We start from the raw sequence: 72,089 nt of genomic DNA on the forward strand, positions 1-72,089 counted from the left end.
TTCACCAATATTCACTATTATAAATGTCTTTCTTATGTGAAATTTAAATCTTCTCTATTATTTACAAGTCATTTCTCCTTCCTGGCTCTGTCCTTTAAGGCCAAATAAAATTTGTTGTCCCATGTGACAACCTTTCAAAAGATATTTGAAAATTTTTATTATGCCACATCTTTTTATACTTGCTCTTCACTAAGCTAAAAATCCTCAATTCATCCTTTGGATGTTCATATAATATGGTTTCAATTTCCCTCACTTTCAGGTATGACATGATTTCTTATTTTTCCTGATTGTCTATTTTTCAAAAATGAATTCTAAGAACTGACCACTTAAAAAAAACTATTTTACCGAAAAAAAACATTTAAGGGAAAAATATAAATATTTTAAGTAGTGATGGTAAAAAGACAGAATTATCATTATGGTCACTACCCAATTTTGGAGTGGGGTGAATTTTTGTTTAAATGCAATCACTCAACCCTGGTTATGAAATTAATTGTTCTATAAAATTAGAGTGGTAATAGAATTCACTTTTTTGATGGGGAGGAACTCACTTTCTCTCCATGCTATAGAATAGCAATTAATCTACAATTCATAATATTTGTTAGCTGCTTGAAACAATGAGAGATCAAATAGATTATCTAAAGTCACATGATTAATGAATATCCTATTCAGGACTCCACTTCAATTTCCTCAGTTTCTGTCCACTAACATATTCTACCCTTGATGAAGTTCATATTAAGAATAATATATGCATAATGCATTGAAAATAATATTATATATGAATAATCTTATAAATGTAGATTATTGACTCATTTTTTTTCAGTCGTGTTCATCTCTTTCTGACCCCATTTAGGGTTTTCTTGGCAAAGATATTGGAGTAGCTTGCCATTTCCTTTTCCAGATCATTTAACAGATGAGAAAGCTGAATCAAAGTTAAGTGACTTACCCAGGGTCATAGAGTTAATAAATGTCTAAAGCCACATTTGAAATCGGGAAGGTGATTCTTCCTGACATCAGACTCAGAATTCTATCAATTGCACCACCAGCTTCCCCTGAAAAACAAACAATCAATCAAACAAGCAAAAAAGTAGGATAAATCATCTCCAAATTATTAATAGACACACACATGCATACATGCAAACAAATACAGACACATAGGTATAGAAATATTATGTATTCAAATTTGTATGCATATACAAATATGGTTGTTATATGTAAGAATAAGAGGAACTTGTTGCTTATCCCAGAATAAACAAAATCACATTTAAAAGCTACTTTTCTCCTCGTAATTGTGGTTTCCTTCCTTTTTCCTTTCAACTTTCTCATATGGCTTCAGTCCTATTCTTCTCAATGACAGGATTTGAGAGATATTCTCTTAAAGAAAAGGAGGTTTTATTGCCACAAAGCTTTTTCAGTCTCTTTTAGGCTCTGTATAAAATAAACATTCAGGCTGTGATTTGCATACTTATTGGTGGGAGCCTGCCTATTCTGTTCTACCCAAGGGACTAGAAATATGGTTCCAATAAAAGCCTTAGACATGAATGGGAGATGTCAAAGTGGAGCAAAGGTGATTAACACCATAATTCACTGACTGAAAGGAGAGCAAAAATACAAAGAATTAAACCTACCAAAGTCCCACTTTTGAAAAATTAAGAATAAAATTTTTTCTTCTATGAGATAGCCCTTCAACCCACACATAGTCCAACCTCTTCAGTCTGAGGGAAAGCCTTGCTACAATTAATGATGTCTTAATTACAATTATTTTCCATTAGAAGCCCAAGACCTTAATGAAGAAGATTTGGGTGAAAATGGACTTCCACCATCTTTCCTGCACTTTGTGGTAAATCTCAACTTCAATAACCAAGAATTTGCTGTCCATAAATAAGTGGAATAATTTAGAAATGACTGGATGGTACAGGAGAAATGGAGTAGATTCTGAGGGTCAGAATATTGGAGTTTGTATACTACTTCTGAAACTAACCTGTGTTATCCTAGATATATCACTTATCTTTTCTGAGCCTCAATATATCTGTTACTTTTACTATACTGTATACTGTACTGTTACTGAAGGAGTAATGGCAGATGACCTCTAAGGAAACCTCTAATGATAGATAAGTCAGTAATTTTATTTATGGATATATTAAAGTGTTACCTCTGTAATATTTTATTAGAAAAAATATGGGAACAGATTCTCATATTTAATTTTTAAATGAATCAAAAAATCAAAGTCAAAAATAAGCAAATTACCTGTATGGCTTAAAACCATTTCAAATCTTTCAGTATGACTAAATAATTACTTAGAAAATAATATATTCTGATTAATATGTTTCTAATTCATACAATATATTCTTCCTTGTCCTCAGAGGTTCATGTTTTAAAAATACCTTTTTTCTGGCATACATCAAGAACCATTGTCAAAAAGTAAAGACAAATAGTTAAAGAGATAATATAATTAATGTACTATTTTGTAATTAAATCATTAGATAATTTAATGCTATAGCATCAACATTATAAAATGAACAACTTTGAAGACAAAAACTGATGAAAAATGAAACAAACAGTTCCAATAGAACAATTTATTCGATTAAAACACTATAAAAACAAACTTCTTTGACATCTAAAGGATGGTAATCAATTCAATGACCATCCATGATTCAAGGAACAGATGAAAAAAAAAACAGCAACTGTGTTCATCCTTGACAGAGAGATGATAAATTTAGAGTGCAGTATGAGACTTATTCATTTGCACACAGCCAAAGAAAGAATTTGATTTGCTTAACTATGTATTTTTGTTATGTTTTTTCTTTATTCTATATCAAAATAGAGGTAGTAAAGGTGCTGCAGTTGTGGAATGCTGCATATGCTTTCAGATGAAATAATTTATCTTGATCATTTGTTTTACTCTACTGGATGAGACTTCTCTTAGAGTGTGGGCAATCTGGAATCATTATTTAATGATAATATTATAAAAATCACTAAATTACATTAATTGAATTATCTTTTTAACTGTCCATCTCTCTATCCTTCTATCTATCTCTGTTTCTATCTATCTGATATGACAAGATGATAATCTAAGATAACATAATAAAAGCATTTCTATAGCACTTTAAAAATTTTTTAGGGAACTTTATAACTGTTATTGAACTTTATCCATATTTTAATCCTGGTAACCTGGGGTTAAGTGTTATCTCTAACAGATGTAGAAATGTAGAAAGTCTTTAAATGACTTGCCCAGAAAAGAAGTAAAGAAGAAGGGAGGAAAAGAAGAAGGAAATAGGAAGGGAGTAAGAGGGGACATAGAAGGAGGTAAAGGGGAAGAAGGAAAAGAAGAAGAGAGAAATAAAGGAGAAATGAAGGGGGAGAGAGACATAAAGAAGGATATAAAGAAACAGAAAGAAAGACAGAAAAAGGCAGAGAAACATACAGAGAGAGAGATAATGAGAGACAGAGAGAGACAGAGAGACAGCCATACAGAGACAAAGATACAGAGAGAAAGAAGGAAATGAGAAGGAAGGAAAGAAGAAAAAATGGTCTTATTAATAGAAATGAGAGAAAGTCAGAAGAGTAGTACAACTTTCAGAGTTACCAAAATTCTTAGGAAAGTGTGGAAGAAAGGCCTCATAAAGAAATGATAGCTGACTGATCCTCAAAGAAAGATAGAGATTCCAAAACGTGTATATAAAGAAGGGAGAGTATTTCAGAGTATGGTGGGAAGGTGAAAATGTAAAGATTTGAAGATAGTAGATGAAATATCTTATATCAAGTATAGCAATTAAGTCAGTTTGTATAGAGCAGAAAATGGACAAGTATGAAAAATAAAATTTGGAGACATTGTGAAGAGTTTTAAGTGTTAGAGATAATACAAAATTACTTAAAATTTTAAAGATGGTGATGGTCAAATATAGATCATGTCCATCTTTGTTCTTGAGGTTTGAGACATAGAATGAAGATAAGTAGAAGACTAATTTTTTTCTTTTCTTCTTTTTAAAATCACTTATGTTTCTGATTTCATCAACCTCTAGTTCTTTATTCCTGTGAGAACAATTTAATCTTATCTGATCCTTTATCCAGAAATTCATTAATTTACTAATTTATTATACTTCCAAGTTATATTTTATAACAAATATAAACCTAGATTAAATACAATTGGGACATATAATAACTGATGCCGAGACCTGGATATTTATAAATATTTTCATATGTTAGGTAAATTTCCTACTTTTCATCTTAGTAATTTTTGGATAAGTATAACTATGTCTTTTCTCAAAATAATTACCATTAGGCATATTTTATTTATAAACAATCTAACAAAATAAGTTGAGCACCTACTATGGGTAAGAAAAGTCAATGGGTTACGTGTTGTATGTACAACACGTATGTATCTATATAAAATGAAGTCTGAGTCCTCAAGGAACTTATATTCTGCCTCATCCTAAAAAGCATAAATAACTTTTGAGATGATACATTTTTTAATATGATAAATCTTAAGCATGCTTTTTTACATACAGATTTTTGCCACTAGAAAGATGGGAAATTCATCTTATTTTCATTTTATCATGAAATATCTGCATTAGAATTAAAAGTTATGTTTTGGATACTTCTGGGAACTGAAGTCAAAGGGTTGTTAGTGATGTGAAGTGCCTCATGGGTTTGAATTTGTATTTAGTTATTATTCCTAAAGAAAAAAAACAGACAAGCAGTGCCAGCATCAATTAAGAGAGCATACACACTAGAGTCCTCTCTCAACATCCATGGAACATCTGCATGGGTTATCATGAAAAAGTAAGTGTTGTTATATAACTCATGGACTGGGTCAGAAAAATCTCAACAAAAATTTTATAGGAAAGTAAACCTACCTGTATTCAAACCATTCCACCAATCTCAATCTTTTCACTAACAATTCAATTCTAACAATTCAAGATTTCTTTTTTTTCCTTTCCTCTGCTGCAAGTCTGAGCCTAACCTCTGCAGGGCAGCTTCATTTTAAGACCGCATGCAAAAAGTTTGCTTTGTCACAGCTAAAGCATAATAATATGAGCTCAGAGAGGAGCACTGTTAATGGAAACACTGAGAACAAAAGCTTCATCTACTATGTTCTTTCAAGCAACACACTTCTTTTCCCCACTGGTGGTGACTGAAAATGAAGAATATGAGATGGTTAGAGTCAAGAACACTGCAGTGTTTTATGAGAGTGGTAGTCTACATGATTGAAAGCATGGCTTTATGGAAGTGGCCAAGGAGAGCCTTAACTGTTATTCCATTAGATCCAAATATCTATAATAGAATGCAGATTTATTTTAGTACTGTCAAGTACCAATCATATAAAATTATATTTCAAAATTATAAATCTTGTGAAAGGTTTGAACTACTTTTATATCTAAATTGCTCAGACTTAAAATTAAAATACACATAGTAGCACTGACAACATATATCTTTCTGCTCCTCCTTGCATTTAAATTTTTGTCTCCCTTTGGGGAAATATATAATGTTTCACCCCTTCCCACCACTCTTGAGAAGGGAAAGAAGAAGGAAAATTTTTGAAGTTTGATGAGATACATTACTAATTCTATCCATTACACATTCACATCAATATCCAGAAAAGTTAATAATGATGATATAAAGGGGAAATGTGGATTGTCAATTCAAGTAGTGAAGATTCTTTAATTTATCTGTATGCATTTTACCTATTTCTTTTCCCAGAGAAAAGAGCCAGTAGGTGACTTTAACCCCATTTCTTCAAGAAAAAAACAAAAGTTAACATTTTCTCTCTGATCTAAATCACAAATTTCATTGTATGTTATATGAATACAGCAAATGATCAGTTATGGTGTTAGATCTCATGTGGGTATATAGAAAATTGACTATAGAATTCATCAAACTTCCTAATAGTTTTACTCCTCACACATCTATGGGTGTTAATGTACATGCATGTACACATACTTAAACACTTCAATAATCTATAATTTTGCTGGAGTGGATAGTCTTAAATATAAAACTGTGATAATAAGAGTGTTTATCTCAGTATATTGTTATTAGTAGTTGTTATTAGGATCAAATGAGATTATATTTGCAAAGTGCTTAGGCCAGTAGCTGTTACAAATGCTGTTCCATTCCATTTTCTGTTAGTAAGACTGTGTCAATACAGAATCTCATAATAGTTTCTTACTGTTAAAGATCATAGTTGACTTTTATAAACCTCATAAGTCTTTGTTATAATTGTCTTGTAGATTTTTTAACCTATTTAATATGCTTAACAAATTAGGAGAATTTGTTATTTTGAATTGATGTTTGTTTTTATTGAGCACCAGGCACATATTCAATCTATTGCACATAACAGAATAAACCAAAATGATACTAAACTACTCTCTCCTTTCTCCTTCCAAAGATGCAGGTAATTATATTGATTGTACATGTGTTGTCCTACAATACATATTTCCATGTTCATCATTTTGTGAAAGAAGACAAATACCACTTAAAACTGAAAAAAATATCTTGGAGTAAATTAAGGGAAGAACAGTGTGCTTCAATCCATATTCAGACTTCATCTGTTTCTTTTATGGGGGTGAATAGTCTTTTTTGTATTGACTCCTTTTCACTGTTTCCTAGATTGCTGTATTGCTGGAAATAGTTAATTCATTCATAGTTGATCATTATACAATGTTGCTGTTACTCTGTACAATGTTCTCTTGGTTCTGCTCACTTCACTTTGCATCACTATTATGTCTTTCTGAGCTTTTGTGATCAACTTAGTCATTACTAATTGCACAATAGTACTCCATTACAATTATATACTACAACTGGCAAAGCCATTTTTTTTCTTTAAAAAATTTCTTTATTCTTTTTTTAAAATCATTGTGTTATTTGGTCATTTCCAAACATTATTCATTAGAAACAAAGATCATTTTCTTTTCTTCCCTCCCCCCCCCACCTCTTCCATAGCCGACGTGCGATTTCACTGGGTATCACATGTGTTCTTGATTCGAACCCATTTCCATGTTGTTAGTATCTGCATTAGAGTGTTCATTTAGAGTCTCTCCTTAGTCATATCCCCTCAACCCCTGTAGTCAAGCAGTTGATTTTCATCAGTTTTTTTTACTCCCACAGTTTATCCTCTGCTTATGGATAGTGTTTTGTAGATCCCTGCAGATTGTTCAGGGACACTGCATTGACACCAAAGGAGAAGTCCATTATGTTCGATTGTACCACAGTGTGTCAGTCTCTGTGTACAATGTTTTCCTTGTTCTGTTCCTTTCACTTTGCATCACTTCCTGGAGGTTGTTCCAGTCTCCATGGAATTCCTCCACTTTATTATTCCTTTGAGCACAATAGTATTCCATCACCAACATATACCACGATTTGTTCAGCCATTCCCCAATTGAAGGGCATTCCCTCATTTTCCAATTTTTGGCCATCACAAAGAACGCAGCTATGAATATACTTCTACAAGTCTTTTTTGCCTTATTACCTCTTTGGGGTACAAACCCAGCAGTACTATGGTTGGATCAAAGGACAGTCTTTTATTGCCCTTAGGGCATAGTTCCAAATTGCCCTCCTGAATGGTTGGATCAATTCACAACTCCACCAGCAATGAATTAATGTCCCTACTTTGCCACATCCCCTCCAGCATTCATTACTTTCCTTTGCTATCATGTTAGCCAATCTGCTAGGTGTGAGGTGATACCTCAGAGTTGTTTTGATTTGCATCTCTCTGATTATAAGAGATTTAGAAAGCTTTTTCATGTGCTTATTAATAGTTTTGATTTCTTTGGTTGAGAACTGCCTGTTCATGTCCCTTTCCCATTTATCAATTGGAGAATGGCTTGATTTTTTAGACAATTGATTTAGCTCTTTGTAAATTTGAGTAATTAAACCTTTGTCAGAGGCTTTTATGAAGATCATTTCCCAATTTGTTGCTTCTCTTCTGATTTTAGTTACAATGGTTTTGTTTGTACAAAAACTTTTTAATTTGATGTAGTCAAAATTATTTATTTTACATTTTGTGATTCTTTCTAAGTCTTGCTTGTTTTTAAAATCTTTCCCTTCCCAAAGGTCTGACATGTATACTATTCTGTGTTCACCTAATTTACTTATAGTTTCCTTCTTTATGTTCAAGTCATTCATCCATTCTGAATTTATCTTGGTGTAGGGTGTGAGGTGTTGATCCAAACCTAATCTCTCCCACATTGTCTTCCAATTTTCCCAGCAGTTTTTATCAAATAATGGATTTTTGTCCCAAAAGCTGGGGTCTTTGGGTTTGTCATAAACTGTCTTGCTGAGATCATTTACGCCAAGTCTATTCCACTGATCCTCCTTTCTGTCTCTTAGCCAGTACCAAATTGTTTTGATGACCACTGCTTTGTAATATAGTTTCAGATTTGGGACTGCAAGTCCTCCTCCCTTTGCATTTTTTTTTTCATGATTTCCCTGGATATCCTTGATCTTTTTTTCTTCCAATTTAACTTAGTTATGTTTTTTTTCTGATTCAGTAAAGAAGTTTTTTGGTAGTTCAATGGGTATGGTACTAAATAAGTAAATTAATTTGGGTAGGATTGTCATTTTTATTATGTTAGCTTGTCTCACCCTTGAACAATCAATGTTTTTCCAATTGTTTAGATCTAGTTTTAACTGTGTGGTAAGTGTTTTGTAGTTGTGTTCATTTAGTTCCTGTGTTTGTCTCAGTAGATAGATTCCTAGATATTTTATCTTCTCTAGGATGATTTTAAATGGTATTTCTCTTTCTAATTCTTGCTGCTGAAATGGGTTAGAGATATATAGAAATGCTGATGACTTATGCAGGTTTATTTTGTTTCCTACAACTTTGCTAAACTTGTTGATTATTTCGAGTAACTTTTTGGTTGATTCTCTAGGATTCCTTAAGTAAATCATCATATCATCCGCAAAGAGTGATAGCTTGGTCTCCTCATTGCCAATTTTAATACCTTCAATTTCTTTTTCTTCTCTAATTGCTACTGCTAGTGTTTCTAGCACAATGTTAAATAATAGAGGTGATAATGGACATCCTTGTTTTATTCCTGATCTTATTGGGAAGGCTTCTAGTTTATCCCCATTGCAGATGATGTTTGCTGATAGTTTTAGATATTTACTGTTTATTATTTTTAGGAAAGGCCCTTCTATTCCTATGCTTTCTAGTGTTTTTAATAGGAATGGGTGTTGTATTTTATCAAAGGCTTTTTCTGCATCTATTGAGATAATCATGTGATTTTTGTCAGTTTGCTTGTTAATATAGTCAATTATGTGGATGGTTTTCCTAATATTGAACTATCCTTGCATTCCTGGTATGAACCCTGCCTGGTCATAGTGGATGACCCTTGTGATGACTTGATGGAGTCTTTTTCCTAGTATCCTATTTAAGATTTTTGCATCTATATTCATTAGGGAGATTGGTCTATAGTTTTCTTTCTCTGTTTTTTGACTTGCCTGGCTTTGGGATCAGTACCATGTTTGTTTCGTAAAATGAATTTGGTAGAACTCCTTCTTGGTTTATTCTGTCAAATAGTTTGTTTATTATTGGGATTAGTAGTCTTTTGAATGTTTTATATAATTCATTTGTGAATCCATCTGGACCTGGGGATTTTTTCTTAGGGAGTTCTTTGATGGCTTGTTCAATTTCTTTTTCTAATATGGGGTTGTAATTTATTTCTTCTTCTTTTAGTCTAGGCAATTTATATTTTTGTAAATATTCATCTATATCACTTAGATTGCCATATTTTTTGCCATATAATTGGGCATAGTATTTTTTAATGATTGCCTTGTTTTCCTCTTCATTAGAGGTGAGGTCACCCTTTTCATCTTGGATACTGTCAATTTGGTTTTTTTCTTTCCTTTTTTTAATTAGACTGACTAGTACTTTGTCAATTTTATTTTTTTTCAAAGTCCCAGCTTCTAGTCTTATTTATTAAATCAATAGTTCTTTCATTTTCAATTTTATTAATTTCTCCTTTGATTTTTAGGATCTCTAATTTAGTCTTCATTTGAGTATTTTTAATTTGTTCACTTTCTAGTTTTTTAATTTGCATGCCCAATTCATTGACCTCTGCCCTTCTTAATTTGTTTATATATGAACTCAAGGATTTAAATTTCCCCCTGAGTACTGCTTTGGCTACATCCCATAGGTTTTGAAAGAATGTCTCACCATTGTCATTTTCTTCAATGAAGTTATTGTTTCTAGGATTTGTTCTTTAACTAGCTGGTTTAGGGGAAACATATTGTTTAATTTCCAATTAATTTTTGATTTATCTATCCATTTACCCTTACAAATTATTATTTTTATTGCGATGTGGTCTGAGAAGGTTGCATTTATTATTTCTGCCCTTTTGCACTTGTTTGCAATGATTTTGTGCCCTAGTACATGGTCAGTTTTTGTGAACGTACCATGTACTGCTAAAAAGAAGGTGTATTCCTTTTTGTCCCTATTTATTTTTCTCCATATGTCTACTAACTCTTATTTTTCTAATATTTCATTTGCTTCTCTCACCTCTTTCTTATTTATTTTTTGATTTGATTTATCTAGTTCGGATAGGGGAAGATTCAGATCTCCCAGTAGTATAGTTTTTCTATCTATTTCAGCTTTGAGCTCCTCTAGTTTCTGTAAATTATCTTTCCTATCTCTTTTAACTAGATTTATTTTTACTTTGCTTTGTCCGATATAATGATTGCTACTCCTGCCTTCTTTTTATCATTTGATGCCCAATAGGTTTGGCTCCATCCTCTTACTTTCACCCTATGTGTATCTACCCTCCTCATGAGTGTTTCTTGCAGACAGCATATGGTAGGGTTTTGGATTCTAATCCACTCTGCTATTCGCTTGTGTTTTATGGGTGAGTTCATTCCATTCACATTCAGAGTTGTGATTACTAGCTGTGTATTTCCCAGCATTTTGATTTCTACTCCTGGTCCTGCCTTTTCTTCTTTCACTATTTCCTTCTATACCAATGTTTGTTTATAGTCAGTCCCCCCCCCCCGTTCCCTCCCTTATTTTACTTCCCTTTCTACCCCCCTCCCTTCTTATTCCCTCCCTTATTTTCCCCTGTAGTCTTTTTAAAATTTCCCCCCCACCCTCTCCCTCCCTCGTACTGCTTCCCTCCCCACCAGTCCATTTTTTACCCTTCTACTCCCCTAAAGGATGCAAATCTATTCTCTTCCCCAATGGATTGGGTTGTTCTTCCCTCTTTGGGTCAGTTTCAAAGTACGTAGGAGTTGAGTATTTCCTGTCTCCAACCTTTTAACCCTTCCAGTGTATCAATGTTCTCCCCCCACCCGCCATGAGATTCTTTGTGACACATAAATTTACCCCCATTTATTTCTTTTCCCATTTCTTTTAGTCATAACCTCTTTTCTTTTTTAGCTCTAGTAATGTATATATATATTATATGCATAATATATATATATATATATATATATATATATACTTAAACATGTATATGTATTTCTGTATAGTAGTAGTCTCTTGGTGATCGAGAATGACTATTGTCTTTGTGCAGTTTCATCTACTGTGTACCCATATGTGGCTTTGGAGTCCAAAGGCTGAGGAGCAGAGTTTGTGGCACATGGGGCATGGGACGCCCGTTGTTACGGGAGGTGTGGTTGTGGCCTGGTGTCGGCGTTCTCGCGCAGCGGCAAGACGTCGACGTCACTCATCTTCAAAGGTGGTGGCGGCATGGTTAATGTGGGTTTGCCAGCTGCTTCTGTCAGAGGCAGCAAGTTCTAGTTGCTTTGGTGTAATGCCAGTCCACTTCAAGTTGGACTTTAGCTGTTCCTTGAATCTTTTCTTTGGTCGGCCTTGTTTCCTGAGTCCAGCTGACAGTTCACCTTAGAATACCTGTTTTGGTATTCACTGTGGGTCCATGCGGATGACCTGTCCAGACCATCATTGCTGGGTTTTGAGGACCATGACTTCAATGCTGGTGGAGTTGGCTCTGTCGTGGACTTCCTGATTGGTGCCATCGGATCCTCATGATTGCCCGGAGGGAGCGTTGGTGGAATTGCTCCAGCTGTTTCATGTGCTTCCGGTACAGTGTCCATGTGTCACAACCGTACAGAAGCGAGCTGAGGACCACTGAGTTATACACTTTGAGCTTCATCACAATGCTTACACCACTGTGTTGGAGGACTTTGGAGTGTTGCTGCCCAAGTGCCTGGCTGGACTTTTGGATCCTGGCATTGATCTCGTGGTCTAGGGACCCGTCGTTGGCGATGGTGCTGCCCAGGTACTTGAAAGTGTTGACATTAGAAAGCTGCGTGCTGTCGATTGTAATGCACAGCTGGTTCGTTGGCCTCCCTGGTGCAGGTTGGAACAGCACCTCTGTTTTGCTGAGGCTGATAGTCAGGCCAAACAGTTTTGTTGCAGTAGAGAACCTGTCCACAATGGTTTGGAGATGATTTTCTTGGTGGGCCATGAGAGCACAGTCATCTGCAAAGAGAGATTCCAGGATGAGTCTCTCTGTTGTATTTGTATTTGCAGTCAGGCGGAGAAGGTCAAATAGTGAGCAATCCAGTCGGTATTTGATGTAGACGCCCAGGTCTAGATCCATCATAGCATGTCGTAATACTTGGGTGAAGTATAGGTTGAATAGAACCGGAGCGAGGACACAGCCTTGTTTCATGCCATTGGAGATGTTGAAACGATCGGAAGTCTCTCCACCAGATAGGACTTCCCCTGTCATGTCGACATGAAAGAGCTGGATCAGTTTGACGAATTTTGCTGGGCAACTGAGCTTGCTGAGGATCACTCACAATGCATCCCTGTTCACTGTGTCGAACGCCTTTGTCAGGTCTGTGAAGACAATGTAGAGACTCAGGTTCTGCTCATGGCATTTTTCCTGCATTTGCCTCACTGTGAAGACCATGTCGATGGTGCTGCGATCTGGTTGGAAACCACATTGTAATTCAGGCAGGTCCTGCTCTGACACAGATGACAGGAGTCTGTTGAGTATAACATGGGCAAGGATCTTTCAGGCAGTGAAGAGTAGTGAGATGCCTCTGTAATTGTCACAGGCTGCTTGTGAGCCTTTGTTCTTGTTTAGGGCTACGATGGAGGCATCTCTGAGTTCTGGGGGCATGTCTTCCTCTTCCCATATGCTGGTCAGCACTATGTGGAATTCCTGGAACGCCTTTCCATTTAAGGCCTTGTACACCTCGGTTGGGATCCCGTCTTTACCGGGTGCCTTGTCTGCACTCTTTGTTTAATGGCTTTTTGGACTTCCTCTATTGAAGGAGGGATGTCAAGTTGTTCAATGGAGCGGTTTTGGGGGATCTGGTCAAGGGTGCTTTGGTCGACTGAAGAGGGTCAGTTGAGAAGCTGACTGAAGTGTTCTTTCCAGCTGTTGCTGATGCCTTTTTTATCTTTTATGAGAGTGTCACCATCAGAGGATAGCAAGGGAGTGATTGTGGGTTTTTATGGCCCATAGACAGTCTTGAGGGCACTGAAAAATTGTTTGTAGTTTTTCATATCAGCAAACCACTGGATTTCTTCTGCCTTTTTTTCCCACCATCAGTCTTGCATCTTCCTGATCTCACGCTGCGCCGTGACTTGGAGAGACTTGAATCTGGCCTTTTTAGGAGCAGAGTTTGGCTTATTTTGCCACTCCATGAAGGCTTTGTTCTTCTTGCTCAATAGGTCTTCAATAGCAGTGTTGTTCTCGTGGAACCAGTCCTGGTGGTTGCGTTGTTTTGGGCCTAGGATTGCCTTTGATGTTTCCTTCACTGAGTCTCTGAACTGGTTCCATTTCTCGGTTGAGCTTCCAGTGAGTGGTCCCTTGGCAGACAGCTTGTTGTCCAGGCAGGACTGGAATGTTTGCAAATAAGATGGATCTCTAAGATGACTCACTTTGTAAAATGCGCCAACTGTCTGGGCACGTTTTGAATGGCGAGGCGCAATGTGCATTTGAAGAGTTGCTCTAACCAATCAGTGTTCTGCCCAGCATTCAGTGGTCTCCTCTGTGCTGGTCAGTGTTGGGGCATATGCGCTGATGATTGTGGCATTCCAGTCTTTGCTGAGAGGCAAACGGATCTTCATGAGCCTCTCGCTGATGCCCAAAGGTAAGTCTGGCAGCTGTTTGAGCAAACTGGTCTTGATGGCCAGGCCAACACCATGGATTCTGTCTTCATTTATGTATGCATATATCTATATACCTATTTATCTCTTGTCCTTTCATCCTATACAGACTGTTTGTTACCCTTCTACTCCCATATTCTCTGCCCCCAATGGATTGGATTGTTTTCCCTCTTTGAGTCAATTTCAAAGCAAGTAAAAGTTGAGTATTTCCTGTCTCCGACCTCTTTACCCTTCCAGTATATTGATGTTCTCCCCCCTCCCACCATGAGCTTCTTTATGACATATAAATTTACCCCCATTTCTTTCTTTTCCCATTTCTTTTAATATTAACCTATTTTAAGCTCTAGTTATATATATATATGTATATATATATGTGTGTATATATATATATGCATACTTATGTGTATGTATTTTTTCATGCATATATCTATATACCTATTTATGTCCTTGTATCCTATATAGTTTATCACTGTTCCCTCTAAGTGTACTTCTTTTTGTTGCCCAGCTAATAACAACAATTTTTAAGAGTTACCAATGACCTCTTTTCTTATAGGGATACATATCATTTTAACTTATTGAGTCTCTTAAAATTTTTTTGTTTTGTTTTGTTTTTCTTTTTCCCCGTCTTTTTTAATTACCTTTTGATGATTCTCTTGAGTTCTGTGCTTGTACATCAAATTTTCTGTTCAGGTCTGGTCTTTTCTTTATGAATTCTTGAAATTCTTCTATTTTGTTGAATGACCATACTTTCCCCTGTAAGAATATAGTCAGTTTTGCTGGGTAGTTGATTCTTGGTTGTAGACCTAGTTCCCTTGCTTTCCAGAATATCATATTCCCTGCCTTTCTTTTTTTCAGTGTGGATGCAGCCAGATCCTGAGTTATCCTCACTGTGGTTCCTTGGTATCTGAATGACTTCTTCTTGGCAGCTTGTAATATCTTTTCTTTGGTCTGATAGTTCTTGAATTTGGCTATAACATTCCTGGGTGTTGTCAGTTGTGGATTAGGTACAGGTGGTGATCTGCGGATTCTATCAATCTCCACTTTTCCCTCTTGTTCTAGGATATCAGGGCAGTTTTCTTTAATAATTTCCTGTAAAATAATGTCCAGGCTTTTTCTTTTGTCATGGTCTTCTGGTAGGCCAATGCTTCTTAAATTATCTCTCCTTGATCGATTTTCTAAGTCCTCTGTTTTGTGAATGAGATGCTTCACATTTTCCTCAATTTTTTCATTCCTTTGATTTTGTTTTATAGTGTCCTGCTGCCTTGTGAGGTCATTTGATTCTAGTTGTTGTATTCTGGTTTTTAAAGACTGGATTTCATCCTTAGTTTTTTGGTCATCCTTTTCCTTTTGGTCTGATTTTCTTTGGAGGTCATCTTTCATCCTCTTTACTTTGTCTTTCATCTCCTTTTTCTCATCTTTCATCTTCTTCACCTCATTTTTCATCTCCTTTGCCTCATTTTCCAGCTGGTTGATTTTGGCTTTCAAGACACCATTTTCTTGTTTTAGTTCAAGTGCCTCTGTTTCCAGATGACTTATCTTAGTTTTTAATTTCTTTTCCCAATTGTCTTCAGCCTCTCTTAATTGTGTTTTGAATTGCATTTTGAGTTCTTCCAAAGCCTATATCCAATTTGCTGGGATTTCTGATTTTTCCTTTGCTGATCCCTCCTCCTCTGTTTCATTCGCTCTTTGCTCATTACCTGTGCAAAAGCTGTCTATTGTAATTTCTTCCTTTTCTGTTGTTTGCTCAGGTTTACCCCTTCTTTGCTCCCCATATTTGTCTGTGCTCTTGCTCCTCTCATTTTTTTTTTTTTGGTTTTGGTTTGGGGCTGTCAGTCTCCCCTCTTGGAGCTTTGTCAGATCTCTTGGTACAGTCTCTAGGGGAGGAATGTTATCTTCCCTGTCCTCTGGAGGCTTTTGATTGGATTAAGTTCAACTGGGTTGGGCTGTATGTGCTCTGAGGCAGAAGACTCCTGGAAGGCTGGGCCACCCAGGCTCTCTCCAGTTCTCTCCAGCTGCTTCTCAGCTGCCCGCAAGGTTCTCCAGTTCCTTTGCCTGCCTCCCTAAACTCTGAGGAGTTCTGATGGAATTAGGTTCAACTGGATTGATCTGGCTGTGCCCCAAGGCAAAGGTGAGGCTGGAGCCCGATCGAGGGACCCAGCCACAGCCCAGTTTCTCATTGGCTTCCTCCCTGCTGTCCAAGCTGGATGCTCCGAGCCCGGCGCCCCGCTTCTCACAAGGTAGACCCTCCAAACCAGCACTTTTTCCCACTCAGGGGTTCCCGCTGCTGCTGGGGACTCAGCCCTCTGGGTTGGGGGGAGGGGTCCTGGGACCTTTCCTCTGCCTTCCCCTTAGACCCGAGTATTCTTGGGTTCCAGCTTTTGGGGGATGTACCTTTTGATTTGAGTCCAGAAGGAGGGTTCCCCACCTCTGTCCTGTTGCTCAGCTTGAATTTCGGTGCCCTAGGAGCATTCAGTCTGTATTTGGTAAGGAAGAGTCTTCCATGAGGTCTGAACTTTTGCAGCTTGCAAAGCAGCCATCTTGACTCCACCCCACAAAACCATTTCTTGATTGATAGACAACCCTTCAGTTTCCAAATCATTGTTTTCATAAAAAAGAGCTGTTATAAGTATTTGGGTACAAGTAGGTCCTCTCCCCTTTTCCAGCCCATTTTCAAAGCAATTGAACCCATTTTCTGGTTTTCTTCAATGCTGCCTTATCATCCCTGACAGACATTATTCTTTATTACTGATTTGATTGCCCCTCCCTCTCATACACACCAGCTGTCTTGACTTTTGTCTAGTGTCTGTCCTGTTTTGGCACCTAGGTGGCTTGTGGATAGAATACTCAACTTAGACTCAGGAGAACCTGAGTCTAAACACCATCTCAAACAGACTTGTGTGGCAAATACTATATCTGGAGTCAGAAAAATTTGGATCCAAATCCAGACTTGGCCATTTTCAAGAAGTGTGAGAAGGGCTTACTCATTTGACTCCAAGTCTAAGTATTATCATCTTTGAAATGGAGAGATTAGTTGAGGTATCTACGCTCCAGAGTTTGTTGTTTTTTTTTGAAGCTCAAAGAATGTAATGGAGTTTAAGAACCTTGCAAACCTTAAAGCCTATATAAATGTATCCTGTTATTATTATTCAAAGTGAAGCTCTCCAAAGGATAATGCTTTTCTGCTTTCTTTTGTAAATCTTAAACAAAATCAGCAGGTTCTCTGGCATGCTATTTAAAAGCCCATTTCATTATGGAGGCTAGAGCAGCTTTTAAAAATGAGCAAATGTTTAATGACATTGAAAATGGAAATATACAACAGATAAAGCAGCTCAACAAGGCATATGATATTTTGGCTTATCTTTTTAAACTAAATAAAGAAAATACTTTGGAAAATGCTGATTTCAATTAGTACGACTAAAATAACTCATGATTATTTATTGAAAGAGAGAATCTCCTAAAGACCTTGAATTACTGGTATATAAAACATGGGGAATTTTACTATGACTGAAACATTGCCAGAAATTTTACAAATAATCTTATCTTCCTCTTTACAAAGTGCTTGCTCTGGTTCATTGAAGCAACCTATGACCAGAATGAATGATGTTTTGGCAGTTTCAGAATGTGATTCAATGTTGGTAGAAATAGATAGCATAGAAAAAAATTAATGATGATTATATCATTAGAACATTTATATAAAAAAGCTTACAATATTTTGATTATTCATTATAGAACTGTAGGGTAACAAACAAGGGGGCTATATCAGTAAAGAGAAAATATTAATAAACTAAAATGCATAAAGCACTTGTCCTTTATGTTGATGGTATGAAAATTAGATTGTTACTCTCTAATTTTATGACAAATTTGTCTCAGAAAAGATGATTTTGACATAAAAATATAATTATAGATTTTTTAAATCAACAAAAACTCAGGAAAGACAGTTAAGAAAGTACAGATACTATTCTTCTTAAACAACTGGTCTGAATACTTTGCAGAAGGGTTTTTAATGACTTCACATTGTTCTGTAATGAAATCGATACTTTAAAATTAGCATGTGATTTCCCAGATGTCCTGATTTAACCTGCCTTTTCAGATCTGTGTCATCTAGCTTTCACAAACACTATGTCAACTTAATTGACCTACATGAAATCTAAAATTTCATATCTCATGACCCATTTCTCCACCTTTGCACAAGCTGGGACAATATTCCTGGAAAGGATCCTCTTCCAATATCTACTTCTTTGAAACTTTCACTTCCTTCAAGAACCCAACCTTTCTTGATATTCTCAGTTCTCAATGTTAAAATCCTCCTCAAATTACCTTATATTTTGCTATCTGTATAGATACTATCCATATGTCCCTTCACTACTCTTTTTCCTTACCATTGTAAATATAAATTGCTTAGAGGTAAAAGTGTATTTTTTCCTTTTTAAATATTTTCCTTGGTATTTTCTGTTTCTTACATCTTTATAGTAACCCATGTATCCTTACCCTTATTAAGTTCTGAGAGTCATCGATGCCATATGATAAAGAATATTTTTAGAGAAGAAAAAAAGCAAATTTAAAGGATCATCACATTATAAAAGTTCCAAAACATATACATTGTGTAACACCTTTGAATCTACAACATACTTAAAGGGATGGAATTGGGGGGAGGTTCTCTTTTCATATCTCTTCATTCAAGTTTCACTTGAATTTTGTTGCATTTACTTTTTTAAATGCATTTTGTTACATTAAAACACATTTGACTCTCCTCCCATTAGAAAAGACACAATTTAACTATATATCTATATATTTCTACATATATATACATACATATATATATATATATATATATACATATATATTTCTATCTCCAGAGAAAGAACTGATAAATAGAAATGACACAGTTCTTTCTCTGGAGGTGGAATTATAGTAGTCATTCTTCAAATAATATTTTTTGCTGTATATAATACACTTTTGGTTCTGTTCATTTCAGTCTTCATAAGGTCATACAGGCATTTCAATGTTTTTTTTTCCAAATTAACTGTTTTTTTTTTCATTTCTAATAGCACAGTAGTATTCTATCACAATTATATGCCACAACTTGATTAAACATTCCCTAACTGAGGGGAATGCCCTTCAGTTTCAACTTGCTACCACAAAAGAGTGTCTATGGATATTTTAGAAAAAGTAGTTTTTTCTTACTCCCTGACCAAATTAGGAAATAAACCTAATAGTGATATTATTAATTAAAAGCTATATACAGTTTTGTAACACTTAGAACATAATTCCAGTTTTTTCTCCAAAATGGTTGAATCAGTTCACAGTTCCACCAACAAAGTATTTGTGTCCCAATTTTCCAATATCTCCTACAACATTTGCTATATTTCCCTTTTATCATTTTAGGCAATCTGATAGATATGAGATTATACCTGAGTGGTTTAGAGTTAAATTTTTCTAATCAATAATGTTTTAGAGGTTTTTCATATAATTACATGTAGCTTTGATTACTTAATCCAAAAACTATCTGTTCATGTCTTTTGACCATTTATTAATTGCAAAATGACTCATATTCTCATATTTCACAAAGTTCTCTGTATAGTTTAGATATGAGAACTCGATTGGAGAAAATTTTACAAAAATTTTAAACTACATATAGAAATTATAAAATACCTAGGGGAATATCTGCCAAAAGATACCCAGAAGCTATATGAACACAAATGCAAAACACTTTTTATATACAAATAACTTTATTTAAACAATTTGACATTGTTGTGGTTATTAGGTATATCATTTGCTATTGTTACTTCACTATGCACCAGTTCATTTATATCTTTCCATGCTTTTATGAATTCACCACACACATCATCATTTCTTATAGAATAGTAACATTCCATTCCATTACGTGGTACAGTTTGTTTAGCCATTCAGCAACTGGTGGACATCCACCATATTTTCATTATTTACCTATCTATCACAAAAAAATGCTGCAAAACATTTTTGAAGTATTGGGAGAATTTTTCCTTTATCATTATTACATTTCTTGAGGTATAAGTCACAAGTTCTTCTCCACCAACCATTTTCCATATTGCTACGTAATGTCTCACTTTGCTTGCCATAGTGTTTTGCTGCTTTTAGACATTTATTGAACTCATGATGATCTGAAAAGTATATTAGGTATTTGAAAAAAGAAAAATCAATATTAATCATCAATATATTATCTCATATTTGTCCTCGAATGCTGTGTATGGGAATTAATATTTCAGTCTGTTATTGTATTGAATGTTGGCAAAGTTTCCTCGGTTGAAAACAAAATAAAAGAAAAGTCCACAAAATTTAATTTCTAAATCAAAGGACAATGTGACCCTGGGCAAGTCACTTGACCCCCATTGCCTAGCCCTTAGCCTTGGTAGCATTCTGCCTTATAAACAATTTCTAAGACAGAAGGTGAGGGTTTTAAAACAATAAATGTTAAATCAAAGGACCAAACATTTTCCTTTTATATTAATAATTTGCATCTATGCATAGGAAAACATAAATCACTTTAATGTTAATATGGAAAATACTGTCAAATTAATATTTCTTTTCATCAAAGTGAAAGGCATAGTTGTCCTAGTTAGTGGACTTTCCATTATCATGATCTGTTTTAGAAAACAAGTAAATTGGGGGGGGGAAACAAATAATATACCATGAATCAAAAAATGTAAAGGTTAATTTTATCTCATAGATATTTCATGAATATACATTCTCTAAAATACTGAAGTTCTGTGGCATGTATAGTCTTTACTAAAAATGTGTTCATGTTCATTAACACATTCAATCCCACATATATGTAGGAATGTTTTATAATTTTAGAGCCTACAATATAACAGGGTTATCTTGTCCAATAGCATCAACTTGGAAGGAGGAGGATAATGAAAGTTTAGAGAGACTAAATGTTTGATATCACACAGTTAACAAGTATTAAGAACCAGCACTGGAATTCACATTGTCTGAATCCAAAATCCACCATGCTTCCTTCTATATCATATTCTTTTATTTCATTTATTGCTCTCTAATTTTAAAAAAGGCATTTTCCATATTCATTCATCATACCCCTTCAAATAAAAATTTTGAATTCCAAAGCAAAAAAAAAATCAGTTAAAACAAACATATATTTGACATTAATAACATTTGCAATGTTTGATGAAATTATGTTCATTGCAATTATACAGTATTGAGTTCAGTAAGACCTTAACTATGTCTGTCTTTATCTTTCAATTTCTCTATTACTATATAATATATAATGAAAGATAAGAAGGAGCCAAAGGGGAAAACAGAGATAAGGAGAATAATTTGCCTACTAAGACAATAGAAACACAAACATTATATATGCATATCTATATATATAGTTTGGTATTTTATAAAGAATTAAGGAAATTATGCTTGGCTGTGTTTAAAAATAAATTAGCACACAATTTGAGAAATGTCACTAAGTACCAGCAAGAAGAAACATTAATTTTAACTCATCCAGAAACATATTAGAAATAATCGGATGTTCCATAAGAAAGAAAATTGTATTAACATCCAAGGTGAGAGAGGAAGCTCATATATCAAGAAACTGTTAGTTTAAATGATGCAGAACTATAAATCAATTAGGATGGAACAAAGAAAATGATCTAGTTTATAATACACTTAGAATAAAAGGATTAGCTTTTATTCATTTTAATAACAATAACATATCTTACAAAGTTGGTCTAATGAAAAGAAAGTACCTATTCTAAAATAATAATTGAGTTAAAGAATAATCCATAAAATTGATAACAATTACATTGGAGAAATAATAGAGTAAAAGGAAACATCTTATTGTATAACTAAAAAAGATATTTAAAAAACTGATATTTCTGAAAAATACTAAAAGAAAAAATGAATTGAGCATTTAGTAAGAAAAAATCACTTGAAAAGCAAAAAAAAATCCCAAAACAAAAAATGATATTTAGAAAATCATGAAAGAATGTGATTAAAAACAAAAGATTATTGTCCTGATATTCAAAGTATTTTCTTAGAAATTTTTGATATATATACCAAATTTTATTCTAATTAGAGAAGAATAAATTTTAAAATTAGATATCAATTCAGAAGAAATAATAGAGAATAGATTATATCAGGAAATATTAATTCTGTTACACATATGTATACATACATGTAAACACATGTGAATAGATAAATATATACCTTCGTATGTGTATACTTTATTCTGGACATGGAAATTCTTGTCCAAAACTCCTATGGTGAGTTAAAAAATATAAAAGAATTTATTACACAAAGGTTATTACACAATTGGACATTTCTCTACTTTGAATCCATTTTAATTATTCTTTATTTACACAGATGGGTTGCCTCTGAGCTTTTTCTTCTAGTGATGGAAAACACTAAAATTTTGATTTAACAGAACAGTAGTAAAAAATGCCTTAGCTGGTTTAAGTTGAAAGCAGAACATTGCTATGAGTATCTTTCAACCAGTATTAGGAATATACAAATGTCTTTATTCAAAAAATACAAAATAAATTATCTATAGCCATGGATAATGATAGAAGTATAATCTTTTATATATACATATATTTTATATTATATTATATTATATTATATTATATTATATTATATTATATTATGTTATGTTATGTTATGTTATGTTATGTTATGTTATGTTATGTTATGTTATGCTATATTATATTATATTATATTATATTATATTATATTATATTATATTATATTATATTATATTATATTATATTATATTATATTATATTATATTATATTATATTATATTATATTATATTATATTATATTATATTATATTATATTATATTATATTATATTATATTATATTATATTATATTATATTATGTTATGTTATGTTATGTTATGTTATGTTATATTATATTATATTATATTATGTTATATATTTGTATATATATTCATTTATATATTTTATATATATATATATATATATATAAATATTTTGCAAACAGAAACCCATGACTGATAGTTACAGTGATTTTCTTAAACATCAGCCTTTACTTTAGACCTCTCTCTGAGGTAGGTGAGTTCTCTGAAGTTAGGAAAGAACATTGCATTGAGTCTAGCTTGCATGACAGAGAATAACAATAGGGCATTGCTCTGGGAAATTAGAATATTCAGCTCTATCCATACAACTGATTCCTTCCATTCCCCATTCTTTCTCTTCTTTTGGAATTTCAATAACAACTTCTGCTTGTATTTATTATATTATATTATATTATATTATATTATATTATATTATATTATATTATATTATATTATATTATATTATATTATATTATATTATATTATATTATATTATATTATATTATATTATATTATATTATATTATATTATATTATATTACATTACATTACATTACATTACATTATATTATATTATATTATATTATATTATATTATATTATATTATATTATATTATATTATATTATATTATATTATATTATATTATATTATATTATATTATATTATATTATATTATATTATGTTATGTTATATTATGTTATATTATGTTATATTATATTATGTTATATATTTGTATATATATTCATTTATATATTTTATTTTATTATATATATGTGTATATATATAATATTTTGCAAACAGAAACCCATGACTGACAGTTACAGTGATTTTCTTAAACATCAGTCTTTACTTTAGACCTCTCTCTGAGGTTGGTGACTTCTCTGAAGTTAGGAAAGAACATTGCATTGAGTCTAGCTTGCATGACAGAGAATAACAATAGGGCATTGCTCTGGGAAATTAGAATATTCAGCACTATCCATACAACTGATTCTTTCCATTCCCCATTCTTTCTCTTCTTTTGGAATTTCAGTAACAACTTCTGCTATAGTTAACAGAGAAGCTGTACTGGCACCATCCGACAGAACAGTTTTTTCAACCTTAGTTGGGTCAATTATTACTTTTTTCAACCATTTTCACAAAATCTTTAAGCACAGCTTCACAACCTTTTTCTGAGGAAATTTTTAAAATGTTCTCAACTATAAATGAGTCTTCAGCACCTGCATTCTTAGTAATGATCAATTGCAGGTTTTTTCAGTGCCTTCTTAATTACTTCTAAAACATTTTTTTTCTTTATTAGTTGAAGTTAACAGTTCTAAGGTCAGAATGCATCAAAACAATGCACAGTCATCTCCCAAAAACTATGTCTGCTTTGATAGCACCTTGTGTAGCATTTAATGAATCAGTAACTCGGTCTTTGTTTTCATTCACTTCTACAGCCCTTGATACAACTATAGCATCAGACAGTTTGGCCAAACGCTCATTTAACTTTTCTTTTTCCTAGTCACTAGCAGCAGTCTCTAACTCTTCAATGATTTCTTTAATATGCTTTACAATTTGAGATTTTCCACTTTTTCCTTTTAAAGCATGGAATCATCTTTTGTCACAATAATGTCCCTAACTTTTCCAATATCATACTCGAATATCTTCAAGATTCTGTTAGATTCAAATTTAGGGTTAAAGACTGAATATATTAATTATAGGTCACCAAGGATTTCACTTATAAATCCTAAATGAAACATTCAAGTCAGAATGGAATTTTATGGTAATTTAATTACAACAGGAGAGAGAGATTATTAGGGGGAGAGAGAGAGAAAGGGAGAGAAGGAAAGAGTTCAACTCAGGACCTCTCTAGCTCAGATTGAGCCAAAGTGGGAGTTAAGGCCTTGGAGAGCCAAGGCAAAGAAGGGAGTCAGTCCTTATCACTCATGTGACTGATCTGAAGAAAAGCTGTCTGCTGGGCTCCTCCAAGCTCAAGCTCCAGGATAGAACTGGCATCTTGCCCTCTCCACAGGAAGTGACAAGAACCCCAGAGGCTGTTCTCTATCTCACTTCCTGAATCTCACATATGCCAATGGTAGCTAAAGCTTGGCTTAGGACAGCCTAGGAGGGCATTTAGTTGTTTCTGATTTGTCATTAGCTAGCACATGCCCATGTAGTGTGGGTGTGCACATTCTTGGGTGCTAGACCAAGCAAGATGGGTGAAATTTTAAAATCACAATTCAGAATCAGTCATCTCCAAATGCTGAGTTCAAATCATATTATTTATTCTTACTGTCTGTGTAAATGTGTGTGTGTGTGTGTGTGTGTGTGTGTGTGTGTTGGGGAGGTGGAATGCAATTCTGATTGAGATGGCCTTAGAATTCAATTTTCATAAACTTAGGTGGCATTGAGATTTGGAATTGTATTGACTTCAGCACAAATCTTATTTCAGGTACCCTCTATGTAACTCTGCCTAAGATACCCAACTTCTAGTCATATTATCACATTGATAGAATTGATAGAAGAACCTTCCTCTAATGGGATCAAATTAGATAATACATGTAAAATGCTTGTCAAACATCACAGACCATTACATGTGCTATTATTATTAAGCAAAAATTCAAATATTGTTATGCTTTAGTAAAGGTTTTAAAAATAGAAAGATGACATCTTTCCAATCTCATTTTATAACACAACTGTGGACCTGTCTAATATCCAAATCAAGTATTGCAAAATAATAATATCTAGCCTTTGTAGTGTGCTTTCAGAAGCCCTATTTGAACTCAGATCTCTCTAACTTGAGGTCCAGGACATTATCAGTATTTTTTTATTTATGAAAAAATATTTTCCTCATAGCCATATTTTGAAGAAAGAGAGCAAGAAAATTATTTTTCAATTTACCCCTAGTACTAGAAAACTAGTGAGTTCTTTCTTAGAAAGTGGAAAAATTTTTTTTCATGAGTCCTTTGAAATTGATTTGAATAAGTGTATTATGCCTTTCAAGCTGATCATTGTTGCAACCTTGCTATTATTGTCCACAATAGTTTCCCATTGCTCACTTTGCTTTTTACCAGTTCATATACATCTTGCCATATTTTTCTGAAACTACTCCCTTTGCCATTTCCCACAGCATAACAGTACTCAATAACAATTATATAGCACAACTTTTTCAAACATTCTCCACTTAATAAATATCTCTTCAATTTCCAATTCTTTGTCACATCAAAAAGATCTGCAACAAATATTTTTCTGTATACAGTTCTTTTCTTTTCTTTTGATCTCTGTAATAGAGATCTAGTGAGCAGCATTGCTTTGTCAAAAGCCATACATAGTTTTATAGCCCTTTGGGCTAAGTGTTCTCTAAAATGGTTGGAAAGATTCACTTCTCTACTAACATTTCATTAGTGTACCTATTTTTTCCTCATTTACTCTAGAATTTATCTTTTCTGATGGGTCTGAGATGGTGCTTCACAATCAATTTCATTTGGGATTTTCTCTAATTGATAGCTCTTTAGAGAAATTTTCCATATGACTATAGATTATGCTGATTTTCCTTCCAAAATATGATTGGTTATATCCTTTGACCACTTATTAGTTGGGGAATGGTTCTTATTTTTATAAATTTGACTTGGTTATATATGCAGTATAAAGATGAGAAATTAGATCTTTATCTGAGAAACGTGGTGTAGTTTTTTAGGCTACTTCTTTGACTATGGAAATTTTTAGCAAAATGTGCTTTCCCTCATCATCCCTTTTAATAAAGTATTTTGTTTTTTTGCTTTTACTTGATCTGAGATGATGATTGATCATCTTGCCTTTTTACAGTTCAGTTGAAGTATATTAGATACTACTTCAGACCTTTATTTTAAGTCTGTAAGTTTTTCTTTTTCAAGTGTGTCCCTTTTAAACAACTTCTTTTTGGATTTTGGTTTGTAATACATTCTGTTTTTTGCTTCCATTTATGGGTGAACACATCCAATTCATACCCACAATTATGATTATTAACTGTGTATTTCTCATCCCATTATCTTGTCCCTTTTCAAAATCTATTTTGTTTCTAATCTCAGATTTTAAAAAAATCTGTCCTCTCTTTTAAAAAACAACCTACCTTTCTCTTATTTCCTTCCCCTTTTACTTCTCAATGGGATAAGTACCAATTCTATAAAGAACTGAATTCTCTCTCTCTCTCTCTCTCTCTCTCTCTCTCTCTCTCTCTCTCTCTCTCTCTGTCTGTCTTCTCTCCACTCTCTCACCTCTCTTTAAACCAATTCTTTTTGTATTCCCAGTATATAGCATAGTACCTAGGACATGGTAGATGGTTAACAAATGTTTATTGATGGATTTACTGATATCAACATAAAGATTGTTTTATTTTTCATCACCATTCTGGATATTCATATTATATAAATTAGTTACTTATATGTTAAAAATGAAATCTTTATCAGAGAACTTTGTTGCAAAATTTGTTTTTCCTAAATTAATTGTTTTCATTTTATCATACATTAATTAGATTAATTTCAATATTTTCCTCCATTTATTTTATTTAAAGAATGAGTTTTATATTGGTCATGAACTCATTTGGAATTTATATTTGTATGAGGTATGAAAAAGTCATCTAAATCTAATTTCTGATGTATTCTTGCACAATTTACTCTTATCTCAAAATTAGGTTGTTATTGAATATTAGGAAAATAGATACATTTACTTTGATATGTTATATATCTAATGAGTTCCACTAATAAGTCTCATTATTTTTAACTAATAAGAAATTATTACTCTAAGTATTGCTTTGAGATATAGTTTGATATCTAAAATTGCTAGGTCTCTTAATTCGCATGTCTTTTCATGATTTCTTTTAAGTTTCTTGATCTTTTTTTTGGGGGGGGGATACTTTTATGCCCAAATATTTGTAACAGTCGGGGTTGTATGTGTGTGTGTGTGTGTGTGTGTGTGTGTGTGTGTGTGTGCATGCATTCAATGAATCTGATGAAATACAACTGTATTGCAAGAAATGAGGACATACAACATTCTAAATAGAAATGGAATTATGTAATTGATGCTGCCTGAAATGAGAAATAGAAGAATAATTTATAGTATTATAAAAGTGAACAATTTGGGGAATTTTTATAACTTCATAAAGATTGAAATGAGTAGAAGCAAGATAATAATTTATACAATTAAAATAGCAGGTAAACTCTACAAGAATGAAATTCAATAAAATGTCCATTCATACATAAATCCAGACTACCCCCTGATAGGATATACTATCCATGACAGAGAGATCATTAATTTAGGGAGCAGAATGACACACACGGATACATGCCTTAACCTATACATGTATTTATGATGTATTTATATATCTTTAGCATCAAAGATGGCATGGCCATCCACTGCATTCTAGGCCATCAACTGTTCGCCTGACTTTTGTCTTGCTGCTGGACTTTGACAACTCTGGAAGAGAAAGTCTGATGACTTTCTGTAATTTTCACTCACTTAAATTTGATTCACACACTTCAAGCTATTATTCTATGATGTCCAAAAAAGTATATTTGTACCTGAACATTAAATTAGGTTACATATTTGAAATATACATTTGGAAAGTTATTAATGAAAAAAGTCTTAGAAACATGAATATTTTTAAAGAAAGGAAGTGGTCAACAAATTCCATTGGTTTGAAAACTTGAAACAATTTTAAATGACAGAATGGTGTAGCAGCAGCCATAGGGCATTATATAAAATTGAAAAGATGAAGCTATATTCTATGTTAGTGACTATACTTCTTGTTTTGTAGGATGGATCAGACCACTGTGAAATAAAAACACGTCAAATCTTTATTAAGTTCATTCCATACCATCTTGCTTGTATTGAGATAATATGATTGTATCTACTGATATGCAATAGGAACACTGAAAAAATATTATCATCACTTTCCTTTAATAATAATGAGGAAGTAAAAAGCAGTATATTAAAGATGTTTGATGATTTAGTGATCTTTTACAAATATTAAGAATTAACTATTAAGAGAGAAATTCAGCATTCTCCCTACTCAATTTCTTCAAATTACAAGTCTCAATAGTGATTACATCAAAAGAATAATTTTAAAAAAATTCTGAAGGCGTGAAATTCTTTTAACCTTATTTTACTGTACCAGTAAGATTAATTTGCTTCTATTGATCTCCTAAAATCTGTTGTAATGATGCCAAGCTGACAAGTTAAATAGGACTGGAAAGTAAAAAAGCCTCATTATCTTTATTAAGGGATGATGATAAAGATGATGATTTGATAAGCTTGGCCTAGAAGTACTTGAATGGAGCCTGGTCATCTTGAAGTTAGGAATTTCCCCCCTGAGCTTCTGCTATGATAAAGGATTTTAATTATAGTAATGAAGTTGGAAGAAAAATCTAATAACAGCAATTAAAAGATTCCATTTAAGATGCCAAAAAAAAAAAAAGACTTTGTGAAGTCTGTTAATTATGAATTCTGGTCATGTGGGTAGGAGGCAATGGAAGATAAGTCTGAATTCTTTTCAGATCCATAGTTATTAGTCTCTTAAATTGTCACTTCATTGAAAAAAGATATTTTTTCCCTAAGTCACAGGCCCAGTCTAAGTTTGATTAAATATTTGATTGTAACTCCACATATCAGATCAAAACAAAACAACATGAGGTTGCAGATGCAGAAAGAGATTTCTAAGAACAGTAGTTTAAAGAGGTAAGATTGAAAACAATTTTTGACAAAGGTTCAGAGTTAATTTTATAGGTCTATATTTTGAAGACTTTGATATTTATTTTATTCTTGACATATTGGATTTTAATGTATTATTTAGACACATCTGTAACCTTCTCCATTTGATAACTAGTATATTTCTGTTTCTAAAATGTTCACTGGGGGATTTGTAAAAAAATGATTTCATAGAATGGGTGTTTTATAAGTAATAATTAAAAGGTTAAGCACTATTAAAATGGAAATAGTAAATAAGAATATTTTAAAGCAGTAATCACTTAGGTCTTGGATAGACATAGTCTTCACAGTAAATTTCTCATATTTTGGTATGTCCTATGACCTCTTGCTAAATATGATGATAATATATCAAGGAAATAAAAATCCACTGCTTTGACTGGTTTTCTTAGCTATTAAAACTCCTATTGTCACAGTTTGGGGCAATACCTTACCATCTTGGACTTATACATTTTTATCTCATTGTCTTCCCCAGGAGAGATACAATATAAATAGATGTTTTGATAGTCGCCATTTTTCTTAGAATAATAGAGCCAAGCCTTTGGATGTGGGGAGGGAAGAATAAATTAAAATCTATATTGCAAAATTACATTTATACGTGAATCTCTAGTAATGGTCAAACTGTACTTATTTCAGAAAAAGAAGACTAAACATGCTAAAAAGGGTGGGGGATTATACTAACAAAGCTACTATAATATCTTTCTACCTGATCTTTGAATCTTGATCTACCTAATTTTGAAGATCAGAGAGATATCAAATAGTATATCCAAATAATGGCACAAGTATTTGAATCAATTGATCAAATGACCCACTTTTAGATTCAGACACAGATTCTTCCTATATAGGATATGGACTTTCCCTGAACAAGTAACCTAAATTTAGATGCTTTCAATTCTAATCCCTCAGAGACTTAATTTTTTCTCCTTTTTTATTGTGCTGTATTTTCTCTGTTATTATCCTGAGCCTTGAACTCAAAGGATTCTGAGTCAAAATGTGAGTAGCTTAGTGAATAAGGGCCTAATTAATATACAAGAAAATAACAATTAGCCAACTGGATCACAAGGGTCCTTCCAATTCTATGTTCTTCCTATAATATCTCATGGCTCTCCATCACTTCAATAATAGATTTGGCCTTGATCTTAATTGCTGAAATTCTTTAACTTTCTTTCAGGATCAATCTCAGTTTTCTTTCCTGAACCTTTTTGTTATTAGTATTCACTTTTCTCAAATTATTTTGAGGAAAATACCTTCTAATATTCCTGCACTATTCCTTTAAGATATGGATTTCTTTTTTTAAAATTTGTCTTCATATACCTAGTACATTGAACATCATTTAGAATTACTTAATAGTTTATTAATAAATACAGCTTCTAATGATGGTGGTGCCAAGAGATTTGAGATGAGGGGCTACAAATGATAGGGAGATACACTGTGACAATTGGTAGTTTGAATGGTTTGGGGTCGGATTAGTGCTGGACACAGTGGGAATGAGAAAAATATAACTATTTATGTTTTGCTATTCTTAATTTTTTTAAATTAATAAGCATTTTTTCTCCTCCAACTCCCAGTGGGAAGGGGAATCCTCATAACAAATCTACTTAGCCAAACAAAACAAATTCCCACAACAACAATGTCCAAAATATGTATAACATTCTGTTTAATTGATGTTAAATTTTCTCTCATAAATTACAAATAATTTGATGACTTTTAATTTAGTTAAATTATTCTGAAATACATGTATATGAATGTATATGTTCTTATTGTATTATTTATTCAAGTAACACAATAACAAATAATAATAGAATTTATAGTGTTTTGAAATTTGCACATCGTTTGATTATCACAATAGCTCTATTAGGGGTTTGCCTTGGCAAGGAGAAAGACTATCTCTTCCTGTAAGTTAGAGTTAAAAAAGGGACTAGTAGAGGTAGGGATCTGAATGATGAAATGTGAGAAGGTGAGAAAAGGTAGCTGTCTGTGAATTACTCATTTTTAAAAATGAAATATGAAGTAAGGAGCTCTGCTAATAAATTGGGAGTGAGAGGAGTGATGGCAAATTTAAAGCAGCATGAAAAAAAGATTTAGAAAAATCGCTGTGGTAAATGAGATAGTAAATCAATTAGGAAGGTTTAAAAAGATTGCCTTGCTGCAGCAAAGGCCCTCGTGAGATTACATACTCTATATATGTTGTGGAGAAATCAAGTACTTTACATGGTTTCTTGATTTTCTCCAGTTTCATAAAGCAACAAATGAATATGAAGAAAGGTTGAGGTAAATATAGAAAATAGTGCAAGTAAACAAAACTGGAACTTGGAAGGATAAGATGGAAAAGAGAATAAAAAGGACAAAACATTGGAGAGAAGATAGTGTTAGGGCACACTGGGATCTCAAAGGTTCAAGATGGGGAATGTGGAAAAGTGTAGCCAGTGTAAGGGTGATAGTCTCAGAAAAACTTGAGAGGTTCAAGGATTGGATGTCATGGTAAGGACAAAGAATACAGTTAGTGGTTATGAGACAAAAAGAAAGATAGACTGTCAATGGATTATAATCAGATAAAGGAATTGTAGTGTTCCTAAATGTGGGAAGTGCATACAGTGATCACTTTACCTGTCTGGACCTCAAAATACTAGTATATTGAAGTCTCAACTAGGTTCCATATTCAATGGTTCTAAAGGTCAGTATTAAAACTTAGAACAAATTTTTTCCTTCATTTTTATTCTAAATCTACCATTATTTCTCATATAAAATGATGATGATTCCTTAGACTAAATTTCAGCCATTTCCCTGTTTTGTCAAGAGCTAGTTTTATTCATGATATATACAATTCAAGAGGGAACAGGGTTACTTTAGGGTTAAGGCAAAAACAAAGATGAGAGAACAGATTCTAAAATACAGGTGAAAGGGGAAGAGGAAAGGGACATCTCTAAACATGTTTTAATGATTCAATGAACACTAGTCTACACCTTTATTCATAAGCATGCAAACATACAGACATATGTCTCAGAAATATGTTTAAACTCATGCATAAAAGAATTATACATATCTGCCAAGTCTAAAATATTACTAGAGAAAACCTTAGAAATTGCTTTAGGTGGAGAAGGTGCACAAAAATTGATGGAGAATAGGAGTTGAATGAAAGGTTATTTCAGGCTTTTCCATGGTAGAAGTAATCATGGGCTATCTGATCCTATGAAGTTCAGTTAATTTAATAATAAGCCATCCTTTATAGTGTAGTGAAAGGCTTTCAGAAATCAAGACAATATCTAGAGTAATTAGGAAATCAAGTGAGCACAATGGACTTGCAGGAAGTATTAATCTCCATGGCTATGGATAAAGAGCAGAGAAGCTGCCATTACTTTGGATTAGCAGATAGCAAGTCCTGTGTTAAAATGATTTCCAGAAGGAGGAAAAAAAAGTTATCCTACTTGTAATAAGATGCATTTTTCTAAAACTCCACATAAGAATTAAAGAAGATGGGGAGGGAAGGAAATATTAATACATGACAATATTTGAGGCTTGCATATAAAAGATAAGGACAGCTAAAGACTGGAATTAATGCTAGGCAAAAAGGATTAAAGGAATCAGAAGGACTTGTATAAATATCTCAGGGGTAAAAAATTGTAGAAGGTAAGTAGGCATGAAATTAATAATGATTTTCAAATGCTGAGATACTAAACTCATTTTAGAATTTTCCTTTAATAGGAAAGTCGGCAAGAAAATTTTGGACAATTAAGTGGTAATGACAAATTCATAAAATGCCTATCAATAAAAGGAAAGATTTGAAAAATTGAGCATTTATATATCATTATGTTCCTATAAAAGTATTTTAATACATTAATAGGATTGTCCAATTAATTCACCAAAACACAATTATTTTTGAAAAGGCACAAAAAGGTAGAGCCAGGCATGCAATTATAAGAAAGCAAAAGCAGTTCAGGCCTGTAGTCAAGAATGTTAAGTCATTTTGGAAACAACTTCCTATGCAAAATGTTGGAACAACCATTTTTAGGAATAATCTGAACTGTCAAAATTAGTGACTAACTAGTAGGACAAACTGAATAATTATCAGAAAGATACTTAAAATAATTCAATTTTGTCTATGTTTAGTTTTACAAAACTACAAATAAAAGAAAAGTATAGTAATATTTTAATTATGATAGACCACTCAATACATTTATCAAACTCATATTTGTAAGTTCATTAATATTAGATGAATCTGTGCAGTCCAAAGTGATTTGAAATAGCCTTAAGAATCCTATATGAAGAGGAATGATTAATGTCAAAGAATTTGACTGAAGGGGAGGTAGCTGCTTCAAGGCTGCAAGGGTTGACTTTGCAATTCCACTCAGCATCTATATTAATATGAAAGAGGGCAGAAATAACACAATAGAGAAGGTCTTACTGAGGACATTCCATCCCTTTACCAAAATAAATAAATAAATAAATAACTTTATGAGTGTGAAGGGAAATAAGATTTAATTAGAAAAAATGAGAATGAATTCTCAGAAAAAAAATCAAGGCAGAAAAAGGGCAGAAATTTGAATGGTAGCTGAATTTATAACCAGGAACAATCCAAATGATAGCTAGATAAGTAATTTCATGATATTATGAGAGAAGTACTTTGTTAACTCTAAGGGCTGATAAAAATGTGAGATATTAGCTTTAGACAAGAGTAAACATTATTGTGGCTTCAAGATCAGTATCAAAATCAGAAAGACATTGTCTTAAACCTTGCCCCTAACATACTCTGAGATTCTGGACAACCCTTTTCATCTCTTAGAACTTTAATGCAATTCCTGAAGATTACATATTATACATTACCATGGATTGAAGGACTCTTCTAAAAGAACTTCTCTTCAAGACTCCATCCTCCTTCAAGACTCCATCCTCCTGGGGCCCCTCACCCAATGAGGAGATCAGTTCCACACACTCTTCAGTCTGGTACTTTTTCTTCAGTGCCAGCCTCTACCACAAGCACAATAATTTTCCATTACAATCATATACCAAAATTTTTTCAAACATCCCAATTGATGAGCATCCCATCAATTTCCAATTCTTTGCCACCAGAAGCTGCTATAAATATTTTTGTACAAATTGGTTCTTATCCCTTTTCTTTATACTTATTGGGATATAGACCTAGTGATGGTATTGCTTTATTAAAGAGTATGCACAGTTTTGAATCCCTTTGGGTATAGTTGAAAATTTTCTCCAGAATGACTAGACAAGTTAGCAACACAATCCATTAACATTTGCAGCCCAGTTTTTCCACATCCTCTTCAACATTTGTCATTTTACTTTTTTCTTATGTCAACCAATCTGATAGATGTGAAATGATATCTCAGAGATATTTATTTTAACCCATAACTTCCATTTTAGAGTCAAAATTATGTACTGTCAGAAGAGTGGTAAGGGCTGGGCAATTGTGGGTTATGTGGCTTGCCTGAGGTAAGATAGCTAGGAAATATATGAGACCAGATTTGAACACAGGATCTCATATCTCTAGGCCTGGCTCTCAATCAATTGAGCCACTTACCTGCCCTTAAGAGTTGTTTTAATTTTCATTACTCAAATCAGGGATTTAGAAAAAAATTACATGTAATTGAAAGTTTTTATTTCTTCTTCTGAAAACTATCTCTTCATATCCTTCAACCATTTATCAACTAGAGAATGAGTTACTATTTTTATAAATTTGGCTGAGTTCTCTAAATATTTGAGAAATGACTCATTTATTAGGGGAAAAACTTGCTATAATTTTCCCTGCAGTTTCCCATTTTCCTTCTAATTTTGGCTCCATTAAATTTGTTTTTGCAAAAAATGTTTAATATCTTGTAATCAAAATTGTACATTTTACTTCTCATGTTTCTCTTTCTTACTTATTAATAAATTTCACTTCTCTATAGTTCTGATGTGTAAATTTACCATACTCTTTTTACTTACCTTTGATATGAATCTTTGTGTACATTGTTTATCCATTTCAACTTTATTTTGATGTGTGACACAACAATTTTGGTCTATGCCAAGTTTCTATTGCCATGTTTTCCAGTTTACCCAGAAATTTCTGTCAAATGATAAATTCATCCTCTAAAGCTTGGATCTTTGGGTTTATCAGATATTGAATTACTATATTGATAACTGTTTAATGTGAATCTAACCTATTACACTGATCTGTTACACTTTCTTAACTAGTACTAGATTGTTTTCAAGATTACTGCTTTGTAATTCAATTTGAAATCTAGAACTGCTAACAATCTTCCTTCACATTTTTCACAGATTTCATTCATATTCTTGAACATTTGCTCTTCCAGGTCAATTTTGTTATATCACTTTTGTTAGGTCTGTAATTTTTTTAAATAATTTGAATAATTTTGCACTGTGTAAGGAGGAATGGGATTAATTTTGAAAGGGTTGGACTTGATTATTTAAGAGTGTGGTCACCAGGGAATTTATTTTTTTCTCTATGACTTCATATTTCATTTTTAGATGATAATGATGTATAAAGACAATATCCAACATTGCAAAAACATTTTGAGTTCTGGATTTTCTCCCCAACACTCAAGGGATATTAACCAATCTCATATAGATTTTGCATATGCTGGTCACCAGGAATTTAATTAATTCCAAAGAGATTTTATTTATAATTTATTTACAAAATGTAGAAAGAATGAAGTAAGAAATCAGAGATAAGATAAGGTAAGATATCTATCCTAAACACTAAGTAATTTACTCCTGGTCCATGGGCATGGAGAGAGTTCTTAACTGGAGGGACCTCAGCCTTTGTAGCCAAGGCCCTGGGGATGCAGGGAATCTCTCTCAAGAGGTTAGGTCTCTCCTGACGTTAGTCTCTTCTGAATATTCAGCAGTTAAGAGTTAGCTTTTCACTCACCATGTATCAGTCTAAAAGAGAAAGGTCTCAGGTTCAGTTGGCAGATCCTTTTCCCCATCTTCACCAGCCTCAACTTGAAAGCATGAAGAATTGAACCCCTTCAGGAAGTTGTCACTATCTTAAAGACATTTTTCTTGCATCACTTCCTATGTCTTCCCCTAATTTTACGTCTACCAATCGCAGTTGATGCTTTGCTCTCGGGCTGCCCAGAAAGCAATCAGTTGATTCTGATTCATCACCCACTATCCCACACATGGGTCACAGACTTCCCACTAAATGATTAAGTTGGATGTCTACATTCTTGGTGATTAGATCTAAAAATGGGCAGATCTTCCTACTCAACTTGTAAGTAGGGTGTTTACACTTTTGGTGATTAAATCTAAAAATAGGCAGGGGTTACAATTTTAATCTTCACAATCAAGGGAGAGTTAATTTTAATCTTTACAACCGAGAATGTAGATAAATTTAGGTAGAATTAATTGTAATTTTGTTATATTCTCTCATCCTCCCCTTGAGCAACTAGTATTTCTCCAGTTTAGATCTGCCTTTGTGTGAAAATAATTTTATAGTTCTGTTTATACTGATCCTGAATATATTTTAACAGGGAGATTCCCAAGTATTTTATATTGTTCAGCTATATTAAATGAAATTTCTCTTTCTAGCTCTTACTGCTAAGTTTTAGTGGTAGTATAGAGAAATGTCAATAGCCTATATAGTTTCATTTTTTACACTGCAACATTGCTAGAGTTGTTAATTGTTTCAAGTATTTTTAAAAATCTATTATATTATATCATCATAGAATCAAAAAAGAGTGATAGTTTCCATTTCTTTCTCTAATCTCATTACTATAGCTGACATATCTAGTATATTATTGAATAAGAATTGTAACAATGGACATCCTTGTTCCACCTTTGATTTCATTAGAAAGGCTTCAAGTTTAACCACATTATATATAATTCTTGGTTTTAGATGAATATTACTTATCATTTCAAGAAAGATTCCTTTGATTCTATAATTTAGTATGTTTTTATAGGCATTGGTGTAAGTGTTGAATTACAAATTCAAAATAAGTGATATTTTTAATAATTTAAGTTTTAATGGGAATATAGTAGAGTTTTTAATTAATATTATCCCTTTAAGCCAGAAGAAAAAAATTATGCAGCTTTTAACAATTAACAATTTAGTTTAATTAAAATAAATATAGTAAAATAATATAGTAAAGGAAAGGAATATAGGAAAGAGGCAGAGAAAGAAAATTTCCTAATGTCTATATTAGTTGTCTGATAACTACTTATAATTGCTACATAAAACTGCCTATATCTACCTATAACTGCCTGTAACTTCCATTAGACAAAGTTCAGTTGATCACCCTTCAGTTCAGCTTCAGGCATATATATTTAAAATGGGGTCACCAGGAATTTAATTTATTCCAAAGAGATTTATATACAATTTATTTACAAAATACAGGAAGAAGGAAGAAAAAAAACCAAAGAGAGGTTAGGGTAGGATATCTAGCCTAAGCACTAAATAATTAATTCTGACCCCTGTCTCAAACCAGGCAGGGGAATTTAGTCCTTAACCAGAGAAGCCTCAGCCCTTGTAGCCCAGGACCTGAGGAAGTCTCTCTCAAGAGGTAGGTCTCTCCTAAGGCTAGTTTCATCAGAATATATCCAGGAAAGGAGTCAGCTTTTTCACTCACCATGTGTCAGTCCAAAAGAAGAGATTTACAGACAGTCTCACTAGGAACAGGGTCTCAGGTTCAGTCAGCAGTTTCTTCTCCACTCTCAACTCCAAAAGATGAAGAATTGTCTCTCACAGGAAGTTCAACTCCAAGTAGAACTCCATGTAAAAACTGCATTCAGGAAGTTGTAACTCCCTTTTAAAGACAGTTTCTTTTGCATCACTTTCTGTGCCTTCCCCTAATTTTATGTCTACCAATCACAGTTGAAGCTTTGCTTTAAGACTGCCAAGGGGCAGTCAGTTTAATTTTGATTTGTTACCCATTATTGTACATGAGGGTCACAGACCTCCCCCACTCAAATGTGAATGGGGTGTTTACACCTTTGGTGATTAAATCTAAAATTGGGCTGATCCCCCCACTCAATTTTAAGTAGAGTATTTATACTTTTGGTGATTAAATCTAAAATTGGGCAGGGAATTAATTTAATTTTCACAATTGGGGAGACTTAAATTTAATCTTTACCATATCTATCTATCTTTCTATCAATTTATCTATATATTGGATATGGTATATATATCTCCCAACAACCAACTAATGACCAAACCGCATCACCAGCAACCAAGCCCCTATGACCAACTCACACTCAGCAACCAACTTCCCTGCAACTGACAACCCTAACTGTCAGGAACTGACAGCCCAACATATAGCCCTAACTGTCAAGAACTGATTGCTTTTATAACTTTTTCCTACCTCACTTCCTGTCTCTATGGTTTCTACTTCTTGTCTCTATGGTTTCTACTTCTTGTCACTGTGGGCTGGTTAATCCCTACACATTTCTATGGTAAGAGGACCTCTAGGTACCCCTTTAAATTAAAAAATGAATAAAAAATTTAACAACATTATACATAATGAATATTCTTAGTTTTAGATGAATATTACTTTTCATGTCAAGAAAGAATTCATTGATACTATAATGCTTAGTATGTTTTCTATAGGCATGGATATTGTATTTTTATTCATTTATTTTCCTATAATCATCTTGATTTTGTACTTTATAATAAGATTTTGCTTTGTTCTCAGCATGGTAGGTTTCAGAATTATGAGGAATACTGCTTCAGTCTTTTGCTGTTACAGCTAGTTCATGGGGTTTGGAAGTCCTCAGTTCTTTCAAGTTGGTATGATTTGGAGAAAGGTGCAGTCACTGCTCTCCTGGTCTAAAACCTGGCCTTTTTCTAGGAAGGCCACTTTCTCCCACAAGATTGAGATTGATATTCCTCTTCAGGACCCCCACTTACATAGAATTTTAAGTGATTCTGTTCATCAAGGACTCTGGAACATTGTGGCAAATAGTAACATTAGCTGTCAGGGCTTTTATCCCTTCTTGTCAAAAAAAAAAGGTTCCTTTCCACCCTTGAGCTTTGTCCCAGAAATTGCAATAAGCAATGGAGTTGGAAAATAGTCTCTGATCCAATGTCCACTGCTAGCACAATGGTCCCCATGTAATTTCTTTCTGACCATTTGTCTCTGCCCCTTAATGTCTCTGTCTTGAGAGCTTCTGAAGCTGATGTTGCTACTATCAGCATTTCCTGGTCTCACCACTGATGTTTAATCTATGTGGGGTCCACCTCCACCTCCTTGTCACAGATCTCTCTTTAAAATCTCATCAATTTTCTTGAGCATGAAGAATGTCTCACTTTGATCTTTTGTTTGCTCTGCCACTCTGGAGTTTTATTTGAGATGTTGCTTTAAAGTTATTTGGAAGTGACTTTGGAAGAGATAAACTGACTGCTTCCTCTGCTATGATGGCATCTCCCCTGGAAATCTACTGCCACCTTAAAGTGGTAATTAGTGTCTATTAAAACCCAAAGTAAAAATTTTTCATATATTTCAGATAGGAGCACCTAGAATAAAGTCAGACCTAGGGGCAGGAAGTCATCCTGGGTTCAAATCAACCTTTACACACTTCCTAGTTGTGTGACTGGGCAAGTCAATTAACCTTAGCTGCTTAGCTCTTACCACTCTTCTCCCTTAGAAGTAATACATAGCAGTGACTCAAAGTTGGAGAGTAAGGGTTTAAAAAAAAAGCTAAACTTGAGAATAATTTCTAAGAAAATTAAGTTGAGGATTGGTGAAGGGAGAATGTCCAGTCACCAGGAGAGTAAAAGGTGACTAAATCCCTAGGAGAAAGGTTTGCCCAGACCTCTACCTAGGCTTCTCAAGGTTGAGAGAGAAATCTAACTGAAATCCCAGACAGAATCTTCTGGCTTCTCAAAATTTCCCACTTAGAGGTAAGCGGATCCATCAACTCTTCAGCCTGTCCCTCTTCTTTGAGTGCAAACCCTCTCTCACACAAAGACTAAAAAATGCACTGAGGCCAGGAAAAGTAGGCCATAGGTGTGAAGTAAAGATAATTATAAAGTTATTACAAGCAATTATAAAATATGTTCTATGAAAGGTTCAGGAGAGATAAAAATGGAAAAGAATAGAGGTAACATATAATGCATTTACTACAAACTAATGGATTTTAATTTTTAAGAAATTATTTTTCTCTGTCAGTTTTTGAGCCTCCTTTTCCATATGCTTCATTTCTTCTTGAATTGCTTTCATTTCTGTTCCCCATTTTTCCTCTGCCTCTCAACAACTTTTTGAAATCCTCTTGAACTCTTCCATAATCTGTGTCCAATTCATATTTTTCTTTTGAACTTTGGACTATGCTTTCATAGTCCCCTTCTATGCCTATTCCTTACTCTTTGTCTTCATAAAAGTTCTCTATAGTTAGGTGCTATTTTTGTTGTTTACTCATTTTTCCAACCTTTTTATAGGTAGGTAGCAAGGTCCATCCAGGGGCCTCTCTGAGGATCCAGGGTCTCTCTGCCCAGATGTGATGACCTAGTCAGAATAAGAAGACGATAAACACTGTGCATTCAACCCATGTATACAGGCATTACACACAATGATCTGCCATAGTGCTGTAGTTTATTATATAGGTTTTTCAGATACGTGCTTAATCAATTCTCTATGTATGTGACATCTACATTTTGATTGGATATTATCAAATCACCTAAACAACACTTTTTATGTTACTACAACAAAGAATTGTGTGATCATTTACTGTGTTTCTACAACACTCTGTGATAAATATGTTTAATGTGAATAAAGTCATTTGTAGGTTAGTACCCCCTTGATCTGCTGAAGGATCATTGTGCTTTTGGTCAGCTTTCACTATCAATCACAATTCCTTGGGAGATGAATAAAAAATAAATTCTTCGTATCTAGGTGTGAGGACCTAAAGCAGACCAGTTTGGGATTTTCCTAAATTTACAAGTTCGGTTTTTCTTGTTTTATTTTGAAGTGCCTAGCAATGCTGCTTGGTTTCTGTTCATCAAAAAATTCATTGTAGTGTAATAATTGTAAATAAAGAGTTATTATGGTTCTCAAGCATTTGGCCAATGTTTATTGTAAAGCCTTGAAGGCTATCTTGTGCTTGAGAAAGGAGGGGTTATGTGCAATAACCCTTGGACTTTAGATCTTTAATTGCAATCTTTTGGGGGTACTAATCTAGGGGGATTAAAGTGGAGTATGTATTTACTGATCCTATAAGTATTTGCTCTCATATTATTTCTCCTGTATTGGGGAGGGAATAATCATAGCAAGTCCATTAGTGGGAGAAGTTAGGGAGAGAAGTCAAAGAGAGGGGGTTAGTGGGGGGCTCTCACATGGGGGTCTGCTTTGCAGATCCCTTTTCCTCAGACTGTGTGACCTTGTCAATCAGTCAGGGTATGATGACCTCCAAGAGGTAGGCTCTGTTCTCTTGGAGGTTAGGGTACCCTTTTAAGCTTTGGTGCTTCCGTGATACTTTTTTTCTGGGTTTCTGCCAGTTCCAGTTCTACCAAGATGGTATGATGGCCTGAGGTCTGGGAGCTCTGCGAGCCCCCTCTCACTGCTGATTAAATTAAGTCTTAAGACTGTGGATGGCTAAAATTCTCACCTCTGGCTTGGGTGTAGCTTTGGGTCTCAATCTTGCCTTGATCAGGTCATACACACTGCAAACTTCCCTGCCCGAGAGCTTTTGAAGAGAGGCTCAGGGGGAACCAGCTTTGTGTCCACCAACAACCCCAAACTGGGATCTCTATCCTTGTCATGTACCCTGACTGGAACTCCTGACCTCACTCTGGGCCCTCATAGATATAGCTACTATAGCACAGATTGCCCTAGGTTGGGATTCTGGACCCCATTGCAGGTTTGCTTGGAACCCCAAGGGGTGTGCATTCACTTGGACTTCTATCTGCTCAAGTAGAGTCTCAGGGTCAGTATGTTACCTTGGACTCAGATTCAGAACTTGACACATCAGATGTGGAGTTCAGGGTGTGGCTTGCTCTTGGCTTGCTCCTCACTCCTTGCTGTAGCCTCCTGCAGGTTGTGTTCCAATCCCAGATGTTCTCTGCCCACCTTTTAGGTTTTTTCTTCTTAAAGTTTGCTTTACAATATCTCCTTGTTGGTTCTTTCACTCCTGTATTTGCTTTGTGGTGTTATTTTAAGATTTGTTGGAGGTTTTTCTCTCAGTGGTTTCAAGCTTCCCTGCTTCTACTCTGCCATCCTGGCTCTGAAACCAGAAGCAACCAAATGAATTTTAAACAGGTGGCATAGTAAAACAAAGATGAAAGAAAGTGTCCTAATTTCTAAACATAAAAACCATGTCAAGTAGAATCTTACATCCTATTTTTGGGGGGATTTAGTTAATACATGGATTAGTGATTTGATTTTGGAACCCCTCAGATATAAACTCTGGATTGTTGTTTTTCCTATCACTAATGTGAAAATGAAAATATTTGCTACCAACTGTAGGCAAGAATTTCTCCCCTTGGAAAATTTATCAAGCTCCTTAAAAATAAAATGATATTTGGATAAAGAAAATTATGAATATGGTGTTTAAAAATTATAGCAATCTATAAAGTTTTTCTATTAATGACTAGTTAAATTTTTGGTAGATGAAATGTGATATATATGATGATATATATTCACAGCTCCAATCAGGGAAAGATAATTCAGTAATGGTCAAAGAATTAAGATATCATTAGAGTTGATTGCTGACTCCTTCCTGAGATGTACTTAAACTGCTATTTGTAGAGCTATTTTTCAAAATAAAGAAATCTACTCTCTTCTCTAGAGAATCTCTAAGATATGACATAAACTCCTGAGACTTATCAAATCTGATCATTCTAGGGCCTTATGGTGATTCATTTGGGCATGAATTATATTTTTAGAAGGAACTTTAAATATATGTTAAGGATTAAAAAGTTCTGAGTTAGAGACTGAAATTCTTAAGGAAACAGGTGGTGTTTTCATCAGTGCACCTGAATAAAGACTAGGTTTTCAGAGGGACAAAGGGAATCAAAGAAATGAGAAGCTAGTTAAGAAAACAGTGTGTGAGAAAATAATTTGAATTTCTTGATGACTAGTTAAAATACAAAAATGATGGATTTTTTCCAAGAGATATATTTAATGTATAGAAAGTCTGTAAACTATATTTACTAAAATTTTTGTGACAGAGTGAGGGGTTGTTTCCTGGCAAAATCCCTACCTTCAAAGTGAAAAACAAACAAATGAACAGATAAAAAAGTCCAACAAAATAATTAATATTTTAACAAAGTCATAGGATTTTTTTTCTTTTTTAAAGATACGTTGTCAAGCATTTCAATTAACCACATAATCAATAGTCCAGCATCCTTAGACTCCACCCATCACACTGACTCTGGAAAGAGACTTAAAGACAAGCTAGAGTCATCTCTTCTGGGTCATAAAACTCTGAGGGGCCTATAGTGACAATGAATTCTCATAAGAACAAATATCACCCTAAACTTGTCAAGATTGTGTTCCATTTATCTCATTAGAACAAAAAACACAAGCTGTGTACTGAACATTCCAAAGGACCAGTTTATCTCCTGCTGCATGAATTACAGTTCCCTTAGATTACTACAAAGACTTGAGGTTTTATTCTTTCCATAGAAGTTCTCAAGATTTTTAGTTGCTATTAAATTCTAACACATTAATAGTTTCGATAACTATTATGATGATAATACATTAGAGAGAGTTAATCTAATAACTGGATCTATCTATATCTAAAATTATAGTTGCCTAGCTAAAGGATTTTATATGATTCCTTGTTTTTTTTTTTTAAATATATTTTATTTGATCATTTCCAAGCATTATTCGTTAAAGACATAGATCATTTTCTTTTCCTCCCCCCACCCCCCATAGCCGACGCGTAAGTCCACTGGGCATTAGATGTTTTCTTGATTTGAACCCATTGCTTTGTTGTTAGTATTTGCATTAGAGTGTTCATTTAAAGTCTATCCTCTGTCATGTCCCCTCAACCTCTGTATTCAGGCAGTTGCTTTTTCTCGGTGTTTCCACTCCCATAGTTTATCCTTTGCTTATGAATGGTGTTTTTTTCTCCTGGGTCCCTGCAAGTTGTTCAGGGACATTACACCACCACCAATGGAGAAGTCCATTACGTTCGATGATACCACAGTGTGTTTGTCTCTGTGTACAATGTTCTCCTGGTTCTGCTCCTCTCGCTCTGCATCACTTCCTGGAGGTTGTTCCAGTCTCCATGGAACTTCTCCACTTTATTATTCCTTTGAGCACAATAGTATTCCATCACCAACATATACCACAGTTTGTTCAGCCATTCCCCAATTGATGGGCATCCCCTCGTTTTCCAGTTTTGGGCCACCACAAAGAGCGCAGCTATGAATATTTTTGTACAAGTCTTTGTGTCCATTATCTCTTTGGGGTACAGACCCAGCAGTGCTATGGCTGGGTCAAAGGGTAGATATTCTTTTGTCGCCCTTTGGGCATAGTTCCAAATTGCCCTCCAGAATGGTTGGATCAGTTCACAACTCCACCAGCAATGAATTAATGTCCCTACTTTGCCACATCCCCTCCAGCATTCATTACTTTCCTTTGCTGTTATGTTAGCCAATCTGCTAGGTGTGAGGTGATACCTCAGAGTTGTTTTGATTTGCATCTCTCTGATTATAAGAGATGTAGAACACTTCTTCATGTGCTTGTTAATAGTTTTGATTTCTTTATCTGAGAACTGCCTATCCATTTCCCTTGCCCATTTATCAATTGGAGAATGGCTTGATTTTTTGTACAATTGATTTAGCTCATTATAAATATGAGTAATTAAACCTTTGTCAGAGGTTTCTATGAAGATTTTTTCCCAATTTGTTGTTTTCCTTCTGATTTTAGTTATATTGGTTTTGTTTGTACAAAAGCTTTTTAGTTTGATGTAGTCAAAATTATTTATTTTACATTTTGTGATTCTTTCTATATCTTGCTTGGTTTTAAAGCCTTTCCCCTCCCAAAGGTCTGACATGTATACTATTCTGTGTTTACCCAATTTACTTATGGTTTCCTTCTTTATGTTTAAGTCACTCACCCATTTTGAATTTATCTTGGTGTAGGGTGTGAGGTGTTGATCTATTCCTAGTCTCTCCCACACTGTCTTCCAATTTTCCCAGCAGTTTTTATCGAATAGTGGATTTTTGTCCCAAAAGCTGGGATCTTTGGGTTTATCGTATACTGTCTTGCTGAGGTCGTTTTCCCCCAGTCTATTCCACTGATCTTCCTTTCTGTTTCTTAGCCAGTACCAAATTGTTTTGATGACTGCTGCTTTGTAATATAGTTTGAGGTCTGGGACTGCAAGGCCCCCATCATATGTGTTTTTTTTCATGATTTCCCTGGATATCCTTGATCTTTTGTTCTTCCAAATGAACTTTGTTATGGTTTTTTCTAAATCAGTGAAGAAGTATTTTGGTAGTTCAATGGGTATGGCACTAAATAGATAAATAAGTTTGGGTAGGATGGTCATTTTTATTATATTGGCTCGTCCTATCCATGAGCAGTTAATGTTTTTCCAATTGTTCAAGTCTAGTTTTAGTTGTGTGGCGAGTGTTTTGTAGTTGTGTTCATATAGTTCCTGTGTTTGTCTTGGGAGATAGATTCCTAGGTATTTTATTTTGTCTAAGGTGATTTTGAATGGGATTTCTCTTTCTAGTTCTTGCTGCTGAGCTGTGTTGGAGATATATAGAAAAGCTGATGATTTATGTGGGTTTATTTTGTATCCTGCAACTTTGCTAAAGTTGTTGATTATTTCAATTAGCTTTTTGGTTGAATCTCTAGGATTCTTTAAGTAGACCATCATGTCATCCGCAAAGAGTGATAACTTGGTCTCCTCCTTGCCTATTCTGATGCCTTCAATTTCTTTATCTTCTCTAATTGCTACTGCTAGTGTTTCTAGTACAATGTCAAATAGTAGAGGTGATAATGGGCATCCTTGTTTCACTCCTGATCTTATTGGGAATGCATCTAGTTTATCCCCATTGCAGATGATATTAGCTGTTGGTTTTAGATATATACTGTTTATTATTTTTAGGAATGACCCTTCTATTCCTATGCTTTCTAGTGTTTTTAATAGGAATGGGTGTTGTATTTTATCAAAGGCTTTTTCTGCATCTATTGAGATAATCATGTGGTTCTTGCTAGTTTGCTTGTTGATGTGGTCAATTATGTGGATGGTTTTCCTAATGTTGAACCAGCCCTGCATCCCTGGTATGAATCCTACTTGATCATGGTGAATGATCCTTCTGATCACTTGCTGGAGTCTTTTTGCTAGTATCCTATTTAAAATTTTTGCATCTATATTCATTAGGGAGATTGGTCTATAGTTTTCTTTCTCTGTTTTTGACCTGCCTGGTTTTGGAATCAGTACCATGTTTGTGTCGTAAAAGGAGTTTGGTAGAACTCCCTCTTTGCTTATTATGTCAAATAGTTTGTATAGTATTGGGGTTAACTGTTCTCTGAATGTTTGATAGAATTCACAGGTGAATCCATCAGGCCCTGGGGATTTTTTCTTAGGAAGTTCTTTGATGGCTTGATGGATTTCAATTTCTGATATGGGATTATTTAAGAATTCTATTTCCTCTTCTGTTAGTCTAGGCAGTTAGTATTTTTGTATATATTCATCCATTTCTCCTAAATTGGTGTATTTATTGCCATATAATTGGGCAAAGTAATTTCTAATGATTGCCTTAATTTCCTCCTCATTGGAGGTGCTGTCCCCCTTTTCATCTTTAATGCTGTGAATTTGCTTTTCTTCCTTCCTTTTTTTAATTAGATTGACCAGTACTTTGTCTATTTTGTTTGTTTTTTCAAAGTACCAGCTTCTTGTCTTATTTATTAAATCAATAGTTCTATCACTTTCGATTTTATTAATTTCTCCCTTAATTTTTAGGATTTCTAATTTGGTTTTCTGCTGGGGGTTTTTAATTTGATCGCTTTCGAGTTTTTTCAATTGCATTTCCAATTGATTGATCTCTGCTCTCCCTTGTTTGTTAATATGAGCTTTCAGGGATATGAATTTGCCTCTGATTACCGCTTTGGCTGCATCCCAAAAGGTTTGAAAGGATGTTTCGCCATTGTCATTTTCCTTGATGAAATTATTAATTGTTTCTATGATTTCTTCTTTAGCTAAACGGTTTTGGAGTATCATATTGTTTAATTTCCAATTGGTTTTAGATTTGGTTTTCCATGTACCATTACTAATCATTATTTTTATTGCCTTGTGATCTGAGAAGGCTGCATTCATTATTTCTGCTTTTTTGCATTTGTGTGCTATGTTTCTGTGACCTAATGTATGGTCAATTTTTGTGAATGTGCCATGTGGTGCTGAGAAGAAGGTGTATTCCTTTTTATCCCTATTTATTTTTCTCCATATGTCTATTAATTCTAATTTTTCTAAGATTTCATTCACTTCTTTTACCTCTTTCTTATTTATTTTTTGATTTGATTTATCTAAATTTGATAATGGTTGGTTTAAGTCTCCCACTAGTATGGTTTTATTGTCTATTTCTTCCTTCAATTCTCCTAGTTTCTCCATTAGAAATTTGGGTGCTATATTATTTGGTGCATACATGTTGATTAATGATATTTCCTCATTGTCTAGAGTCCCTTTTAACAAAATATAATTACCTTCCCTATCCCTTTTGATCAGGTCTATTTTTGCATTGGCTTTATCAGATATCATGATTACCACTCCTGCCTTCTTTCTATCAGTTGAGGCCCAGAAGGTCTTACTCCATCCTTTAATTCTGACCTTGTGGGTGTCAACCCGCCTCATGTGTGTTTCTTGAAGACAACATATGGTAGGGTTTTGGATTCTAATCCATTCAGCTATTCGTCTACGTTTTATGGGTGAGTTCATCCCATTCACGTTCAAAGTTATGATTGTCATTTGTGGACTCCCTGGCATTTTGATTGCCTTCCCTAATTCTAACCTTTTCTTCTTCGGCTCTACCTTTTAGTCCAGTGATTTACTTTGAATCAGTCCCCCTTGTCCCCTCCCTTGATGTTTCCCTTTTTAGTCCCTCCCTTTTTGTTCCCTCCCCCTCCCCCCTCTCTTTCCCTCCCTTTTTGTTCTCCCTCTCCCCCTCCCCCCCTTGGTTTTCCCTTCTCCTTACCCTTGTTGGGTAAGATAGAATTCAAGATCCCAATGGATCTGGATGTTTTTCCCTCTCAGAGTTGATTTCCCTGAGATTGAGGTTTAAGTAACCCCCCCCCCCTCTCTTCCTCTCCTTCTTATAGGAGTTTTCTTCCCCTCCCCTTCCCCTGTGAATATTTGTGTGAGAACCATTATTCTATTTGGTCTTTCTTTACCCCCTATTTATACATTACATTTTCCCCACATATTAGTATACATAGGTTGATATAAATGTAGTCCTTATAGAAGAGAGTTTGAGTAAAAGAAGATAACATTTTTCCCCTTTCCTTAATATTTACCTTTTCAGGTATTCCTTGCTCTTTGATTTTCGGTATCAAACTTTCCACAGAGCTCTGGTCTTTTCTTTGCAAAAAGTTGGAAGTCTTCTATTTTGTTGAATGCCCATACTTTCCCTTGGAAGTATATAGTCAGTTTTGCTGGGTAGCTGATTCTTGGTTGGAGACCCAGCTCTCTTGCCTTTCTGAAGATCATGTTCCATGCCTTACGATCATTCAGCGTAGAACTTGCAAGGTCTTGTGTGACCCTGATTGGCATTCCTTTATATCTAAATTGTCTTTTTCTGGCTTCCTGTAGGATTTTTTCTTTTGTTTGATAGCTTTGGAATTTGGCAATTACATTCCTGGGAGTTGTCTTTTGGGGGTTTAGTGTAGAAGGTGTTCTGTGAGCTCTGTCAGTGGCTGTATTGCCCCCTTGTTCTAGAATCTCTGGGCAATTTTCTTTGATTATATCTTGTATCACCATGTCCAGTTTGGTGTTTATTTCTGGCTTTTCTGGGAGTCCAATTATTCTTAAGTTTTCTCTTCTCCCCCTGTTTTCCAGATCTATCACCTTGTCGGTGAGATATTTTATGTTCTCTTCTAATTTCTTGGTGTTTTGGCTTTGCTTTATTAGTTCTTGCTTTAAAGCCTGGTTTTCTTTTACAGTTTGGTCAAACTGGTTTTGTAGATGCGTGAATTTCTTTTGCATCATTTCCCACTTTTCCTCCCAGAGGGCTTCCATCTTTTTGGTCCTTTCTGATTCAAATTCTTCATGGGTTTGTGGAGAGTTTCTATTTCCTTTGGAAGATTTTGGAGAATTTTCTTGTATATCTTCTTCTATCTGCTCTGTATTTTGTATTTTGGCTCCATAGAATGTGTCCAGAGTCGCCCCTTTCTTCTTATTTTTCTTGGTATTTTGGGGCTTCTGTGCTTCTGTGGAGTTTGTCATCTCTGAACGTGGAGGATTGGCTTTTCTTGTCTTTGTCTGGTGATCAGAGGCTTTAGTCCTGGGCAGATGTTGGTTCTATGAGTGTTCCCTGGGTTAAACTGAATATGCCTCACTGGAACTGGAATGGAAGGGTCGGACCACGAGGCCACACTCTCCCCCTGGCTCGATTTCCGGAAGTTGCCTTCAGAATCCCTGGCCGTGAGGCTGTTTCGTCGGCCTGCGGGGGGATGGGCTGCCGCTTCCCCAAGCTCCGAGAGCACAGACTTTCACTGAGACTTGGATAGAAGGATCCAGCCCGTGAGGCTGTCTTGCCCGCCCTGAGGGTTGCTGTTGTTTTGACCAGCTCTCTGCAGCGGAGGCCCCAGGCAGTAACTTTCACCTGGACCTACCGGCTCTTTGCAGCGGAAGCCCCAGGCAGTAACTTTCACCCGGACTGGGACTTGGGTAGAAGACCCTGAGGGTTGTTGTTCCTCAGACCCTGCTCTCTGAGCCCAGCGCGGCTGCCGCTTCCGGGAGCCTTGGACTCTGCGCTCCTACCCCTGAGGTCCGAGGGATCTCGGGTTCTGGCTTTTAAGGGGAGCCGTACCTTTTGAACCGGGTCCAGGTCCAGGAGGAGGGTTCCCAGGGTCTGTGCTGTTGATCGTTTTGAATTTCGGCGCCTTAGGAGCTTCTAGTTTGAGATCGGTCGGGAAGGGTTTTCCGGAGATCTGAACTTCAGCTTTCTCTAAGCCACCATCTTAACCGGAAGTACTCTCCTTGTTTTTATCACTGACATTTGTGGAAAGGAAACAAGACTGACAGTTTGTGGGGGAAGGGGCCAACTGGGAGTGGCAGTTGGGTCTTGTGACTAGCACTTCCTGCCTGCTGGGTGGGACTGGCTTCCTTTTGTTGGGGGAGAGAGGAGCTTGTTCAGCCCAGTCTGGAGTGGCATGCTCTTCTTGGTTCAGCCCGAAGACATAGGCTTCTGAAGGTCAGATCTGTTCTTGTTTGCTTTCTATCTACTGCTAAGATTCTGAATTAGGCAAAACTGGACTGATATAGAGTAGATGGGAGTGGGAGAACCCTCTGCCAGCCTCTAGGGCCTGGACCTATTCTCTGAAGCTAAGGAAAAACTCTAATTCCAACTGATTATTAAACTTTATATTATTTGAATTCACAGTCAGATTAGTGGACTATATTTCTGGTCATAGAGGGAAGTGAACTTCAGTTCAGTCATTCTACAGCAAACAGTCCTTATTGGACCTCTGCTATTTCCTCTCAGCAGGGGGCATCTTCCTCCCTTGCATCACCAAGCAATATACCCTCTCTCCCCTTAACTCTTCCATACCCTTGCTACAGACCTCCCATTATCCCCCTGTTTTCCAATTCCCATCTCCTTTCCCAATAAATATTACACATTGAACGCATGTTTAATCACTAATGAATAAAGCAACAAAGGAAATTTCATTTACCATACCCACCTCAATCTAAGATATCTTTTTTTAAAATTTAGTATATTTTTTTCAATTTTACCTGATTCATGGGTCTCCCCTCCCCCTTCCCTCCTCTTTCCTGGAGCTAACAATGAATTCCACTGGGTTATACATATATCATTGTTCAAAACTTATTTCAATGATACTCAGATTTGCAGTAGATTAATCTTTTAACACCAGAAACTTAATCATATCCCTATCAAACTATGTGATAAATCATATGTTTTTCTTCTGTGTTTCTATTCTCACAGTTCTTTCTTTGGATGTGGATAGTATTATTTTTCATAAGTTCCTCTGGTTTGGGTCCTGTGTCATTGCATTGCTGTTAGTAGAAAAGTCTATTAGATGTGATTGCGCCATAATGTTATCAATCTTTTTATACAATGTTCTCTGGGTTCTGCTCCTTTTGTTCTGCATCTCTTCTTTGACATCTTTCTAGTTCATGTGGAATTCCTCCAATTCATCATTCCTTTCAGCACAATTCCTTTTCTATCACCATCAGATACCACAATTAATTCCCCAATAAATAGAAATGCCCTCATTTTCGTATTTTTTTTGCCACCACAAAGAGCAAGGTTATACATATTTTTGTACAAGATTTTTTCATTATTATCCCTTTTGGGGTACAAATTCAACTGTAGCATGGCTGAGTCAAAGAGTAGGCATTCTTTTAAAGCCCCTTGCATATAGTTCCAAATTGCCCTCCAGAATGGTTGGACCAATTAATAATTCCACCAGAAGTTTATTAGTGTCCCAATTTTGCCACATCCCCTCAAGTGTTTATTACTTTGCTGCTAAATCTTCTATTCCTATACTTTTTCATTATAAATGAGTGTTGTATTTTATTAAAAGCTTTTCCTTCATCTATTGAGATAATCATGGGATTTCTGTTGGTTTGATTATTGATATGGTCAATTATATGGATGATTTCCTTAATATTAAATCAATCTTGCATTCCTGGTAGAGATCCCACTTGGTCATAATGGGAAATTCTTGTGATAACTTGCTGTAATCTTTTTGTTAGTACTGTAATTAAGATTTTTGCATTTTTTCCTTAAGGTGATTGGTCTCTAGTTTTCTTTCTCTGTTTTTGGCCTGCCTATCTTTGGAATCAATATCATCTTCATGTTATAAAAAAGAATTTGGTAATGTTAAGATAATTTTAGGGTTGAGACTTAAAATCTAGATTTAATTGGTCGCCAGGGAAAATCCCAAATAAAATACCGGTCAGTCTAGAAATTTAAGGTAATTTAATTAATATAGAGGGAAGGAATTTAAGGAGAAGGAGGGAAGAGGATATAGGATTCCTCCTGCCTGGCCTGTGCCAGGGGGAGTTTAAAATTCACACCTCTAGGTTTCTGAAGAAGATTATAGGCTTCTAAGGGGATAAAGTTGGAAAAGTAAAGGAGGAAACTCAGCCAGAAACTCACCACCAAACCAGACAAATAGCTTGTAGCCATGCTCAGATGCTGGAAGGCTCAGCACACTGCTCTCAGCTAACTGTCCACTGCCAATAAGGGAAAAAGAGTGTTCTTAGAGATGAAAAAAATCCCAAATATATAGACCTTTCACCCTTATGTCTCCTCTAAATTTTCACATCTACCAATCACTTCAAAGGCTTTCTCCAGGACTGCCCAAACTTTTAGTTCTCATCTTCTTTGATTAAATCTTTTGAGTTACTTAACACTTCTTTGTTAAGTTCACCTTTTGTTAGTTACTTGACCTTTTTGTGATTAATTTAACCTTCATAGTTACTTAACACCTTTTTGTAGTAAGACGTAAAAATAGACTCAGCTTAAAGTTCTAGCTTCACTATAAGGTGAGAACTAAGTACCTTCATTGTTCAATCAGGAGATTAAAACTTTATCTTCCCCTAAAATACGTCTAAGTAGGGTGGAGTAATTTTAAAGTTCCCAAGACATTCCTGATTTTGTTAAACTAAGTATCTTCATTGTTATAATCAGGAAATAGCTAAATCCAATCTTCACAATAAGACTCCTTTTTTGCTTATTTTGTCAAATGATTTGTATAGTATTGAGATTAGTTCTTTAAATGTATGACAGAGTTAGCTTGTAAATTTATCTGTGCCTAAGGACTTTTTTTTAGGAAGTTCCTTGATGGCTTGTTCAATTTCTTTTTCTTAGATATGATTATTTATTTAAGTATTTTATTTCTTCTTTTGTTAATCTAGGCAATTTATATTTTTGTAATCATTCACGCCTTTCACCTTGACTATAATATTCATTGCCATATAATTGGGCACAACAGTTCTTAATAATTTCCTCAATTTTCTTTTCATTAGAGGTGAGGTAACCCCTTTCATCTTTGATACTGTTAATTTGATTCCCTTCTTTCTTTTTTTATTAGATTAACCAGTACATTATCTATTTTATTTGTTTTTATTCAAAGTACTAGCTCCTAATCTTATATATTAGTTCAATAGTCCTTTTACTTCCAATTTGATTAATTTCTCTTAATTTTTAGGATTTCCAAATTAGCTTTTATCTGGGAATTTTTAATTTGTCCTTTTTCTAATTTTCTAGATTACAAGCCTAATTCATTGATCTCCCTCTCAATTTTGTTGGTATAGGCAATCAGGGATATAAATTTTCCCCTGAGTACTGGTTTGGCTGTCCTACAGGTTTTGATGTTGTCTCCTCATTGTCATTCTCTTTAATGAAATCCACAATTGGTTCTATGATTTGTTTTTTGACCCATGAGTTTTGAAGAATTAGTATATGTAGTTTCCAATTAATTTTAAATATGCCTTTCCATGGGCTGTTGCTATTATAATTTTATCACATTATATTCTGAAAAAGTTGTATTTATTATTTCTGTTTTTCTGCATTTCTTTGCAATATTTCTATGTCCTAGAACATGGTCAATCTTTGTATATGTACCATGTACTTCTGAGAAGAAATATATTCCTTTTTATTACTATTCAGTTTTCTCCAGATATCTATTAACTATAATGTTTTCTAGCACTTGCCTTTTTCTTATTTATTGTTTGGTTCAATTTATCTAGCCCTTAAAGGAGAAGGTTGAAATCCCCTGCTAATATGGTCTTACTTTCTATTTCATCCTTGAGCTCCTTTAATTTTTCCTTTAGAAATCTGAATGCTATGCTTTTTGGTGCAAAAAAATTTAGTAATGATATCACTTCATTGTTTATAGTACCCTTTAGCAAAATGTAACTTCCTTCCTTATCTATCTCTTTAAATCACATCAATTTCTACTTTAGCTTTGTCTGGTGTCATGATTGCTTCTCCTACTTTTTTTTTTACTTTAGATGACACAGAATAAATTATGCTCCATTCTTTTACCCTGAATCTCTGTGAGTCATCCTGCCTCAATTGTGTTTCTTGTAAACAATATATAGTAAGATTTTGGTTTTTAATCCACTCTGCTACCCCTTCCATTTATGAGTTCATCCTATTCACATTCAGCATTATGATTATTAAATGTGCATTGACCTCCATTATATTATCCCCTTTAAATCCTGCTCCATTCCCTTTATCACTGTTTTTCCTCACCAATATTTTGATTTTTGTCACCCACCTACTTCCCTCTCCCTCCAATTACCTCCCTCTTCCATTTTCTTATTCCCTTCTAATTCTTTATATATTAAGATAGAATTCTATACCACACTGAGCTGGGTAAGACATAATTCTATACACCACTGACTAAACTTGTTTTACTCTCTCTGAGCCCTTTATGATGAGTATAAAGTTTAAATATTGCCTGTCACCAACCTTATCCTCCCCTCTGTATGATTATTTTCCATGCCTCTTTATGTTATATAATTTACCCCATTCTATCTCTCCCTTCCCTTTTCTCTCAGTGATGTGATGGTCTGAAGGCTGGGAGCTCTGAGACCCTCTCTCCCCCTGCTGATTCAGTTGACCCTTGAGATGCTGATAGCCTAAAGTCTTTCCCCAGGCTTGGTTATAAGCTTTTGATCTCACTCAGATATTGATCATGTGAGGGATTGGTCAGATTCTAGCCTCAGTCTTAGTCTTAAGTTTTTGGTTTCACTGAGTACTTGTTCTAATCAGGCATGCCCTTGATTGTCTTGTATTAAAGCTCACCATGAGCTTTCCACAAAAAGATAAGTACTTAGTACTCTCTTCCACCTCAAAGTGTGAAGTAAATCCTTGTCCTAAGCCCAGACTAGAATTCTCGGGGCTGGGCATCTGGATTTCTCCATAAGTTTGAAATTTCAAGGGATATGGGTTGGCTTGTATCTCTATTTGCTCAGTCAAGGTTTCAGGATCTGGATGTTGGCTAGGGCATAGGTTCTGAAACTCAGGAGAAGTGGGCTGGGGTGGTGTGGTTTGTTCCTGGCTTGCTCTTCCTTCCTTGCTACAGCTTCTTACTGGGTCTCCTCTCACCCCACTGCCACAGATGTTCATTGCCTATCTTTTGGGTTTTTCTTTTCTTGAAAATTGTTTCAGTATGTCTCCTTGTTAGTTCTTTCACTCCTATATTCATTTTGTGGTTATATTTTAATCTTGGGTAAAGAAGATTCTTATGGTGGCACAGAGCTACTGAGGATTATTTTGCCTTCTTGGCTCCACCCCCAGGACTCTTCTAAAGGAAATTCTTTCAAAAATAATAGGAAATGCTTCAAGTAAAATGAAAAAAAAATTATGAACTATCTATTCACTTAAATCCTACTAACTTATTAATCATTTAATATGTGCCAGGCACATATACCCTGCCTGCCCCAATTTACCACTAATAAATTGACTATATCCTAACTATTCTTAAAGTGTGACTAGTCAGAACAGTCATACTTTTCATGTTTCTTACAGTTGTTTCTACCATGTCCACTCTTTACAGCTAAATAATCTAATCTAATCCATATATACTTTAATAGGGAGGCCATATTGAACTTCCTTGCCACCCCTTTATCCCAGAGTTAGTTGGCAATGAAGTGAAGGAAAGAGACTAAGAAGAACAAACTGGTAAACAGGAGAGTAGTTCTTAAAATTTTGGTACAAACTAAAATGTTCTCATTTTAATGCTTGTAAAATGCAAAGGAGACCAATTTTATTGAAATATAAAATGTGTTATTTAGGGAAATGATAGCATATGAGGAGATAGTCAAGAAGTAAAGGATAAGAATAAACCTGACTAAATACGTAAACAGTGAGATCAATAAAGAAAATCATATAAATAAATAGTTTAGAAAATGACAATACAATTATTATAATATGCAAGTAAAGAGTTTGTTCTGAAACCACTAATAAATTGAGAAGTAATGGAAAAACAAAAAATATATATAAATAGATAGATATAGAATGGTTGCAAAGAAAAAAAAAACTTTAATTACCATGAAATAAGAGAAAGGATAAAAATTGTAAAGAAGTCAATTTATGGTGGGGAGAAATAACTTAAAAAAATAATAAGAAAAACAAGAGGACAGTGAATTTAAAACATAAGGGAATTTTTTCTGAAATAGTAGTGACACTGGAAAAAAGTAAAAGATTAGGACTTAAAAATATAGTAGTAGAAGAAAAACTGCTGGAAAAATGTAAAACATGGGCATGCACAGAAAACAATAAAGTTTTAAAGAACAATAGAGGAAAATGCATGGTTTATACATTAGTTAAAACAACTGATCTCATATATACCATGGATTGAGACATTTTAAGCATTGTAAATCTCCAAGAAAAACAAAATGAACTAAAATGGCCAAATGTCATACACACCTCATATTGGAAATGTCCCCTCTGAACTATCTATATAAATAATTTGTACAGAATTAGTAGGATTGGATGAGATTTAATCTAATCAAAGGATAGAATGTCAATCTCTCTCTATATATATAGAGAGAGGTAGATTAGATTATATAGATGAATAGATAGATAGATAGATAGATAGATAGATTGATTGATTGATTGATATTGATTTTATGTTAGTGTCAAAGTATCAAATTATTTCAACTATGCTGCTGGAAACAATAATAGAAGAGTGTCCTGGAGCATTAAACACATAGAAACATGGACTCACACAGAAAACTACTGAAAAATAATGCATATATCATGTGAATTGATGCAGAGTGAAATAAGCAAATGTGCTAGACTTTGCTAAAAGCAACAATACATTGATCCAAGACAGTTCTGAGGGACTTATGAAAAAGAATGCTATCCACCTTCAGAGCAACATCTATTGAAATAGAAATTCAGATAAAAACAGGATTTATCATTTGTTTATTTTGGTATATATTTTGGGTTTGAGTTTTATAAGATTATTCACTTACTAAAATGAATAATATGGAAATATGTTTTGCATGATAATACATGTATAACTCAGACTGAATTGCTTCTAAACTCTTGGTGTGGGGAGGGAAGAAGGGAAAGAGGCAATATCTATCACATAACTTCAGAAAATTTAAGTAGAAATTTGCTATTAAAATAAAATAATATTTTATATATCAGCAATAAGTAGAAACCTCATGTTAAAATCACCGATTACACTGACTTAATAATTTCAATGTCAAACAATAAAATATTTCAGATATCAAATCACAAGGTCTTCTGCTATCAATGAAAAATAATTTGAATAAATGGGACTAACTTTCACACATGAAGAACCAAAGAAGAAATTGGAATATTTTATTTGGAATAGTAAAATAGATCAGATGCCACACTTGGAATCACAGAGATTTGAATGTAGTATTTGGTAGTGCAATGAGGAAAGGAGAGAAATGAGTGGAAGCAGTAAATGGAGAGGATTTTGCAGAGAGAGAAGTGTGTTGGACCTGACCTCATGCTCTGAAACTGCAGAGATTGAATTCTGGAACATGGGAAATGGATAAAGACAGACAGCAGGAGTGACTGGAAGTCTCTGACTTCCTGTTGCTGTGACAGTTTGGAGCTGGATACTTCCTCCTGCTCTCAACATCTGTGAGCTGTGGAGGGGTTTTTGGTTTCCTATCCCTGAACAACTCTGGTTTCCCTGTGTGAAGAAACCCATCATCCCGTGAGATCAAAAAGTGATTCCTGATTATGAAGAGAGTGTTTCCTGTTACTCTGAAGAGCTGTGTCAGCAAGTATATAGGTATACCACCTGTCTGGTGGTAAGACCTGAAGCTATCTTAGGCCTGGTCCTGCTAGGGTTGAACCCAGACATAAATGATTCAACCTAAAACTACTCTGAAGGACAATATATCTTACCAAAAGTTATTTGGGAGGATTAATAGTGTCAGGTAGTCAGATAGCCAGGAACTTTAGCAAAGTAGGGATCTAAGGAGCTTGAAGACAAAGAAATCCCCATGCAGAGATTGTAGTGGTGGGAATTTAGGTAGAACCCTTAGATTTAGGGAAACCTATTTCTTATTCATCCCCTCCATCTTACCATTTTTAAATAAACCCTTGTCCTGTTTGAAAACTGTCTGAGGGTCTGAGCAATGTGTGCACTGGCCCTGTGAGGAGGGTCACAGGCCCCTTACCTGTGGATTCCAAGGAACCAACTAAACCTTGGTATCTCTTAAATCAACAACAACAACAACCATCCAGACTATCCACCTATTTCAGTAGATGGCTGGGTGACTGGCAAAACACATCTTTGAGCCTTAGTTTCTTTGACTATAAAGTACTGTTAATACTTCTTGTACGAACTACTTCCCAGTTGACATGAGAATCAATGTAAAGACTGAACTTTTCAAACTGTAGAGATACATGTTAGTTATTCCTTTCTTAAATTATATATTCAGTTAATTATTCATCAGTAGTAGCAGTCTAATGATGATTTCTAAACACTCTCTGCCACTATCATTGTAGATGTTGAAGGCAATCACAAAGGACTAAGAGCCATGACAGAATGAATTACCATGGTCACCACAAGGCATCACTTAATAGTAAATCATTTGGTAGAAAAACTCTTCATGAATCCCCTGTGTAGTAATTGGGTAATTGCCAGAACTTTGTTTAGAGCAATGTGCAGGCAAGGATAAAGTAGTCCCAGCTAGAGAGAGTGAACATTTTTAAGGAATTCCACCCTTGGGCTATATTATGGTGGTTATTATGAATGTTTTATCACAGCAAACATTCCAAGACTATTTATAATTATAATATTTCAATGGACACTTGATGACCTTTCCAGCTATACATTTCTCAAATTTTCAGGCGTTTCGAGGGGTCTAGGTGTCCAATATCTGATCAGACTTGCAGAAATTTCATTGAGGAAGGAAAAAAATAAATATTTTTACACTGCCATATTTTCACTGAACACTTCTAAGTATGTCTGAAATCTGGGTCAGTCTTTTCCTAGAAATTCTTTCAGGCAAGAACATGACAGGCAATAGTTGTATCATATGAACCATAATCTGGAAATGGAGGAATTGCATTTTATAAAGGTACTGGAATAAAAAATGGAAGAAAACATTTGAAGGATTTGAGAATGGGAAAGGATGTTCAATGAGAGATGTACAATTAAGTACATTGTTTTCAAACATGATCCACTTTGAATCTGCAAACAGTAGAAACTTTGTAGAGGTCTTAGTGGTCAAAATTTAGTGATTCCCCATAGCAGACAATTACTTATCACTTAAAAGGATAGATTATTCTTTTTCCTGAACAGATTGGGGAATCTGGTCTCTATCCTATGCTTTGAATTCATGTTGAATGGGTGAAAATATCATCAATTATTATGAGGCATTCAGTCATTAAAGTTTAATTCATTCTATTCTTTACATGATAAAAAATGAAGTTGGTCATAAATATGTCACTATGGGAGATTAATGATACAATTCCAAACCTTAGGTTTTATTTTGTTGTTGCCTTTACTATATTTGTACTCTACTTAATTGAGGGTTTGTTTTTGTCATTGCTAAAGTCAGACAGCTTTTCTTAGAGATTAAAGTGACTTTACCTACTTATTTCAATATCTAACAAGTAGAAATTTCCTTCAGGGAAAAGTATGGAAATGATGTAATTGTATAATGAAATCATATACAATTTTGCAACTTAAACATTTTTCAAAATAGGCAACTTGGTATTTTTGATTATTCAGAACAGAAGGCATCTTTGAGTTGATCAAGAACTATATTAATGAAATTTTGAGAAGTCCAATCCAGGTTTATATGTCAGTTATAGTCAGTTAAGTAGATAGCATATTTAAAATCACCATCTGTGGTGGGTGGAGGCATTCTGATTCAAAATGAGGTATATATGGATTTCAGGTTAATTACTACCAGCTGTTTTCATTTATGTTTCAAAGAAAAAGACATCAAATTCTAACAATCTCTAATCTCATTTCTTTAAAGATACTGTATCTGTTTGTTTAAAAACATGAATGCTAAAACAGTTGCACAGAAATGGTCACTAGGCAGATGCACTGAGTTTAACTACAAATTGCAGAAAAGTTCCATGGGAAAAAATGCATTTTTTTTGTTATATTGCTTCTAAGCAAAAAGACTTTGTTTATGCCATGGATTCCTATTAGCGAACTTATGGCACATGTGCTAGAGGAGACTGCTCCCCTTCTCCTCTCCACATGTGCCTTTGGACATTTCTCACTTCACCCACCCCTCTCCCCAGCAGCCCAATGGGAGCACTTCCTCCCTCGCCTGTCTGAGTTAAGGCATGGGGCTCACATGTACTGGGAGGGTTGCAGATTGGGAACTCAGTCTCTAAAAGGTTCACTATCACTGCCCTAGATGTTACTGAATCTAGCTTTTATCCTTTAATGAATATTTAAAATCTTTCAGATATTTATAAGTAAAACTTACAGCTCACTATATCCCAGGTGGCATAATGAATAGAGTATTGGATTTGGAAATTGGAAAGCCTGAGTTAAAATTCTAACTTAGACACTTATTAACTGTGTGACCATGGGTAAATCATGTAACCTCTTAACTCATTTCCATATTTCTTAAATGAGGATAATAATTGTATCTAACTCTTAAGACTATTGGAAAATGGAAATACATGAATATTTCTAAGTATTTAGCAATACTTAAACTTTTATACAAATATTAGTCACTATTGCTACAGCTATACTATTGTTTTACTCCTAATCTTACTTAAATATTTTCAAGTTGGTAGAATTCTATTGGTAGCTAATACCATTTGCACAACTGGGTCTTCTTCACTGACACTGTTTCTCATTTGTCTTCATGAAGGTGTAAATTCAATGGTATTTCATTTGAACTCTTTATTCATTGAAATTGTACAATGTCTATGGTGGATGCTTGATTTTTTTTTTACTAGCTATGCAATTCTGGTCCAATTGTTTCATATGTCTGTCTAAGCAGCTTCACGTATAAAATGAGGATAAAAATGAACTCCAGTGAACTGGATTACTCTAGATCTTATTAGTCTTATGGGATGACTATTTAACTGAAGATTCAGTAATAATTTTCACTAATTACCTCAGTGGTCAGGGAACATTGATTTCCTAATCATTGTTATCAAGCTATCTGCTGGATCAAGGGACATTTCTTAAGACTTATTCTGGATACCTGACATAAGTGGATCCAACTATGTGCTATTTCATTGTTTGACAGTGGCTATCTGGTCAACATTTGAGCACTACAAGAGATTACTTAAAATCATCAACTGTGCACACTCACATAATGTATATGTGTATGTGTATATATGTATATATATACATATGTGTATTTATGTATATAAGTGTGTTCACATGAATGTATATGACTTTTAAGGCCTGAGTAGTATTTTTATCACAGTGAGTCTTGATTTGTTTGTAATGGGTAAACTGATATCTACTTCCTGGGATGATATAGAAAACTAGCAATAGCACTAAGGTAGGAATTAGGAGACCTGGGATGTCACTGATGTTCTACTAAAAAACTGAACTAGTTTCTTCAAGAATATATTGCAGGATAAGTGAGAAGGTAATTAGAAGTAAATATAAAAATACAATGAAAATTATAAAGTGCTATATAAACCTAGGATAGTTTATTAATGTATAATGTACTTAGCACATTATATAATTTAATATAATCATATGTACTATTAATAAAATTTTTAAAGTAGTCATTCAAAAAAAGGAATATTTTAATGTTTTAAGTTCTTTCAACAAAACATTATTTGGTATATCATTATGTACAACATTATAATATATTAGAGTATAATAGATTATTATATCTCTTAATGTTATGAAGAAAATTAAAAGACATGAATAACAGAATAGTAGCATCACATGGAATCAGAGAAGATTACATAGCCAAACTTGAAGAATATTTGTTAATTACTCAATGTCATTGTTTCAGGAGTTCTTTAATAAAGTATTCTAGGAATCAATAATTGTCCCTACATTGTTCACTGTTTTAGATAAAAGCATAGATGTTATACTCATTGCATTTTATGAGACTCAAAGCTTAGAAGTATAGTTTAAAAATTGGGAGATGAAATCAAGTTCAAAGATGACCTAGGCAAATGAATAATTGTTTAATTCAATGATATGAAAGTCCATAAATTTATGTAACATTTAACATTTGGTTTCAGAAAATCAACTTCACAGGTACAAGATGGAGGAAGCTTAGTTAAGTAACTGTTATTTTGAAAAAGTTCTAAGGGTTTTAATGTAATTATGATCTGTTATACCAGCAGTGTGATATAATAACCAAAAGAGCCAGTAAGAATTGAAACTGCATTAAAAGAGACATAGTTTCCAGGAATATGTTGGTAATATTCCTACTCTCCTTTGTCCTTCTCTGTTTATTCTGTAATAATCTGTTAATTTCTGAGAAAAATGGTTTAATAAGGACATTAATAAGCTGAAGGGTATCTGGGGGAACTCAACCAGGATAGTGAAGAGTCTTGAGTCCATGTCAGAGTGGGATCATTTGAAGGAACTGTGGATATTTAGGCAGAAAAAAAGATGGCAAAAGAGTGTGAAGTCTGTCTTCATATAGTTTAAGAGTTCCTTTAAGGAAAGATTAGATTTGTTTTAAACCACAGTGAAGAATTACAATTAAAAAATGGAAGTTGAAAAAAAGGCAAATTAGGCTTGATTCTGAACTCAGTGCCTGTTTTGTCCAAAAAAAGTACAATATCAACCTTGGGCCAGACACAGTGACAGAAATATATATATGAATTTTATTTTTTCAGGTTATGTTGATTCATTAAAGAAGTAGTATTTACATAGAAGCTTACCATACTCTTCCTCTTGGTTTTTTCCTAGGCTTCACAATGAATTTCTTATATCATATCCTATCATATTATTTTAAGACCAGGTGGTTAATTTACCTTCCATAGAAGACATAGAATAAGGAAAGATAAATCAATTGTCATTAAGAAATATAATTGCAACAAATGCTGGGTAAACAAGCCATAATCATTGGATTTGAGGCTTTGTCATTTTCTGAAATGTTGGGGCAGTGAAATGGGCTTTGACATAGCATGGTGACGTGTCTATTTGTATGCACTTTATTTCCTATTTAAAATGTACAGTGGGTGTTGCCATAGCTATCTATTGGCTTTTGTAAAAAAAAATTAATGAGGCAATTATTTTAACTTACAAATCATGTAACCAAAGATCACTTCTCATTATGTGTACTTTTATCATCAGATGACCTGGTTGTGATTTGACAAGTTCTCTCTTGTAGGCAATAAAAAATATACATCTTAATGTATAGATACAGAGTTGAAGAAGTCTAACCAAAAGAAGGATAGCCTTTTGAGCTTTGACTTCTTTTTCTCACTGAGTTACAAAATGTTCAGTTATGTAATTCAATACATAGTTATCTTCCTAGCATCCATCCACTGAACAAATTAGAAATACAGTTCTATAATTTTAATTTGTTAATTCTTGTATTCCTTTACACATTTTATCATAATCTAACCTTGCTAAATCCTTATTTTATTCTATTTGCCAAAAAGAATGAGGTCCTAAAAATGCTCTTACACTAGCAGATTTAAAGCACATTCTGCTGAAAGGAGGTGCTTTGTTCTCCATGATTCTGACAGAATAGTTATACCTTTTCATAACTGTTTCATACAGTGTCCAATACCTGAAAAGGTGTTCTGGCTATATTTTGACATTAATATGCCATGTTTATGGGTAACAGTGGAAAATCCCAGACAGTTCCTAACAGAGATATTTCATATGATGTCACTTGGGGGTGAAGCTGAGTAGCTCAGTGGATTGAGAACCAGGCCTAGAGATGGGAGGTCCTAGGTTCAAATCTGGCTTCAGACACTTCCTAGCTATGTGACCCTGGGAAAGTCACTTGACCCCCATTGCCTAGCCCTTACCATTCTTCTGCCTTGGAACCAATACACAGTATTGACTCCAAGACAGAAGGTAAGGGTTTAAAAAAATGATGTCACTTGGGGATCACCACTCTCAAAATTCAGCTTTTGTGTCTGTCCATTGACAAAATTGTTTGTTATTAATGCTACCATACAGGCACCTCTCATCAGCTTAATATCTTCATGGGAGAGGTCAACACAGCATGGGAAGCTTCAGTCAACAGAGAAGGTAGAGTTATTTTTCCTTTTTAGACATTAATTTATTCATGTTCATAAGTAATCAAATATTAGGATTTTCTCCTAATCCTAAATTCTCCTAATCCTAAAGAAGCTACTTCTATTACCAGATGTCCACAAAGTGATATACTCCAGCTCCATGGATGTCATACCAAAATATTATATCTATAAATTTTCATGTGTTATTCTTGATCATGTTTCCTTGATTATAATGCCTGTTCTCAGAGATTTTGACAAACAGGACCTTAAGCAAACTCAGTATCCTTCTTAAGCACCACACTCTTGGCCCATTTGTGAAAGGACTGCCTAGTCAACAAACCCCCAAAAGAACTTTTAAATGTGACCATTATGCCCAGGGCCAATGATTTCTAGAAAAATCCTAGGTTGCCATATAAATCATTTTAATAGACCTTTTTATTCCTTGAAATGTAGAGTTAGCTAGTAATGAATAAAATAAATCATTGTCTCTTTTAATAAAAACCCTGAATATCAAGTCTCAAAAATGTTACTGGATTTCAATCATAAATTTAAAATTACTCAAAGTGGCTAATTGTTTATATAAGAATCACAGCTTAAACATCTTAAATGCTATTATTCCCAATGTAATTATCATACTTGGTTTGGGGGAGGGGTTGACTGCTTTTGAAAAATATGGCTTCATGTATCTTATTAGTTGTACAATGATTTTGACCTAAATGTGTCTCTCTCTTTCTTTTATGGCTAATAAAATAATATCAAATAATTTTAATTAAGTATGGATCACTATATTTACTTTTGTCTTTATATCTACTTTTTGTGTTTCTTTCCTGACATACCTAGCCTATGTTTTTGTTGCTGTTTTTTTTTTGAGGCAAAACAAGATGCCAGTGGTAAGAATTCTAATTCATGACCTTCATATTGGAGTTAGGAGTAGGTAACCTATTAGGTCACAAGTGAATAGATTCACCGGAGGAAAAACTCCTGTTTTCCTAATTAAATGAATGATATTGACAATGGATAGGGGACAAAAGAGCTAGTTATGTGATTTGCCACCATACTTCAAAAATCTGTTGTGTGAGAGCAACTAGGTGGCACAGTGGATTGAAAGGCATACCGAGAGATTGAAGGTATTGGGTTCAAATCTGGCCTCAGATGCTTCTTAGTTGTGTGCCAATAGGCAAGTCATTTAGTCCCCATTGCCTAGCCCTTATAGCTCTTCTGCCTTGGAACCAATATGCAGTTTTGATTCTAAAACACAATGTACAGGCTTAAAAAATATTGGTTAGTCTATGTTTGATTTGGCACCAAGAATATTATTAGTTCTATGCCTAGAAATCAAAATAAGGTCCTCAAAGCTAAAATTTCTTGATTCTTTCACTGTGTTAATTTCCTACAAGTCCTTCACATAAAGAAACAAAAGAAAGAGGACATTGTTAGGTATAGGGGTTTACCTATGAGTGTTAGGCGTGTAAAGAAACAAAAGGCTATGAAATATGTATTTTTGTTGTGAGATTCTCTGAAAAGAAAATGACAATAAGAATTGTAACTAATTACCACTTTTAAAAAAATGTACAATGTCTTTAATTTGGGAGGAAATCACTTATAGAAATTAGAAGTAGTTATATGCATCAAAATAATCCATAATGCTGTGGAAAGTATTAAGATAAGAAAATTGTGTTTGAGATTGTTGCAGTCTATGTCAACATTATTAAGTAGGTAAAATGCCTTCAGTTTCTTTCCATTCACAACTTCAATATCCTTATGGCAACTCTACATGTATTATGTTAGAAGAAATACTGAGCTTCCCTTAGAATCATGAAAACTTAGATTTAAATTCTGCTTCTGCTACTACTAGGTGCCACAATCTCTCAGACATTACTCCAAGACTAAAGATTCCAGAGTAGTACTTCAAAATCTTTTCATGTTTCCTCAAATTTCCAATGGTTTCTTCTACATCCAGCTTCTTATATAAGACCCTGACCTCATCTCTTTCAGAAAAAACTGGACCATTTACTTTCTTCTCATTGATCTTCACCTTGTATAACTCAGATGCCTTCTGCCACTATTTTCTCCTTTATTAGTCTCACAAACAAAGGTGAAACTAATAATGAAGGTCTTTTAGTCCTTAAGGCAAAGCTTTCTCCCTGCACTAGTGGTCTCCTACCATTCCATTTAGTACAAATGATTGTGCTTTCTGTCATTCACAGTCACTTTTATTCAAGCTCCTCTCCCTATATACTTATTTCTCCCATATTGCCTATAAATACAGCCATGTCTACTCCATCCTCAACAAAACCTTCACTTGTTTCTTCCATCCAAAATATTATCCTATATTTTTTGTACTTTCTGTGACCAAATTCCCTAAGACTCTCTCCAGCAGATGCCTACACATCATATCCTTCCATTCTCTTAAACAGAATATTGTAACTTAATAGGAAATGAATCAATATGAAACCAAAAAGATGTGGGTTAAGTGTAAATTATATGCTGACTGACTGATTGACCTGTAGTTTCTAATGAAATCTAAAGTTCCTTACACCAATTAAATCATAGATTGGGTATAAAAGTAGAAGAGAGTCAGAGGAAATATAATAGATCTTCAGATAGCATAATTGCTTTTTAAAATTTATATTTTTTAAAAATTATCTCCAAACTCTACTTCTCTCCTTGTTCTCTACCTACCATTGAGAAGGCAAGAAATATGATAAAATATGTATGAAATCATGCAAAACATATTTCCACATTAACCATGTGTAGAGAGTATATTCAACCATATTACCAAGCATACTTTCTCCAAATAACCATCATGTTCTCAGTATGAAGGGTCATTTTTGATAAGAAAAAATATATAATCAGTAACTTAATCTAATTTCTTAGAAAAATACCTTCAGTAGAACTCATAAATTCATATGAAAAGTGCTCTATAGACCCAGATTGAAAAAAAAACCCTAGGGAAAAGTATAAAATTTGGGCCTATATTTTATATAGTTATTCAAAATCATTCAGTATTTGTTAGAGGTACTTCTTGACTATTCTAATTTTTAATTAAAATTTTATTTCATTTAATGTTTTCTAATTACATGTAACATTTTTAACAATTTTTCAATTAAAAAATAATAAAAATTTCAAAGTCCAAATTTTCTCCCTCTCTCCTGTCCCTCCTTCTCCTTAAGGACTTAAGGAATTTGATATTAGTATATATGTGAAGTCATACACAACATGCTTCTCAGAGACTGATACATTATGACACAATTGAATGTAACAGATTTCTCTACTAGCAGCAATGCAATAATCCAGGACAATTCTGAGGGACTTATGAAAAAGAATGCTATTCACATTCAAAGGAAAAACTGTGGGAATAGAAACACACAAGAAAAAGAACTGCTTGATCACATGGTTCAATGGGGATAAGATTAGGGATGTAGACTCTAAGTGCAAATACAAAATATTAATAAATTATTGTTAAAATTAAATTATTACTAGACATATTAATAATGCAAATATTAATAATATGGAAATAGGCCATGATCAATGGCACATATAAAACCCAGTGGAAATCCTCATTGGCTATGATGGGGGGCATGGGAAGAAGTGAAGGAAAGAACATTAATAATATAACCATGGAAAAATATTCTAAATCAATTAATTAAATAAACATTTTCAATTCATTGGAAAAAACATAGTTCTATATTTCTTATGTTGTAAAATAAAATGGAAATAAGATAAAATAATAAAAGAAAGAAATTAGGAAAAATATGCTTCAGTTTGCATTAAAGATTTATCATTTATTCCTCTGGAGGTGGTCTTTTTCATCAGAGTTCTTATGGAATAGTTTTGAGGTTTATTATATATAATGTTCTTCCACTTCTGCTCATTTAAATCTGGATTAGATCATATAGTCTTCCCAGGTTTTTTTTTTATTTTGTTTTGTTTTTAACACCCTGGTTAGAGCAGCTAGGTAGTACAGTAGATACAGAGCCAGGACTAGAGCAGGAAGGACATGGGTTCAAAGCTGGCCTCAGAAACTTCCTAGCTGTGTGACTCTGGACAAGACACATAATACTAATTGTCTAGCCCTTTCTGCTTATTTCTCTTAAATCAATATTTAGTATCAATTTTTAAGATAGAAGATAATTTTTTAAAAAAGAAAACATCTTGCTTGTCATTTCTTTTTTATTTTTAAATTATTGTTAATAATTTATTTTTAGTTCCAGATTATTTCCCTGCTTTTCAACCCTACCCAATTTACTGAAAAAGACAAGCAATATTACAATTATACATGAGAATAATGCAAAACAAATGTTTGTATTAGTCATCTTGTAAAAAAAAAGAATGAATGAAAATTATACTTAAATTTGTATTCAGAGTTCTTCAGTTCTTTCTATCGAGATGGATAACATGTTTTCATCATGAGTGATTTGGAATTAATTTTTCTTGCCCCACAGTATTGATGAGAGTATCAAGCCTTTCACAGATGATTATCATTACAACATTGCTGTTACTGTGCACACTGATAATCCTGTTCTTATTACCTCACTGTTTAAAAACTTTTCTTTTCATCATTTCCCACAACTAAATAGAACTCCATCACAATCATAGGTAACAATTTGTCCAGTTATTCCCCAATTAATGAGCATCTCTTCAATCTCCAATTCTTTGCCAGCAAAAAAACAATAATTTTTATACATATGGATCTTTCTCCTTTTCCTTTGATTTCTTTAGGCTATAAACCTAGTAGTAATATTACTGGATCAGTGGGTATGAATAGCTCCCAATTGTTCTCCACAGTGTTTGGAGTAGTTCACCATTCTAACAATTCACAAATATACATTTTCCCTCATCCACTCCAATATTTGCCATTTTTATAGATGTGAGAAGGCATCATAAATTTTTTTTATTTGCCTTTCTATGATGAATAGTAATTTAACGATTTTTGTGACCATTGATAATTTTGATTTTTTCTTCTGAAAGCTGGTTGTTCATATATGTAAATATTTATTAACTTTGGAATGTATCTTATTCTGTAATCATTTATATTTCTTGATTAGTTACAAATACTTTCTTTACTTATAGAACTGGCAGTTACATTTTTCTGTGGTCCTCTAATGTATTTTCACACTTTATGTCTAAGTTACTTATCCATTTTGACTTTATCTTGATAAGTGATGTGAAATGTTACTCTATGTCTAGTTTCTGCTAACCTGCTTTCCAGGTTTTCCTAGCAATTGTTCTGAAATATTAAGATATTGTCACAAAAGTTTGGATCTTTGTGATTATTAGGCATTAGTTTGCTAAGATTATTGCTACTGTATATTGTATAACAAATCTACTCCAATATATGCCTTACTATTTCTTAGCCATTATAAAATCGTTTCAATGATTAACACTTCATAATATAGTTTGAAATGTGGATCTGCTAGATTGCTATCCCATTTTTATTGATTTCCCTGATATTCTTTTGTGTGTGTATGTGTGTGTTTTTTAAAACATTATTTTATTTGGTCATTTTCATACATTATTCATTAGAAACATATCATTTTCTTTTCTCCCCCTACCAAACCGCCCCACCCACCACCCCTTCCCTAGCCGACATGCGATTCGTCTGGGTATCACATGTGTCCTTGCTCTGAACCCATTTCCTTGTTGTTTGTATTTGCATGAGGGTGCTCATTTAGCGTCTCTCCTCCATCATGTCCCCTCAACCTCTGTAGTCAAGAAGTTGTTTTTCCTCAGTGTTTTTACTCCCTCAGTTTGTCCTCTGCTTGAGGATAATTTTTTTTTTCTCGTAGATTGCTGCAGATTGTTCAGGGACATTGTAAAGCCATTACTGGAGAAGCCCATTACATTCTCTTGTACCACAATGTGTCAGTCTCTGTGTACAATGTTCTCCTGGTTCTGCTCCTCTCGCTCTGCATCAATTCCTGGAGGTTGTTCCAGTCTCCATGGAATTCCTCCACTTGATTATTCCTTTTAGCACAATAGCATTCCATCACCAACATATACCACAATTTATTCAGCCATTCCCCAATTGAAGGGCATTCACTCATTTTCCAATTTTTGGCCACCACAAAGAGTGCAGCTATGAAAATTCTTGTACAAGTCTTTTTCCTTATTATCTCTTTGGGGTACAGACCCAGCAGTGCTATAGCTGGATCAAAGGGCAGACAGTCTTTTATCGCCCTTTGGCCATAGTTCCAAATTACCCTCCAGAATGGTTGGTTCAATTCACAACTCCACCAGCAACGCATTAATGTCCCTACTTTGCTACATCCCCTCCAGCACTCATTACTTTCCTTTGCTGTCATGTTGACCAATCTGCTAGGTGTGAGGTGATACCTCAGAGTTGTTGTGATTTGCATCTCTCTATAAGATATTTAGAACATTTTTTCGTGTGCTTATTAATAGTTTTGATTTCTTTAACTGAAAATTGCCTATTCATGTCCCTTGCCCATTTTTCAGTTAGAGAATGGCTTGATTTTTTGTACAACTGGTTTAGCTCTTTATATAGATTGGAGTAATTAGACCTTAGACAGAGGTTTTTGTTATGAAGATTGTTTCCCAATTTGTTGCTTTCCTTCTAACTTTAGTTACATTGGTTTTGTTTGTACAAAAGCTTTTTAATTTGATGTAGTCAAATTATTTTTTTTTATATTTTGTGACTTTTTCTAAGTCTTGCTTGGTTTTAAAATCTTTCCCTTCCCAAAGGTCTGACATGTATACTATTCTGTGTTTACCTAATTTACTTATAGTTTCCTTCTTTATATTCAAGTCATTCACCCATTCTGAGTTTATCTTGGTGTAGGGTGTGAGGTGTTGATCCAAACCTAATCTCTCCCACACTGTCTTCCAATTTTCCCAGCAGTTTTTATCAAATAATGGATTTTTGTCCCAAAGGCTGGGGTCTTTGGGTTTGTCATAGACTGTCTTGCTGAGGTCATTTACCTCCAGTCTATTCCACTGATCCTCCTTTCTGTCTCTTAGCCAATACCAAATTGTTTTGATGACCGCTGCTTTATAATATAGTTTAAGATCTGGGACATCAAGGCCACCTTCCTTTGTATTTTTTTTCATCATTTCTCTGGATATCCTTGATCCTTTATTCTTCCAAATGAACTTTGTTATGGTTTTCTCTAATTCAGTAAAATAGTTTTTTTGGTAGTTCAATGGGTATGGCACTAAATAGATAGATAAGTTTGGATCAGATGG

General features: G+C 34.2%; 1 pseudogene; it reads right to left on the reverse strand.

Annotated features, from left to right (window-relative positions):
- Positions 1-23,826: 23,826 nt before the first annotated feature.
- Positions 23,827-55,853, reverse strand: LOC130457079 (60 kDa heat shock protein, mitochondrial-like; annotated as a pseudogene).
- Positions 55,854-72,089: the final 16,236 nt, after the last annotated feature.

The sequence above is a fragment of the Monodelphis domestica genome, chromosome 1, assembly GCF_027887165.1.
Source record: "Monodelphis domestica isolate mMonDom1 chromosome 1, mMonDom1.pri, whole genome shotgun sequence".
Lineage (NCBI taxonomy): Eukaryota > Metazoa > Chordata > Mammalia > Didelphimorphia > Didelphidae > Monodelphis > Monodelphis domestica.